The following is a 70,006-nucleotide window of genomic DNA, read 5'->3' as shown; positions in this document are numbered from 1 at the left end:
GGGAGAACCTCGAGAGGTAACCCAGTCTGTTGTCCCCTCAGGCCTTCTTTGAGAACGACCACTGGGTTCGCTACTTCCTCCACACCGGTCACCTGACCATCGCCGGCTGCAAGATGTCCAAGTCTCTCAAGAACTTCATCACCATCAAAGACGCCCTTGCAAAGAACACAGGTGAACTACACTGTGTGTGTGTCTGTGTGTGTGTGTGTGTGTGTGTGTGTGTGTGTGTGTCTGTGTGTGTGTGACTGACTGACTGACTGTGTGTCTGTGTGTGTGTGTGTGTGTTAACATGCTAACAGGTACTGTGTGTGTGTGTGTGTGTGTGTGTGTGTGTTCAGCACGCCAACTGCGTCTGGCCTTCCTGATGCATTCGTGGAAGGACACCCTGGACTACTCCTCCAACACCATGGACTCAGCCGTGCAGTATGAGAGGTTCACCAACGTACGGCCCTCTCTCTTCTCCTCCCTTCTCTCCACCCCTCTCTCTTCTCCTCCCTTCTCTCCACCCCTCTCTCTTCTCCTCCCTTCTCTCCACCCCTCTCTCTTCTTCTCCCTTCTCTCCACCCCACTCTTCTTCTCCTCCCTTCTCTCCATCCCTCCATCCCATTCTCTTCTCTACCCGTCTCCCCATCCAGGGGGAGGTAGAAATCAGAGGACAGGCTCATTGTAATGAATAGAATGAGGAAAATGACATTCCATTCCTCATTCCATTCCATGCATTACAGTGAGCCCGTCCTCTGATTTCTACCTCCACCAGCCTCCGCTGTCCCAATCCCTCCATCCCACTCTCTCTACCCTCCTCCCCCTTATTTGCTCTTGTTTACTCCCCCTCATGCGTTTAACTCACTAACTGCCAAAGAATTCCGGAGCACTCACCACTTAGAGTCCCGAGTGTTTTATGTGGTTTTTACCTAGAAACAATACTTACGTATGCATTTTTAGTGAATAAAGTCACCCTTGGCACTCTAGAATGTTGACCATTTGGGCGACTTTATTCACCCTCGGCACTAAATGAGTTAAAAGCATTGTATTATGTGTGAGCTTACACTTCATTAATAGAAGATTTTTAATGGCGGGCTTGAGGGATGGTGTAAGAGTCGTAATGGTGGTGATTTTCTCCCCACAGGAGTTCTTCCTGAACGTGAAGGACATCCTGAGAGCGCCCACTGACATTACAGGCCAGTTTGAGAAGTGGGAGGAGTCTGAGATAGAGCTCAACCAGAGGTGAGGACGGAAACCCCGCCCCCCACGTGCAGCTATTGGTCATTAGCCCCCTACCTCAATAATCACAGTTAATATGAGAGGAAATGATTGGTTAAAGCACGATGGTAATAGCGGACTTGCTCAATACAGGCACACAAACACGCACACATGCGCACACAGACACACACACACACACATACACACATACACATACACACACACACAGTCACACACACACATATACACACACACATACTCACTCACATACACACACACTAATATGATTCCTGCTGTGTTGTGTGTAGTTTCTATGAGAGGAAGGCTGCGGTCCACGAGGCTCTGTGTGACAACATGGACACGCGTGTTGCCATGGAGGAGATGCGTGCGCTGGTGGGCCTGACTAACACCTACATGGCCGGCAGGAAGACCGCCAGACTACAGCCCAACCGCTCTCTGGTCAAGAGCATCGCCCTCTACCTGACTGACATGCTGAAGGTTAGAACACACACACACACACACACACACACACCACATACACATACACAACCGTATACACAATTTCACACAACCCTCATAAAGTACACATATACAACACAAACACAGACTCGTACCAAAAACCTACTGTACACACCCTTATACACACAATACATACACAGTCTCTACACAAGAGTGTCGCAGAAATCGGTTTCTACCTCCGATTTTTACCTCCACCAGCCTCCCCTGATACACAGTCCCATACCCAATACATACACAACACATATAACGCATATAACTGCACTTAAATGAGACTTCAACAACCACTGTTTTTCTCCTCCTCCTCCTCCTCACTTGAACTCCCTCAGATGTTTGGAGCCATTGAAGAGACAGAGTCCCTCGGATTCCCAGTGGGAGGAAACGGTGATAGTGTGGATGTAAGTATGCCGCTGGTTAGTCCTCTACACACCACTGCTTTAACCTAGTACCGTTCTAGCACGGTGCTTTAACCTAGTACTGTTCTAGCACGGTGCTTTAACCTAGTACCGTTCTAGTACGGTGCTTTCACCTAGTACTGTTCTAGTACAGTTCTAACAGAGCACAGTATAAGAACAATTTTGGGAAGGTATTAGACTGTTAGAACAGTGTTGGTTAGTCATCTACACGTTGTTTGTCAAATGCTCATACATACTGTATCTAAATGTATGTTTATTATGTACATTTCAGGGCTGTCAAGCGAATCAAAAATGTAATCGAGTTAATCACATGGTTTGCTGTAACGAGTCAAGAATGAATCGCAATTTCTGTTCTCAAAATGTAGCCGTGATTAAAAAACAAAATATATAATATCAATAATAATTCAAAAAGCTCTACATTTGGTTTTAGATGTCATATAAAGGGGAGAAAACTCATTGTTGTTGTTGTTGTTTTTAATTACAGCTGGAGAGCACAGTGATGCCGTACCTGAAGGTGCTGTCTGACTTCAGGGAGGCTGTGAGGAGAATCGCCAGAGAACAGAAAGGTGGAATATTCTATTCTATTCATTAGATATAAGGTATTAGGTACATAATCAACATACTATAAAACGCTCATTAAAACACATCATATACAGTACCCTGCATTATTTTTGCGACAGTGAAGCCTTTGTCCTTCTTTTGGCTCTATACTCTAATAGAGCCAAAATTCGGAATTTGATTAGGTCAAAGTATAGCTTGTTAGGATATTACACAATCAAGTCCCAGACTTATTTCCATGTGTGAGTGAACGTGTGTATCTCAGTGTTGGAGATGTACAGTGTGTGAAGTGTGTTTGTGTTTTCAGTGACTGAGGTCCTGCAACTGTGTGATGTGGTCCGTGACGACACTTTACCTGAGCTGGGAGTACGTCTGGAGGACCATGAAGGTAACTGGTGTACAGTACACACACACGTACAGTACGCACACACACACGTACACAACCGCACACACACACACACACTCACATAGAGGATTTTCTGGTTTTATTTGTACTACATCATTCACACGTGAATGATTTTAATCTCCAGATTGTGTGTGCCCCTTGACCTAATTACAGTGGCCGAGCCATTCATTGCCTGTTAACGTTCACCCAGATACCATCACAAGAACAGCCAGTTAACAGTTAGTAAGCATCCACTAACGTCATCATCCGTTCCATGTATGTTCTCATCCCACCACCAGGCCTTCCTACAGTGGTGAAACTGGTGGACAGAGAGACACTGCTGAGGGAGAGGGATGAGAAGAAAAAGGTAAGAAAGGGAGATGGATGAGAAGAAGAAGGGGAACAATGTGGGTAGCCTGGGATTCTCAGATTGAGTTTCTCTTCTTTTCACCTCCCCGAGTTTTCAGTTTGAAGCGGCCCTCATTGCACGTATTGGACAATTGTATTGGACAATTGGAACACACTTGTTCTGAGCTGTGGAGGCTGGTGGAGGTAGAACGTGTTTGATACCATTCCTCATTCCGTTCCATGCATTACAATGAGCCCATCCTCCGATTTCTACCTCCACCAGCCTCCCCTGGTTCTGAGGTAGTCTTCTCTAGATGATAGAGACTATTAACTGTTCTGGTCTTCGATGATAGAAGATATGAACTGCTGTCTTTTAATGATGGAGGTTATGAATAGAGATAGGCGTGAGTTCTCGAGTACTCGAACGGATGTTAAAACTCGATCTTCAACCAGTTTTACTTTTCTGTTTTCTTAAACAAGTAATATAAATACGAGGACTTGAGTACTCTGGAAAAAAATATCATGCCACGGCTCGAACATTCAAAACAGTTCAAATTGCCCATCCCTAGTTGTGAACCGTTGTGGTCTTCTATGATGAAGTTAGGAACCGCTGTTGTGTCCTCTAGATGGAGGAGGAAAAGATGAAGAAGAAAGAGGAAGCTGCCAGGAAGAAGCAGGAACAGGAGGTACGAATGCTGCGCTACTTAAAACAGACCACATTCTACAACCAAGATCATTGTTGCACCAACATCATTTGTGTCAAAACGCATTATCAAGACACTATTCCAAGTAAATGTAAGATTGCTATTAGGATATCTATGAGGCTCTGTTCTATGAGATTCCGAGACTATGTCAGTGGTGGGCTGATGAGAAATATACAAACATTTTTTGGGTAGAATTCGGCTTTAAGTGTGGTCAGGTAGCGGTCAAGGTGTTGATGTGTCTCTTTCTCTGCGTCACAGTTGGCCAAACTGGCGAAGATGAAGATTTCGCCATGCGACATGTTTCGCTCTGAAACCGACAAATACTCCAGCTTTGATGACACGGTAAAATATCTGAGATATATCCCTAATAATATAGAGTAACTGTTTCTGTCTGTCTGTCCTCCATGGTTTATAGTCTGTCTGTCTGTCTGTCCTCCATGGTTTATAGTATGTCTGTCTGTCTGTTCTCCATGGTTTATTGTGTGTGTATCTGTCTGTCTGTCTGTCTCTCTGTCTGATTGACTGACTGGTCTCCATGGTTTTTGGTGTGTCTGTCTGTCTGCTCTACAGGGTTTCCCTACCCATGATCCTGAGGGGAAGGAGTTAAGTAAGGGTCAGGCTAAGAAGCTACGGAAGCTGTACGAGGCTCAGGAGAAACTGCACCAACAGTATGTCCAAATGAGCCAAAATGGCAGCTGAGAGGACACTGCTGTACGCTGCCCCACCCCTTCCCACACATCCGCCCCACACTCCGCCCATAGCGTCTGATTGGAGGCCCAAGAGATGCTGGGTGTGTCCCAGTACCTCAAAATGGCTTCCTCTCCTCTTCTCTATCTGTTCTGACTTGAAAAGGCTTGGCCAACACAGTATTAACTTTCATCAGGAGAGGCTGGTGGAGGTAGAAACCAGAGGACGGGCTCATTGTAATACATGGAATGGAATTAGGAATTGTGTCAAACACACATGCGTTTGATATCATTCTTCGCTCCATTCTATGCATTACAATGAGCCCATCGTCCGATTACTACCTCCACTGGCTTTCACCTGTCCACCTCTTTCACGTTGGGACATTTGAAGTACCGGGGGGAATAGGAGAGGAAGCCACATTAGAAAACTGGGACGCTGCCCCTGTGCTGTGTTGAGGACAGGAAGCTGTGTTCCGCTGCGTTCGTCTGCTCGTCAACACCTCCACCCACTTTACTCAAAGGTCACTGTTGACTCAACTTTTTGGTAGCCCTTCATTTTATGGCTTGGAAATAGAGGTTTATAGAGGTTTTTAACGAGTATGTGCTACTTGTTTAGTTCTTTGGAATTCAGACATGCGGGGCATTATTTGGTACCAGGTAGTTACAGATATGCTATGAAAGTCCTACGTCATAAACTGCAGAATGTAAACATAACTGGTAACACTTGTCACTTTTGGAGACGGGTGAGAAATGAACAGTAAATATGTGGACTGTTTCGCCCCAATGTTAACAAAGTTTGCCTGTGGACTGTTTTTGTCCCAAGTTTAATTAAGTTTGCCAGCTAAATAGTAATTTAGTTGGATTTATCGTTAATCGGCACCAGATTCGACTCTGCGAAGCAATCGTAACGTTACTGCCTTTCTCCAAAAATGACTAGTGTCTCCAGTTAAATTTACATTCAGGTTATGATGTATGGACTTTCATAGTGTATAGAAAGTAACCATGGTTACCACATAACTACCCCGTCAGTGGAAAATGTACAGTAAGATAGAGTGCGACCATCCTCTTCTGACCTTGGAGGTTGTCTATAGGCCAGTGAGTAACTTTTAATGATGTTGTACTTTCTCTCCCTGTTCATACCCAACTCCTAAGGTAAGACAGTGAACAAAGTGAACTATTAACGGTGAGCTATGTGTGAAGAGCCCCCATTAAAGCAGCGGTTAATTAGCTGTAGGAAGGTGGAGAGAGGCCTCAGAGAGCATATGACACTGTCCAGAAAGAAACCTTTGTCCCTACTTCCTAGACACTGGAGATTTGAAGGGATTGGATAGATTAGCAAAACGGCAGGAGCCATTTGCGCTCTCCGACTTGGGTACTGCATAGGTACAAGAAAGACGGGTAACACAGCCTATATCTTACCCATCTTTCTTGTGCCTATGCAGTCCTTTCAAACGAAACACAAGCACCTAGGAACTAGGGCTTCTTTCTGACCAGGGCCCATGGTGGTCAGTCTATAACATGCTGTGATGTAGTTGGACTTCTTATTTTCCATCTTATTGGTAAATAAGTATATATCATTGGTTGGCAGCATTACACACAGCCGTCCATATAGGAAGTTTCATATTCATATACCCCCCCCCCCCCCCCCACCCCCACCATCGTGACTGCTGGTAATTCATTTGTACTGTTTTTATTCTGATGTAATGACTTGGTAATGGAAGGCCTGTGTATCAGTCTGGATAAGAGGCTCAAGAGGTAAAGGAAAAGCATGCGGTGAGGTTGAACGTGTGATTGCAGAGATGAGTTCAGAAACGGTTAACAGAGTCCTGTAGGCTCTCATGGATGGGTTGCTTGAACTGTGGAATTGGAAAAGGCCTTTGGCAGGTATTGGAACTGTCCGGTCCAGTCTTCAGGCATCAGAGGGAAGGGGAGAAGGAACGTCTTCATAGGAAGATGTGAAACATTAAATAAAAAAACTAAACATATTTCAAACTGTGAAGTCTTCATTTTTTATCATTTATCAAATCCAATAATATGATCATGATTGTGTACAGGACAACCTATTTTAGTTCATTGATACCGCAGGGCTGTCTTTAGTCTGGAAGCATGATTTCAGGGGAATTTACAACATCGCATTACGACTCAAAAGCCTACTTCAGCGCAGCAGTGGACAAGTGGCAGTTCAGGTGATAGACCGTGGAACACAGCAACCCCCCTCGTCTCACGTAGCCATACCTCCAAATCACGTTGTTCTCACGCCTCTTTTAGAAGTCTGTAGAACATTAGATTAGCAGATCTGGCTTGGATTAAACCTGGACAGAGCGATGGGAGAATGTGCTCGCAATTTCATTGGATGTTACATTACCAATGTTCTGTTTTTCCAGAAGTGTGCTCTCTAGACAGAATCTAGCCGATGAAGGCGTTAGGTATTTGATTGGATTGACGAGGTGTGGCGAGGTGTCACTCATTTAAAACGGGTTTCCACCGCATTGTAGCTACTTTGTGCATAGGACATAATACCTCCAACCCACCGTTGTTGTGTAAAAACAAACAAGTCTGCTGTCAGAATCAATAGAAAATTTAATATATTCAAAACACTCAACTGGTCTCTCCAGTAGAGCACTGTAATTGGCAGGATATCACAATGAAAGTTGCCTTCTGCATCAGATATATTCAAAAAAATATACTATAATATCAAGTGTCATCAAATCGGTAATCTCGTCCCCAGACTTAAAAGCTAGTATACAATATTCAGAGGCACGTTGTCTGGCTCTGCGAGATTAGCCATTTACAAATATATATATTGTTTTCCAAAAATACAAAATTGTTTTTACGTCTATAGCAAGGGAGGCTGGTGGAGGTAGAAATCGGAGGATGGGCTCATTGTAATGCATGGAATGAAATGAGGAATGAGGTCCTCCGATTTCTGCCTCCACCAGCTTCCTCTGGTCTGTAGTGTGGAATGCCCTGTATTATAATTACATATCAATCTATTCAATATCCAACTCTACCATCAAACAGAGTCTTATTCTCTGTGTTCCTGTGAATCTTTGACCCTCATGGACCTGATCAGGACCGCAAACACACCGGCGTTCACAGCGAACTGGATGTAGCCAAAGGAGGAGACGCCGTAAGTCTGGTAGAGGAAGCCTCCTATGGTGGGGCCCACGGTGCGGAGCAGAGACTGGACCGACGCACACAGACCCAGCATGGTGCCTGAAGGGAACACATCAGAGTCATACCTGGTAACCAGTCTTTTCATACAGTAACTGACAGTGGAATAAGCACAGACTGGACTGACACACACAGGCAGACGGACCTGCATGGTGCTTGCAGGGCAGGTGTAATAATCAGTATTCGTATCACTCCCAGTGTAATAAGCCCAAGTACCAAGCCCAAACACAGGTGTATTGGCAAATTGTGAAATTGCCACAGCACTGAATCGCTGTATCTTCTGCGCTCAGGTGGGTGGTGTAGCAGCAATGGAGGCGTGTTCATGACAATGTGCTGTGCAAGTCAAGTCAAGCCATCGGGTTTCAGACACAACCCCTAGCACCCATCGCCAATGCCAAGACTGTTTTTTATGCCGTTAAAATAGAGTCCAATGTCCCTTACCAGTGTCAGAGGCAGGAACCGTCTTGGTGAGCATGCTGTCTGTAATGACGTTGAACACACTGAGGGAGAACATCATAGGAACCACGATGATGCAGAACTGGAACACATTCACCATCAGAGCCTGCAGGGAGAGGTCACAGAGACAAGTTACAACTGTGTCTGTTTGTCTGGGTCTGTGTCTGTCTGTACACGCTGTGCTATTCTTCACCTGAGCCAGGCCCACCAGACTAGAGAGGCCGATGGAGAGGAGGAGCAGAGAGTTGTCTGAGAACTTGGCTGTGAGCGGACCGATCACCCCTCCTTGGATGACCTGCAGAGAGGACAAGTGCAGAGCCATCAGAAGAAGTACTTCTCTAAGTAAGCCTTGCATCCATAGGGTGCATATCCAGGTTATACAGGGTTAGATGACCTTGATATGGATGTGTTTCCACATGGATTGAACCTGATACAGAGGTCTATATTATGCAAAGAAATGTGCAGCACAATTGAAAGAAATTTAAATCAAGTCACAAAAAATGTAACGATCGCTACAGGGCCAGGACATATTTGTTTGTTCACTGCAGAGTAAAAACTAAGAGCATCAAATAGACACACGGGGCATAGCACAGCCTACACTTTTATACAATCAATGAAATCCTATCAATCTAAATTACTGGATTAAACACCAAATAATAGGCCTACAAACGAAGCTGAAAACACAAATCTCAATGGACATGTTAACCTGAATGCTTTATCCCCTATCATAACTGTTATCTTAACCTTTTGTTTCGTATTTGAATTTCCCTTGAAAAACAAACAGGTACATTGCTCTAGGCAAAGTAAATCCTCACGAAATCCCGCCCCTGCAATCTTTACTGACAGACTGCATTATGTAACGTTTTGCCTACAACTCCACTTCAGGCAATATAGGCAACAGTTCAGACTATCCCACATTTAGCCCTATCAGTTCTCACATTGCTCTAAGTGAATAATACGGCGTGGCTACTAGTAGGTCAGAAGGCAGGTGCCTACTGTTCACGTTACAGTGGGTTGATTTGGCTTTTATTTGGCATGCCGTCAGAATGTAGTTTGTTTGAGTTCGTTGAACTTACTTCCGGTTCAAGCACTGCACTGTGACATTGATCAGCCAATGGTGTGTTAGCCATCAACGTTTGTTACTCATGGTTATTACTCATGTCTTAACACAAGATTAAAGCCATCACCACACATTCCAGATGCCACAAACTGCGATGCACACACCAGATCCCCCTACCCGTGACAACATTGACAATACATCAGAGCCTCTCTGGGGGCCTCTCTTGCTTTATGAGTGCACAGATTTTGGTTGTGTCAATCCAGCTGTGGGCTTACTGTATGCTTCAACTCCAAATTAAAGGAAAAGATAAGCACAATATCATTTAATAATTTTCTCTGTGCTTATATTTTCCAGTCATTTGTTTAGGCCTGCAGCTGGATCTACACAGGAAGACATTGACATTAAACCACTTTTTAAGTTTAAAACTTGGATTTTGGAGTAGACTGTCCCTTTAAACTCTCCTCAACTTCTACTACACACACACACACACACACACACACACAGATTCCCCTCACCATCTGCACCAGGCCAAAGTAAGCCATCAAGTAGCCATTCTGCTCTGCCTGCAGATGGAAGAAGTTCATAGCGATGATGGAGAACATGACCTGAAATATACCTGAGGGAGACACACAGAGGCACACAATATACCTGAGGGAGACACACAGAGGCACACAAAAACACAGTAGCGTCAGTAGTGGAGAGAACCTGGATATCAGGGGAGGCTGGTGGAGGTAGAAATCGGAGGACACGTGTTTGATACCATTCCTCATTCCATTCCATGCATCACAATGAGCCCGTCCTCCGATTTCTACCTCCACCAGCCTCCACCGCTGGATTTTCCTGTCTGGAATCATTTCCTATGGGATGTTGTATGGATGACTGACCTGCAGGTAAGCCGGAGATGATCTTGACCAGGAAGGTTTTAGCCACACCTGGAAACTTAATCAGCCTAGTGATCTCAGACAGGTTAAACACTGACTTGGCACTGGCCCGCCCTAAAGGTACACACACACACACACACACACACACACACACACACACACACACATGGTTAGGCAAAACATATGAACATGATATGGAATCGTATGTAGTGAGGGTGAAGTCTCTTACTGTCAGTGTTGTCCTCGGGAGTCTGAGTCTTTGTGTGTTTGGGGATAAACTTCAACACCAACACCAGGCTGACAACACTCCCAGCAGCCGCTACACACGCTGCACTGGTCTCACTGGTAACGACACACACACACACACACACACACACACACACATTTCTTTATGCTGGTGCCTGGTGATATTGCACCTCCGGCCAAAATAGGTTCAATGGGGTAGCACTAGCAGACTGAGGACCAACAATAATAACGTCCCCACACTTTTCAGCAAAGTTAGGCACTGCTGAATACATGCTGTTTGGCACCAGCTATTGCAGTGCCCTGCAATTCTCCCCATGGCCACATGGGATAGCCGGCTTCAAAATCTCTGAGCAGGATTGCTCCCCTGGATAGAACACTGCTACATAGAAAACATGTGCATTTGATACCATTCCTCATCCCATTCCATGCATTACAATGAGCGCGTCCTCCCATTTCTACCTCCACCAGCCTCCCCTGATAGAATACCAGGGATAAAACACTGCTAGATAGAAGACCAGGGACAGAACACTGCTACATAGAACAAGGGGTCAAACTATCAACTGCAACTTTGTCGACATGTGAAATGTGAACCCGTGGGGGTGTTGTAAGCTACTCACCCATATCGCGTGCTGAGCGTGCCACCCAGGGTGGACCCAGTGATCATGCCGATGCCGAAGCAGAGACCCAGCTTAGCAAGGGCGTCCGCCCTCTTCTCAGGCTCTGTCAGGTCAGCGACCACCATCTGGGCCCCTAGGGACGGACACACACACACACATTCTTCCTAAGGGGGAGGGAGGGCCACTTAGCTGTCTGATTGAGCTTAACTAAACAAACCCAAGGTGTGGTGCTTACCAGGCAACACATGCATGAAGACAGCAGGCAGCTTGTGGATGAAGAGCATGGGAGCGCTATCTGCTACCGCTAACAACAAGAAGTAGACCACCGACGCAGCACAGGACAGACACAGGGCTGCACGCGCTCCCATTAGGTCTGCAAACCTATACACACACACACACACACACACACACACACACACACACTCACTCACTCATATAGGAACAATCTACAGACAACACAATACAGGATAGATACAGGTCTGCAAACTCATAGACAAGAACAACAACAACAACTAACCCTAACTGTAGGGACATCTGACACCAGACATGGGAACCAGTGATCTTGTGTCTGATAGCCCGTCTCTGTAGAGAGAGCATGTTGCTCCAAACCATTGAGCCACAACTCAATTACAGTTAAGTGGGCTCACTTTAAAACTCAACTGCAGTGAAGTGGACTCACTTTAAAATTTGATTCTTTGCTCACCTGCCAAATATGGGCCCTCCCAACAGTTGAATGACTCCAACTGTGGTCTGTAGATAACCGAACCACAGCGTGTCAAAGCCCAGACGTTTGGCCAGGTACTGCTCAGACAGAGAGACAACAATTGAAAATCGCTGAACAGCTCCTTACAGTATTTTGAAATAAGTAGAAGTTGACCAAGGTCAACCCGATTGGCTGAATGCTGTAAGACAGGTAAGAAACAGCCACTTTTCAGGCTACGCTGTTACCATAAAATAACAGATCAGTTGATAGGCTCAGTTTTAGGCTCAATAGACTGATTGCACTAGTTTTGCCCTGGCTTTAATTATTATTATTGTTGTTATTATTATTATTGCTTGGATTTATAGCACCTTTCCATCTTACAGGGTGGAAATGAAAGAAGACAGAAAGAAAAGTGTTATGTGTTATTATTATTATTATTATTATTATTATTATTATTACCATCATTATCGTTAGTTTATTAATAGTTAATAGTCAATAGTTTATTATTATTAATCGGCCACTGATATCCTACTTACAGGAGTGATGGAAAATTGTAGAAACAGCCATGTGATGTCCAAAGCAGCTATGAGGTAGGTGACGTAAATGACCGTCTGCATCTTCGGTCGTGCAGGTAGATCGGTGTTCTGAGAGTCTGAGCTGACCGGGGACGGTTCTTTGGCCATCATAATCAGCTTGATCCTATGGCCTGCAACACCCGGGGGAGAGGAGCACAGACGTTAAAGATTCATCCTCCGACTCACTATGACCGCACCATCATAGCCATTTTTAAATTCACTCCCATGTTACAATTTTTTTTATCTCCATCAGAAAACACATTTGGCTTCACCCAGTGGTCATCACCTCTATTCACCTCACTCACTTTTACACTGTACAATACATTTTTCCCAGAACTTTCTCTCTTACAACAGTGACTAACAAAGAGACACTGAGAATGGTTTGAGATTAAACAATTATTAAACGGACTCCGGTAACAAGACCGCTGACAAACATCGTTGTCAAACGTTTAGTTTAAATGCATTTACACTACCGTGGTTAAACTGAAAGGTTGGATGAAAGTCTTAATAAATGTCCAAGTTCATAAATACGTTATCAGTGCTCTGGCAGGGTTGTTTCTCCTACATCAAACCGGTCGCTGTCAATCCACCGATAGCATTCATATCGGCAAGATTTCGTAACGTTTCCCGATGTACTTTGATCTTCATGGCAACATTTCGCCAGCGGCTCAGAATTTGGGTCCTGCGGTTTCATATTTTCAAAATAAAAGCACGAAAGTTTGTGGTGTGTTCAATTGAGTCTGCGCTTCACAGTATGGGTCGTTCAAGACAATCGACAAAGTACGATTTCAATTTAAACGGCCCTCCAACTCGTAATTGTGGAGTGGAATACTCTGGGATCATCCTGCAGAGAACCTGTAGTTCTCTGATCTCCTGTCAACAAGAAAGGAACCGTGAGCATGCTTAGTGAAATATAACATAATATAAACAACAATTTAACAACAATTTGTTTTCATGCATGAGATGTGTTTTGGAGAGTTGGAAACTTGCTAAATTGAAAGTTAAGCGGTTATAACTGGCTAACGTTAGCCATCACTCGCGGGCGTTCATGTTGTTTTGTGTTTTCTACATCAAATCACTAAAATGCTTCGAACTCGGAGGTCCGAGAATTCCGAGTTTCCAAGTTGGTCATGAACGCCGCATTAGTGCTCATTTCCAAGTGGGAATCATGAGAGTGGCGGAGGCGGTACTCATGTCCATTCAGTACTTTCTCTGTAGGTTGTCATTGTGACAGGATATTGTGGATGTTGGTTAAAGTTCAGGTCGTAATGGGCGTATTCAATATGATATAACAACAAAGCTATTCAGTTTTCCAATCAAATTAGTATTAATATTATTCAAGTTTTTTTTTACAAGGCCCTCTGATTGAGACATGAGACAATAATTACATAATTAGGCCTATTACCTAAGAATGACTTATAGGTCACTTTCAGACTCTTTCACACATAGGCCTAGTCATAAACGTTTCGTTTTTATTCCTCACTTAGCCTCATTTACTTTTCACTTTTCACTTCCAAATTCCACCTCTGAATATTATTATTATGAAGTGTCTCTTTAAAACTCTGGAGGTTCTTCTCGGTGTCACAGGAAGCGACCGTCAACGCGGAAGTGTTTTCCGTCTAGTGGCGATGTGTGCGCCGCTGAATGTTGACACGGTATTTATTTTCGTAATCGTAATCATTTAGAAACGGGCCATGTCTGCACAGTACTTTGAGAAAGTGACGCGACTTTATGAGCGGTACCGGGAGTACGTGACCAAGAACCCGGCCGCTACCGCCCAGCTGGAGAGTACGGTCCGGACGCTGTCGTACCTCATCGCAGGTACAGCGGGACGTCAAGTCCTCTGGTTAGATAGAAGACGTGCTTCGGACACGCTGTGCTCACCACACCGTTTAGACAGGACATTGCATTGTAATATATAATAATAATAATAATAATAATAATAATAATATATGCCATTTAGCTGACGCTTTTATCCAAAGCGACTTCCATTGCAGTGAGTGCATACATTTTTCAGTATATATGGTCCCAGCAGGAATCAAACCCACAACCTAAACGTTGTTAGCGCCACGCTCTACCAACTGAGCCACAGAGGACCGCATTGTATATGGCGTGTCGTTTTCGGCCGGTATGATCTGCACCCCGCGGTAGTCGGCTGATTACCAAATGGTTACACCCAACAATATGATTCAATGGGTTGCCAAGTGAATAGATGAATGGAGATATTCAGCTTGCTAGCCATGCCCATGTTCGGATATAGGCCGACTTAAATTCTCAACAGGGGGAGGGGGGCGGCACAGAGAGTTGTCGGTGGTCTGTGAAATGGCAGCAGGTCATCATATATGGGTAGAAAGAATAGGCTCACCTTATTTGTTTTTTCATTTCACTTTGAAGCAGGCAGCCACAGTGAAGAAGAGCGACCATGTCAAACATTTTCTTTCAACAGTAATCAGAGATCGCAGGCCCCAAGATGGACAGGATTCACTATCAGTCGAAATGTCAGGAGCCCTAGAAAGAGGGTAAAACAAAGACAGGACTAACTATGTTCACTACTAAGTTGAAGTTTATTCTTAGAAAAATGTTGCCTCCTCCATAGACAGTCTTGGAGACATAAAGGTTGAGAACCACTGCCCATACGAAATGCGTTGTGCTTTTCAACTTTTCATCTTCTTCTAGAATCAAAAGTATTCCACAACAACAACACCAAGCTTCTTTATGAACCTAACACAAGTGACATAACCCTGTTATAACACAAGTGTAGCCTAACCACATGTTTTGTTTTTGATGTGTCTCTTGCAGGGCGATTTGCAGACTCCCACGAGCTCTCAGAACTGGGTGAGTTACAGTATAAGTAGTTTCATTGCTGTCTTCACATTAACTTACGATAGAACCCTGCGGCAAAAGTGACATTGTTTACCTCAATTGGCAAAACCAGTCTCGAGTCGCGTTAGCCCAAATTCCATGAAAGCCAATTTGATATAGTCATAGTATAGAAGTAGAATGAGTGTAGCACTTCAAAGTAAGAGCCTGCTTGATCAGTGTATGTGTCTGTGTTGCAGTGTACTCTGCCTCCAACCTGCTGGTGTTACTGAATGATGGCATCCTACGCAAAGGCCTGTGTGGCACCATCCCTACGGTGAGTTACTGTGACTGTGTTATTACAGGTCAGCATGCTTTTTGGTTTGTGTGTCCAGTCTCTCTCTCTCACACTGTGTGTGTGTGTGTGTGTGTGTGTGTGTGTGTGTGTGTGTGTGTGTCCAGTCCCTCACCCAGCAGAGGCTGCTGACCTGGCTGTCTGTGCTGGAGTATGTGGAGGTCTTTCTGGAGATGGGAGCTACTAAGCTGTGGGGGGAGGGTGGGCGATGGCTCGTCATAGTGCTCATCCAGATCGCCAAGTAAGCCTCACACACACACACGCTCTCTTTTACGCACGCACGCACACACACTCACTCACTCACTCTCTCTTTCACACACACACACACGCACACACATACACACACACACACTCCCCCCCTCACTCACTCACTCACTCGCACTCTTGCTCTCTCTCTCACACACACTTAATCACTCACACGCCTAAAACTTTTTCATTTGTATCTCTCCTCTCCTCTCCAGAGCCATCCTGCGTTCCCTGCTTCTCTTCTGGTACAAATCTGGTATCCAGACTTCACCTCCCATCATCCCCCTGGACAGGGATACACAGCTCGCTACCGGAGGTCAGAGTTCACCAGACGTCATACACTTGATCTCAACCCTGGAGGTTGAATGGAGCCCCATCCCACTGTGATACAGTTGGCCTATATGTGTGTGTTTTCTTCTTCTTTTTGTTTCCAGAAGAGGACCCTGAAGACCAGCAGGACAACCCGTCTTTTGTGGGCCAGCGGTCGGGGAGGGTAATGAGACCGCTGGGCAGTGGTACGACCACGCACGCACACACACACCACACATAAACATATACACACACACACACACACACACACACCACATAAACATAGTACACACACACACCACACATAAACATATACACACCCACACACACCACATAAACACACACACACACACACACACACACACACCACATAAACATATATACACACACACACACACACACACATACACACCACACCCTCACTCCTCTTTCCTCCCTCCTTCTCTCTCAGCCCCCTCTCTGCATGCCCGGCTATGGGGAGTCCCCCGTAGGGAGAAGAGGCGTGGCCATGGCAGTGGGGAGGAGGAGCTCAACGCTAGCCCCACCCCCCTGGGTTTCCAGGAGACAGTAGCAGAGACCCTGAACATCGGACGCCCTCTGGTGCACTGTATCCTACTCTGTTAACCACACACACACACGCGCACACACACACACTCACACTGTGGATCTTTGTGTGTGTTTTTCTGAACGTGCTGTTCCCAAATGTAGTGCTCTGCCTGGGCATGTGTGGGGGACGATCCTGGAAGCCCTGGCTCATGTCTGGACTCCTGGATATAACTAGGTAAACACACACTCAGACACACAGACACTCATTCTCACACACACATACACACACACACACACACACATAAGTGGAATTGGTTAAATTAGATCTTTAACTGAAGACACTAGTGTCATTGTCACGCATACAGCTCAAGAATGAAGAAGATGCATTGTGTCTAAAAAGAGAGCAGGGATGAAAAGGGGGAAGACATCTTGTGTGTTAACAGTTTTGTTTGGTTTTCCTGCTCCTAGTTTTGGTCTGCTGAGCGACCATAAGTGTCTGAACCGGCGTGAGCGGGCAGAGATGAGGAGGAGAGCCTTCCTCCTGCTCTACTACCTTCTCCGCTCTCCTTTCTACGACAGATACTCTGAGTACGCACCATACATACACACACACACACACACACCGTAAAGCTTCAATTAAACATCCAGGCGTTCATTAGCTTGAACTGTGGAAATGCCCTGGTGATTATAGCCCTCACTGTTATGATGAAGCTTTTCAGCTCGACATGATCATTTCATTCATTGTATTTCTGTACAATTGATAAGATTGAGTCAAACAGTAGATTGTAACTGTGTGTGTGTTACAAACAATATGTAACAGAGGAATGTAATAACAATATGTATGTAATAAGTAACAGTGGTGAGAAAAACACAAGGCACAATGGCAAGGAAAAACTCCCTAGGAGGAAGAAACTTAAACTAAAAGAAACTGAGAGGAACCAGACTCCTCTGGCTGATCAGGTGCTGAACAGTAAAGTCATTGTGAATGTGGTGTGTGTGTGGTTGTTCTCCAGGACCAAGATCCTGTTCCTCCTCAGACTCCTGACAGACTACGTACCAGGCCTGGGGCTGGTAGCACGTGAGTCATGACCCCTGTAGAGACTCTCACCTTGACCTCTACCCTCCTCACTTTGACCTCTAACCCCTCACTATAACCTAGGCCTACCCTAAGCTAGACCTCTCCCTAACCGAGACCTCTCCCCCCTCACCCTAACCTAGACCTCTCCCCCCTCACCCTAACCGAGACCTCTCCCCCCTCACCCTAACCTAGACCTCTCCCCCCTCACCCTAACCTAGACCTCTCCCCCCTCACCCTAACCTAGACATCTCCCCCCTCACCTTAACCCTAACCTAGACCTCTCCCCCCTCACCCTAACCTAGACATCTCCCCCCTCACCTTAACCCTAACCTAGACCTCTACCCCTTCACCCTAACCTCCCCATCCTCACCCCAACCCTGAGCCCCTCCTCCTCACCCTAACCCCCCCGTCCTCACCCCAATACTTACTTACTTCCTGCATGTGGATAAATAAACACCCCTAATCCCTGTCGTCCTCCAGTACCTCCTCACCCCTCGCTGGTAATGCATGACCTGTCTGTCTGTCTCTCCCTTTCAGGCCCTTTAATGGATTACCTACCTGCCTGGCAGAAGATCTATTTCTACAACTGGGGCTGAGGATGGAGGGTCGGAGGCTGTTGGTGCTGGTCTTGAGAGAGAGAGAAAGAAAGAGAGAAAGAGAGAGAGAGAGAGAGAGAGAGAGAGAGAGGCACCAGAGGTTCATTGACCATCGTATTCTAATTAGAATGCACATTACAATGTTATTGTCGTGATGTTTAGTGCCAAGATGGAGGATCTTTGGCCAAACTATACGGCTATGACACATGCCAGGTTATATGCTCTATGAATATATAGACACCAGGGGAGGTTAGTGAGGGTAGAAATCGGAGGACGGGCTCATTGTAATGAATTCATTACAATGAGCCCGTCCTCCGATTTCTACCTCCACCTGCCTCCACTGCTTACACACAGACCGTCTCAGACTGTAGACCTTCTCTACTCTATGAAGAGTGTATTAGGCAGAGGTTACCCTAAAGGCTGATACAGGACCAGACATATTTACATCCCCCTAGGTTAGGCCTGAAGGTGGCTAAACTGATCCTAGATCTGTGGTTAAAGGGACACTTTTTAACCCCATATGCATTATCTCCAGTGTGAAAATGTCGATTTCCACAGTCATTTTCTTACAACCTTTAATATAATAATGTATTATTATTATTATTATTATTATTATTCACTACTTGTCTTTTTCTTCACATATGTAGACACTGGTATGGTGCTGATGATGAGGTTAAAAAGTACCCCTTTTTTTCTCTCCCTCCATGATTTGTTCTCACTTTGTTCTGGCATTCCTTCAGTCATGGTTTCTTCATTTCTTGTCACCCTCACATGGAACCAGTGGTCATATGTTTATGATATTATGAAGTCATGCTGATTATGCCTGTGTGTTTTATTTTCCTCCGTTTAATTAGTTTTTGTGTGAATCAGTTGGATTTCTGTCTGAATGTTGGAAGCCCAGAGGGTCGCCCTGTTTCAGTCAGCGTTGAGGTGTGTCATTGAGAACGATCACCTACTCCCTCTTCTTCTTTCTCCAACTCTGGGGCTGAATTTAATTCAAGAAAGTTGTTCCCAACCATCTGCCCTCATTCACTTCCCTTCACAGATCTGATTGGACTGGGTAGGTGTAAGCAACATTGTGATATCTGGATGGAATAGACCTTACTCCTCTCCAGTCATCTCGGATCTGTGAAGGGGAGTGAACAAGGTGAAGATGGGAGGGAACGTTCTGGAATGTAATGCAGCGTAGCCTACTAGTAAACCACCTGTGGCTCTGCTGGCTGGTATGGGTTTTGTACCATGTGACTTTCTGTACCTACAGTCCTCTCCTGTTTGACAGACTGGCACAGTGGGTATTAATGTGAAAGACTACCATACCCTACAGCAGTGCCAACTCCCTCTTACCCAGAGAGCTGAGCTGCTTTCAACCAGGCAAAACGTTGTGTAATGTTATGAAAGAAATGTATTGTGTCGAACTGACATTCTTCTCCAACATGTAAAGTCAAGAATCAAATCAGCTCTAGTCATGTAATTTCTATGTGCATCGTTCAGTAGTGCATCCATCTGAACGTGACCCTGGATTAGATTCCAATCAGCCATTTTTGTAGTTTATACCAAGACAACGGACCTGTCTGGAAGTATGGAAATCAGGTTGTGTTTTCACTGTGTGAATAAGTCCCTTAATTTCATATGTTTAATGACGGGAAATGAAACATTGTAGCTTTCTGAATGCCTTTCAGTGGTCTTACTGCACAGATCCTGAAGACATGTATTCGTTTGAGAATGTGTGAATGATTTATAAATCCCACAATGTGTTCAATAAATAAATCACAAAAATAATTAACACTCAGCTCCACTCTCCTCCTTGTACACCTGCAACACTGGTAGAGATGAATGAATGCATCTAAACATACTGTCATCAGAACTAGTGCGTTCAGCTATGCCATTCACCAGTAACTATTGGTTTAATTGTAACACTTTATTTTATTGCGCTATCTCCACTGGTATTGTCTAAGAAAGGATGTGGTGAAAATGGCAACTTTCAGGAACTTACATTAATGTTCCTGGCCTTCACTAATTAGCCCAGTTTTTTGCGACATACTCTGCTTCCTTAGATACTGAATTGTCATATTTTGTCATTCTGGAAATATGTTGACAGAATCCCCCTCTGAATATTTTTTAAAAGTTACTTTACTTCACTATAAATCATATTTGCATTTTGTTGTGATGCATAAAAACATCAACATTAAGAAGGATTTCAGCAAAAATACTTGGGTAACAGAGTACAGCCTGGGTAAGGGTTAAAACCAAGAACAAAAGTAAAACAATTGTAATGATTAAGTGGAACATCCCATAAACCTTATTTAATGACTACCTGGGACTAAATGGTATCTAGTGGCTTTGAATCCCAAAAGAAACATGTCATTCTCTCACACAAAAACACACAGGGCGAAGGGTTTTGAACTTTATTGACACAAATCGAATAGATTTATTTTTGTAGCCATAAAATAAATAATAGTATTTCTCATGGGGCAGTTGGCTATGGTTGAATCTGACAAGTCATAATTTCCTCATGTCGTCTCTTCTTCACAAAGATATTGAAGAAGACTTGTTTTGAGGAAGGGTAATCAAGGAATGACTTCTCCCTATATATCTCACTAGTGGGATTGGCAGGCAGGCAGGTAGGTAGGGCTACAGTAATCAGACCCACCCCATAGTCACACACAGGACTCAATCAGTCCATCAAAATCCTAACAAGATAAACCGTCAACACTGGTGGTATGCAGCAGGGTCTCAGACATTATGTAAAGAGTTCGGCAAACCAAAACGTTATTCTCACGGAGCCAAGACGGAGGATAGTTTGCAAACCGGATCTGGAGGTCGAAACATTACAGAAACACCACATCAGCCAGTGAACACATGCAGATGAACAGATGTTTTTATACATGTCCTCATAATTCACTGCACAAAAGAACATGATGGGATGATAGAAGTTTAGATACATATATCTGTATCCATCTCTACTGGTAGTTTCAGGGCAGGGCCCTGGGGTCAGAATAGGACTGGTTTCTCCCTCAGTTACTTCAGATGCGCTTCACTTCGTTCACCTCATCGTCTTTGTGGCCTTCATGAACCTCAAGTGGGTTAGAGATCATCATCCATGGTCAACACCAGAGCCATATCAGGGGAGGCTGGTGGAGGTAGAAATCAGAAGAGGGCTCATTGTAATGCATGGAATGGAATCAGGAATGGTATCAGACACGTTTGATACCATTCCTCATTCCATTCCATGCATTACAATGAGCCCTCTTCTGATTTCTACCTCCACCAGCCTCCCCTGGTGTAAAGGCTGTACATCAGACCGACTGATGGAGGATTATTAACACAATGCTCCGTCTGCTAGGATCAGGACAGACTGCTGACGAAATTAAAACAATGGAAACAAGCACACAACTAAGACATCAGTTTGGTTATTATATATGATTCTTACAGAGTACTTAAATTCAATAATCATTTTTGAAATAGGAGACCGTAAACAATAGAAAACAAGACTATTAGATAAAACAGAAAAGCACAGTGGTTTATGGAATGGGACTTTCTACACCTTCTAGTACTTTCCACTGAAAATAAATCTCAAACATCTCTTAAAGGAAAAAAATACTGTCTGACTCTCTTGTTATAGTTTTTAATATAAGATGGCCACACACGGGGGAGAGGTGTAGGGTTCCCCTTCTGTCATGCACTTCCTCATCACTCCCTTCCCCCCACCCCCCTCCCAAAAAATGCAAGCACTCAGCAGACTTAAGATTTACACTTAAGAACCCTGCCCCCTCTCTCTGTATGACATCATCCACCAGTCTCTGTATGACCCCCCCCCACCCCCACCCTTTTGTATGTATGACACCATGTTGTCATCTTCAGGATAGTCCAGGTCTGATCAGTAAGCGCCGTAGCGATCCTAGAACACAAACAAACAAACAGTCAGATGGAATAGTGCAGGAATAATACACACGTGTTTGATACCGTTCCTCATTCCATTCATTACAATGAACCCGTCCTCCGATTTCTACCTCCACTGATAGGTCATGTACAGTCAGTCTGACACACTGAGGGGACACAGTACATTTACATACAGTACACTACAGTCTACTTAATAACACCAGAACCTTCACATACACTACTGTCTATTTAATAAATATGAATGCTTCATTTGGACATAATATTAACCTGTCCATACTTTTGGTGCCCTGAATTAAGGGGACTATGGATAAAAAGTGTTTCTAAATGGTGAAACTAATATTTATACAAATACCCTCAAATAAAAGCTGAAAATCTGCACTTTAACCACATTAATTGTTTGATTTCAAATCCAAACTTTTGGAGTATAGAGCCAAAAGAAGAAAAAAAATCATTCACTGTTCAAATACTGTATGTAATATCTTTATACATGTGAGAATATGACCATACTGTATGTCATTTCCTTGTCCAGAGGAGTCCTGTACCTGTATGGTGTTCATGACTCCGTTGGCCAGGACGGCCATCTTACCAGCCACACTCTTGACCCCCTGTTTGAACTGAGCCATGTCTGGACCGGAGGGCAGCACACTGTCCAGGCCTGAAGCCCCTACAGAGACAACACCGTCATTATACACACACACCAGGCCGGAGGCCCCTACAGAGACAACACCGTCATATTACACACACACACACACACACACACACAAGGCCGGAGGCCCCTACAGAGACAACACCGTCATATTACACACACACACACAAGGCCGGAGGCCCCTACAGACAAAACACCGTCATCGCACGCAAGCACGCAACTATGCATGTACACACACGCCAGGCTCAGCTGTTACCACTGATCCACAGGGTGCGCTGATCTGAAACCACCACTGGTTCATACTGCAGTATAACAACAGGCTTGTTGACAAGTTTTGCTCGTCATTCACAGCACTAATCCAGACATTACACAATAGTTATTATACAACGGTTTCTTCTGGAACTTCTGTTTCTAGTTCACACATACCTCTACTCTACTAGTTGGAGCCCCAACTCCCCCTCTACCAGTTCGTTCACAGACAAATGTACGTAAAACACTTTCATCTTCAAAACGAAAAGCATAACTAGTACAGCTTATTGATCGTCTTAAAAAATTAACTAGTTGACAGATATGTTACCTCCGTTGCGGTCGCTGCCGTCTCCAAACAGATCAGCGGAGCTGATGGACGTGCTGCCAGACATAGTATCCAGACGCGTCTTCGCCTCGTACTGGGAACACGTGACATCATCACATTACATACACACCAACACCAAGAACGGTTACATGAGACACACACATCATACTGGAAACACACAATGTATATCATTGACAGTTCCATTAGATACACGCCACACTGGGAATTAATTGAATGAAATCATCACTTGAGATAAACATCTTGACTATGGCAACACAAACAAGGGTATGGTTTGTGAGAAACTTTGTGGCACATATTTTGTGTGTGTGCCTGTGTCTCAGTGTCTCTGTGTGTGTGTCTCTATGTGTGTGTGTGTGTGTGTACCTCAGCATTGGTCTCCCGGCCAAAGAACATGTCGGAGGAGATGGCCTTGGCGTTGGCGAACTTCTGTCTGGCCTCGCTGGACTCTGCTGCGGGGGCTGCCACCTCCGCCTTCCTCCTGCTGGGCAACCTGCAACACCTCACAGCATTACACACAGGCTGGACGCCAGCGAGAGAGTGTGTGTGTGTGTTTGAGTGTGGATCAATGAAATGTATTTGTATAGAGCTTTTGACAAAGTCAATTGTCTTAAAGTGCTTTACAAGTGTTTTGTGTTTGTGTGTCTATCAACCAATCAATCAAATGTATTTGTATACTGTAGCCATAGTCAATTGTCTCAGTGCTTTACAAGTGGTGTGTGTGTGTGTGTGTGTGTGTGTGTGTGTGTGTGTACCTCTCCCCTATGGGCTGGATGCTAGAGATGGTGACGTCGTCTTTGGGCTCGTCTTTCTCCAGAGCCCAGGAGGAGGTGAAGGAGGCGGTCCCCCCTTCAGAGTCCCACCGCGACCCGAAACCCTCCCCCGTCGTAAACGGATTGTCCTTGTACCTACTCACACACACACACACACACAGACAAATAAAAACATGGTCACACCCCCTACCCGGAGAGGTCCAATGTTGGTGGTCAGGTGTGTGTTTGCACGCGTATTCCATACTTGGTGGGGTGGGGGGATACAAATGTGAGGTGTGTGTTTGTGTGTGTGTGTGTGTGACATACTTGGGGGGGCCTGGAGGTGAGGTGTTTGCGTGCTTGACATACTTGGGGTGTCTGCAGGTGAGATACAGGGGTTTGTGTGTGTGTGTGTGTGTGTGTGTGTGTGTGTCGTACTTGGGGGGTCCGGAGGTGAAGCCGGGCTCGTCCAGCATGTCTAGTTTAGAGCGTTGGGAAGACTTGGCACCGACAGGCGACTCCTGCTCTATCACCTGCATCTCTGACATGACGGAGTGAGACACAGCACTGAAACACACAACACAACACACACAGTTACAATCCACTACGTTTGACTCAATCTTAAATCAATGAAAAACTAGGGTTGTGCCAAGTACTCCAAAAATATGTCTGTTATTATCTGTAATCGGATTTCCTTTTTACAACAACGATTACCATTCGATCACATAGTATAAAGCCTCAGTTTACAGAAACTAAGTACTGCCAGATCGGCACACTCTTATCAAAAAGATAAGCTCCATATCATTTATTTATTTGATTATTATCTTTTCTATACATTTGGTATTGAGGCCTATAGCTGGATCTACACAACCAACGGCTCTGAAAACATCTGACTTGAGTTGACCTGACTGATTTTGGAGAGAACTGTCCCTTTTAGTGGGATGATGTCACACAAGAGATGTCATGTGACGGTAGTCGGTTCTACTGAACAGGAAGTTGGGGAGTTGTGGGGTCACCTCCTGTTTCCGAAGCCCATGCCCAACCTCTCGGCCTGCTCCCTCTTCTTCCCCTCCAGATTCTGGATCTTCTTGTCCTCTATCTTCCTGTTGATTTCCAGCTCTGCATAGGCCAGACGCATCGACGTCACGCTGCAACACAGAGGGTCTGGTTTAGACACGCTGCAACACAGAGGGTGAGGGTTAGTCACACTGCAACACAGAGGGTCTGGTTTAAACACTGCAACACAGAGGGTCTGGTTTAAACACTGCAACACAGAAGGTGAGGGTTAGTCACACTGCAACACAGAGGGTCTGGTTTAAACACTGCAACACAGAAGGTGAGGGTTAGTCACACTGCAACACAGAGGGTCTGGTTTAAACACTGCAACACAGAAGGTGAGGGTTAGACAACATTGGGTCAGACTAAAGCAGAAACAACATCACTGCAACAGGACAGGAAGGACTAATAATAATAATAATAATAATAACAATAATAATCAGTGATTGCATTTATATTGCGCCTTTCTAGCACCCAAAGCACTTTACATTGTAAGAAGGAGAGAACTCACTACCATAGTGGTGAGGTGAGAATCGTGCCAATTAGGACTCAGGGGTGATGAGGTGGCTAGGAAGGAACGGAGGCCGTTTCGGGAATGTAGCCTGGACACCGGCATTAACACTCCTAGTCTTGCGATAAGTGGCCTGCGATTTTTAACGACTCGGGAGTCAGGACTTTGGTTTTAACATCTTATACTGTTCACTGCCCTGGGTGCATTGGGGTCTCTTGGAGCAGAGGGAGGAGAGCCACCTGGTGGTCATCCGACACCAGCAGCCTTTTTGGCCCCCCCATCCAAGGATTGACCGAGGCATACCCTGCTTAGCTTCCCAGACAAGCCAGAAGAGGGATGCAAGGTGGTGTGGCTGCTGGCTGTCTGTTATTTGGTTGAGTAGTGCAGACAAACCTGAGTGTTTGGCAGGCCAAAGCGGGGCTGGGCCAGGTCGGACCGGGCCAAAGCGGACCAGAGTGGGCGGACTGTACTCACATGGACTCCTGGGCTTGTTTCTTGGCCTCGGCCGTCTGCTCCTCCCTCAGCCTCTCGGCCGTCTGCGCCTGGCGCTCCACCTCCGAGAAACTCACGCCGCTCACCTTCTGAGCCCCCAGACCCTTCTTAGCTCCCAGCTGAGGGCAGAGGTCAACGATCAGTGATGTCAGAGAATGGGTGAGTGATAGCGATGTCAGTGAGCCAGCGATCGTAGTAATCGTAGTAACCACGTGACTCACCCCTTTCTTAGCATTGGTCGGCTTCTTCTTTCCAATGAGGGAGGGCTTCACATCTGCAACGCAAACCTCACCGTGAGACACAACGACAATGACACCATCGTCATTATCAAGTCATCAACAACAGGTGGGCACTACCCCTCTGTCACAGCACTAGATTCTAACAGCATGTAAACACTGCCGGGCAGCAAGACAGGTGCGTCACACCCCAAACACACACACACACACACACACACACACACACACACATTGCGTGCCTTACATCTGCATCCTAAAATCATGGACAAAGTCAAAAGCAGTCGGGGCTTGAGGTTCAATCCTGCCACCAGTGATGTTTTTGGCACAACTCAGCACAGTCGACAAAGGGCCTTAGACGAGCATGTCGGAGAGAGAGGAGTTCGCAAAGCATTCCAAAAGCTACCGGAACTTGCTCTAAGCACAAACCAATCAGGGTGTGTTACCGTGACGTAAAGGTTGTGTTTACGTACGGTGGAGGGCTTGAGGAGAAGACTTTGCAGCAGAAAGGGTTATTTGAGTGAGAGATGAGGGGCTGAGGGAGGGGCTTAAGCTGGCGTGGCAAGGGAGGTATCAGTCAAGCACAGGGCCGTAACTCCAATGCGCAAAGAGCGTCTTTCAAAAAGGCGTTTGAAATCACCTTTGGGTGGCTGTTGTTGATCTGATGACAAACGCATGGAGTCCTCTAGAGGACAGAGCAAACACAGGTGTTACTGAGACAGGTGGTGTGTGTGTGTGTGTGTGTGTGTGTGTGTGTGTGTGTGTGTGTGTGTGTGTGTGTGTGTGTGTGTGTGTGTGTGTGTGGACGGTTGGAGACTCACCCATGCTGGCTTTGGGTGATGTGCTCAGACACTCGATGCTCGGCCCCTCCTCTAGCTCTGGGAATCATCACATAAAAAACAGTCAGAAAAGAGCCCTCTGGTTCTAATCAAATACAGTCAGAAAAGAGCCCTCTGGTTCTAATCAAATACAGTCAGAAAAGAGCCCTCTGGTTCTAATCAAAAACAGTCAGAAAAGAGCCCTCTGGTTCGAATCAAAAACAGTCAGAAAAGAGCCCTCTGGTTCTAATCAAATACAGTCAGAAAAGAGCCCTCTGGTTCTAATCAAAAACAGTCAGAAAAGAGCCCTCTGGTTCGAATCAAATACAGTCAGAAAATATCCATCTACAGGGTTCTCCCCAGGATTTTTAAACAACCTGGCACTGGATTGCATTATCAAAACGCTTTCACTTTTGCTTTTAACAACAATTGTCATTGGCGATCAAACATTTCAAGGCAAATTAAACTATCCATTTAGTCATGATAATGGTCCCCCCCGTGGGGGTGTGGGAGTGTGTGACGTGAATGATGCAGCATCCCTCCTTGTGTGAGTTGGTGACAATTATCCCAACATATGTTTTGTGGATTAATGAGAGAGAAGAAAAACATCTAATAGGTCCTTATGAGAGACCTCATAAGGACAAACGTGCTCATGAGGGGCGTGAAGACCTCTTGTGTGTGTGTGTGTGTGTGTGTGTGTGTGTACACTAACTGGTGCTGGGGGCCTCAGGGGCTTTGGGGGTATCCTCTGCCAGTTGAGCGCTGATGAAAGCTCCGTTCTGCTCTGTCAGGGAGGGTGCAGCCATGTCCCAGCTGTTCGCAGGCTAAAACAAACACACACACACAAATGTTTTTGGATGCAATGGTGTGAATGTGTGTGTGTGTGTGTGTGTTTGTGTGGGGGGGGGCGGGGTCTATGACATATCAGACATACCTGAGTGTGCTCAGCAAAGAAGTCTGCCTCTTTCTTCTCAGGTGCTGCAGTCTGGCTGTTTCCCCCTGAGGTGTCTATCCAAAGCTAGAACACATGAGACAAGAGTTAGACTTACTAGACACAGTTTGTGTGTGTGTGTGCGACAGTGTTGTGTGTGTATGTGTGCGACAGTGTTGTGTGTGTGTGTGTGTGCGCGCTCACGTCTGAGCCGTATTTGGAGAGCGCGGCGTTGGCCTGCTGGCGGATCTTGTCACGGTACATCTGCGCAGCCCGGCTGTTGTACTTGGCGTTGGTGTCGCTGGTGTCGCAGCCATGCTGCCGGAAGAAGGCCATCTACACACACATACAGTACACACACGGTTTATTTTTTACTGTACACACACTATTTTGGTGGCACCTTAATTCCTTGAATGACAACCAGTGCTTGTGGAAAACTCTGAGAATATTAATAACATATCTGTTCACCCCCTGCACCAACATACAGTACATCTCTGAGTCAACACACATACATCCCTCCCTCACCTAAGGTCAAGTGTTGAGAGTTCTTGTCTTTGAGTGAGTGAGAGAGTGAGTGAGAGGTGGTCTAGGGTGTGAGAGGTGGGTTAAGGTTAGATGTGGTGGTGTGTGTGTGTGTGTATGTGTGTGCGTGTGAATGTTGATCTCACCGCGTTGGTGTTGCCTCCAACCTGCATACACCTTAGCTGGAACCAGTTCCAGTTAGAATCCAGCTCTGTAGATCTGAAACAACAACAACATGGAGGTCATCAGTCTCTTCCCAGCCAACAGAACAAAACAACTAAAGCTGTATTTACACTCTTGATCCGCCATGAAAACCCATCACAAGACCACTAGAATTATAACTCATGTTTTTCATGTCCAGTATGTACATTTGAGCTTTAAGATAGTGCTAAATGGCCATGATGAATCAGTCGCGATGAAGGAATGAGACGGTACTGAACAGAGTAAATAGCTCAACAGGCCTCCTCTTTCCAACTGTGTGTGTGTGTGTATATTTCTAACAGTTACCTGATGAAGCTGAGGTGGACTCCTAGAGAGTGGTGGATGTGTGTGTGTGTGTGTGTGTGTGTGTGTGTGTGTGTGTGTGTATCTCTAACAGTTACCTGATGAAACTGAGGTGGACTCCTAGAGAGCGGTGGATGCCTGAGCAGTCGATGCACAGGAACACTCCATATGGTATACTGGCCCAGCTTGGGTTCTTGGCTGCACAGTCAAAACACCCCTGGGTGAAAACACACACACACACACACACACAGATTACATGTAAGTCATTTAGCAGACGCCTTTATCTAAAGAGACTTAAAATAAGTACATTCGTCTAAGTAAGTGAATCAACGGTACATCGTGAGTAAAACCATTGAATAAGAACGAGTCCCATCGCCAGACACAGTGCTGGTTGACGCACTATGGATCACGGTGGACGGTCTACGCACTATATCGAAGAGTTGCAAAGGAAAAGGTTGCCACAGAAGACATCCTCCACCAAACACCTGGCACTGTCAGACGGGTCCGCAGACGTTGCGGTAACGGAGGAAGAAAAGCTTTATGTGAGAGTGTGACGGTGGAGGTACAGTTTGTGGGCATCAAAGCGGTTGAGAAGACAGATGCAGAGAACATGGCAGAAGCCGTCTGCTCTCTCATGACGACCACAAGTGGAGGTGGAGACGAACAGGAGAACACGGAGAGCAAAGCTTGTGGAACTGACGAGGCAGCTGTGACGACAGGGGCCGAGAGAGGGGTGGGTTAGCAAGGCACGTGAGAGAGAGAGAGAGAGAGAGAGAGAGAGAGAGAGAGAGAGAGAGAGAGAGAGAGAGAGAGAGAGAGAGAGAGAGAGAGAGAGATCGCGCGTCATAGGACATTCCCTGCACGGCCATCGGCCTGGAGATGCCGCCAAGACCATCAAGCACCTTGCTAAGGAGAACGGACGACCTCTTGGCTGGTCTCTATGCCTTCCATCTTCTATCACAAGCCTCTTAAACAGGGCAAACTTGAAGGCTCGCTTCAAAGCACTCGGTCTTAAACCACCGATGGCCAAGCAGAAGAGGAGGCACAAGGTGGGTGTCTCACCTCCTGAGAGCCCCTCACCAGTTCCTGAAGGGGTACAAAGGGATTGCACAGCACCTAGAGCCGGTATAGTTGTAAGAGATTAAGGTCTAAGCCTAAACCACGTCTATAACAATTACAGAAAAGATAAATACAATCGTTGAGGAAAGTGAAGTTTGTGTGATTGATAAAGATCACATCATCATAGACCATCAACCAGCTTGCTGTCATTTAGCCAGCCTAGTGTGTTTGTTGTTGTGATGTTTTAATTTAGATCAATAAAGTATATAATACAGTATTAATTGTCTTTGTGTGTCCATGAAAGACTCATGGATTCCACAAAAACAGCTGTGGTGAAATTCAGCTGCTTAATGCATGTCACCCAGACTCACCCCCCATCAACCTCTCTGTCACAATGCAGAAGAACTACAGTGACTGTGGCTGAGGTCCACAGTTGCCTGACGTCCACCCAGGCTGTGATAAACAAACACAGATCCAGGGACAAATACTTGAGGTTAATCATTCATACTTTTCTCAAAGTTTTGATTCTCTGAAAAATTAAAACAAACTAAAAGTCTGTATACCCCTTATTCTGTCATATAGATCTGGAGCCAGGCTGAAGAGAGCATTGGCAGACCCGAAGATCTTTGAGGGTGTGCGTCTGATTAACACTTGACAACAAGCTCCCTGGGTCCATGAAAAGGCAGCAAAGGACCGACTGATTGACCAGCGATCCCAAAGCATGGACAACAGGTTTGAGGACGTGAGCTCTGGGGCCCCGCATGCCATGAAGCTGGTCAGTTTCCAGAATTAGCCAGATGCAGAAAACAGTACAGGTTAAAATCTTATAGACAGACCCAAATACCCTGGACAAGACCTCCTGGCCCTCCTGGTCAACAGGATCCTCAAACACCGGTGCCCTGACCTCCTTCACCACCTGGTGGACCTGATACTGGCCATCCCAGCCTACACAGCAGACTGTGAAGGGGGTTCAACATTATGAAGCAAGTCAAACGTGACTGGAGGTCAAGCCTGGAAGGCGAGACTCTTTCATGACCTGCTAACAGTCCATCTGTCCTCTTTCTCCATCAAGGAGTTTAACCCTAGCCCAGCCAGAGAGATGTAGCCATAAATATGGAACCCTAGCCCAGCCATAGAGATGTGGCATCTGGACAGCCTTCAGTCTAGGAGGCCAGACTTCAGAGAGAGCAGAGGAGAGTAGCAGTGAAGAGGTATCTGAAGATGTAGCACACCCTCATGTATGCTATTATTGTTGCTTGTTTATTCATATGCCAATTAATTATTTACCCTTATTTCTTTATTAAAATTATTTCATTGAATATGTATTATTCAACACGTTTAAGAATCATTTAAGCATGGTCCCTCTTATGTTATTGCTTAGTGTGGCTGGTAAATGTTTGCATCCACCTTGGCTGGTGGCCCAAAAAGGTAATTTCATGGCCTTGGAAGAACAATAGTTGAACTTGCTGAAGCAAGCCGATTAAATACAAATTAGTGCTGGCATATGCATATTCGATGGCAAACAGCTGTGTTCTTTAACATGAATTACCACAACAATATCGTAGAGATAAAATGCTCAGGTGTTTTGATCATGTCATATAGTTAGGCTAACTAATGTTAGCCTAACCCTGTTCCCTAGCCCCATCTGTGACAGGGATAATATTAATATTTACATTTGGATGTTGTGTAAATAATCTTAACCACAGATGCCTACCAATTTGTGATTACGACCTTACACACACATACACACACAACATACACATGTAAATATGAATATAATCCTAGTCACACTGATAGGGCTAGTTTAACCCTAACAATAAGCACCCCCACCTGGAAGCCTCTCTACAACTAAGGCTAAAATAAACTCGGGTTAGGTAGGAGTAGCCGGCAGTTGGCTATAGGCTCTGATGTATACGTGGCTTTACTTAGTACACTATGGACATACAGTAGGCTATAGGCAAGGCCCGGGCCGGACTAGCTAGCTAGCTAGTGTATCGGCTGAAAAAAAGATAGACACAAAGTAGGTTTACGGTGTAGAATCTACCACTTAAACGCGCCATTCATTTGTAAAACGCGTGTCAAGTACTTCTTTGCGTTACCTTGTTCGTTGGAATAGATCTTAGTCTTTTAAAAATGGTCAAAATTTCAGTCTTGTTCGGTTCCGCTGCCATCTTGACACCTTTACAGCCCACTCACAAGTACGGGTAACGGTGAGGTTCAAAAACCGACCGCTTGATTGCGAAGGTTGGCCTTGTACTACGCCGGTGTCGTGTCAGATAGCGTTCCCTTGTCAGATAGTGTTCCCTTGTCAGATAGCGTTCCCTTGTCAGATAGCGTTCCCTTGTCAGATAGTGTTCCCTTGTCAGATAGCGTTCCCGACCTGACAGAAAGTGTGTTTTTAATAGCAACGCTAAATTATTGTAAAATAACAATGAAAGTGGCTTACACTTATGACACTCCAAAGCAGTTTCATGATGACTAATTACGGTTATTGATGATACCATTAATATTCATGTTATATTACTCAACTTTTGCAATTATGATGAATTACTACTTCAGTCATGATTGTCAATCATGTAATACCCTTGTTCATTACATTTAAAAATCATTTAAAATATTATAACAGTGATTTTGATATTCCCATGCACTTTAGATCCTGTCTGTATAAATTTAATTAAATGTGTATTCAAAATATGCATACTTAATTTATTCATCTGTAAAATTGCGATAACATCAATTAATACGGTGTTACGCACCCCAGAGCAGGTCTAGAGGGAGGGTGAGGCACGTAAACATAGGACACACGCAGACAGTTACAATGGAGTGAGAACAGTGACAAACAATGACAAGGAGACAAGGTGAACAGTGTAATGGTGGTAACACAGATTTCCTGTACAAGAGGGGCCTTTATTTCCTGAGGCGGCTCAGGTCCTTTGGCATGTGCAGGACTCGGCTGTATCACGATACATGGGTCACGATATGATACTATTGCGATACAATACATATGGCAATACTCATATTTATTGAAAAATGTAACTGAACATTCAGCCTTCTGCATTGTGTGTACCACCCTGGTAGTCTGTACAGTATGTATACAATACATTATTGTTAAGACATCTCCATTTTTGTGGGGATAAACTTTTAAAATGTATTTCCAGTTTAAGTTCATAGATGTACAATTGAGAGTGAGGGATGACCACTGATGTCCATTGATAAGTCTCATAAGACAAATGTATGTATATTAAGCTATAATCCATAAACTCCCATGCTATTTTACTTCACTTATTACCTGGAGTGTTAGCAGGTGATAGTGCGGTGGACCCAAGTGCGGAGAGATACTCAGACGACAGCGTAAAGTACAAATCAAGGGATGTTTTAATCATAAGACTGGGGAACGGCATACAAACAAACGGGGAAAACAAAGGTGGAGAAAACCAGCTCCATTAACAAAAGTACACACTTAACAAGTGGAATAACTAGAACTAAAGAAACACTAAACTCGAACTAGGACAACAGGGTAAACAACTAGCGGGAGGGAGGGAGGGAGGGAGGGAGGGAGGGAGGGAGGGAGGGAGGGAGGGAGGGAGGGAGGGAGGGAGGGAGGGAGGGAGGGAGGGACGGAATCTCCGACAAAGACATGGGGAAAACACAGGCTATATATAACAAACAGGGGACAGAATACACAGGTGAAATTAATACAGGTAGATTGGGAGGCCACTGGCCCCGTACCGCCAGAGGAGGGCGCCAGAGTCACCAGACAGCCATCTCAGGAGTGACACTGGAGCACTTATCAAAGCACTTTTCAAGTCACTTGCGGTGTCAAGATTAGTTCGTCCTTGAGGTCCCACGTGTCTCCTCTGAGCTGGGTAGAACTGCCTTTAGTTACTGTGCTCCCAGGGCATGGAATGACTTGCAGGATATACACTGAGACTTGATGCCTGGGTCGTTTCAATGGGCCATTTCAGAAACTTGATTGCCGAATTCTTGGTGGAGGATTGTTGTTGTTATGAATGATTGTTGTCTGCAAAAATTGTACGTTAAGTTTCCCTCCACAAAGGTAAAAAATTATATTGGAGTAAAAAAGGAGCTGATTGTAGACTTCAGGAGAGTACAACATCCAAGGACCTACATGCCGCTTGACATCGGTGGGACTGCTGTGGACAGGGTGAGCAGTTTTAAATACCTGGGAGTCTACATCACAGAAGACCTGACCTGGACTACCCACATCAGTTCACTGGTGGGAAAGGCAAGGCAACGCCTGTTCCATCTCAGGCAGCTGAGGAAATTCAAAGTCTCCCGGAGGATCCTTCAGTCCTTCTACTCTGGAGCTGTGGAGAGTATCCTGGCTGGCAACATCACCGTCTGGTACGGTAACAGCACGGCCCAGGACAGGCGAGCTCTGCAAAGGGTGGTACGCCTGGCAGAAAAGACCATGGGAGCTCCAACCTCCCCTCTCCATGTCCTGTACACCAGGAGGTGTAGGATCAGAGCCTACAGGATAATGAAGGACCCTCACCACCCAAAAAACGGACTGTTCCAGCTGCTGCGGTCAGGCAAACGCCTTCGCTGTCATGCAGCAAGAACAGAGAGGCTTAGACTGAGTTTCTTCCCCCATGCCATCAGGATCATCAACGATGACCCCACCAGTGCCCCCCTCAAGTCACTCACACACTCACTGACATCATAACACATATGCACACACATAATCATCCATCTGCTGTTTATATTGCTTATACTGCTTATCCTGTTCATATTGTTTATACTGTTTATACTGTTCATACTGTATATTTTTTAGTACTTCTATTTTATTTTATTTTATTCTATTTTAAGTAAGTAAGTCTACGTAAGTCTACCACCCTCATCCGCAAGACACGTGTTTGATACCATTTCTCATTCCATCCCATCCCACATGAGCCTGTCCCCCAATTAATGTCAGTAATAATATGAAAACATTACCATTTTATATTGGATATAAGACCTGCTTATATTATAACTTTTATTGTTGCAAGAATATGAAGTACAACATTATAACATCATCAAAACTATGATCTTCTGATGCCATCAAAGAATCAGTGGTAATCATTTCTGTGAATGTGAGTGGGAGACAAATTACAACAGACCACAGGATTTAATTCCATTTTTTAATGGTGCTTTAATCTATTACTGATGTGTCTTTGCATGTCAAGAACATTTGCTTTGGCAAATACAATTGACTCAAACAGAAGTTGCATGGTGAAATAGCCTTCAGACCAGGGTCGGTGATGGTCTGGTTACAACCCTTGGTGGACTGGGTTGTGGTTTGTGGACTTGGACCCTGGACTCCAGTGATGCTGGAAACAGCTGCTTTAGTTACCGATGTTCTTGGTCTGGTCCAACATCGTGCGGATGATATCTTCCAGCTGAGTCCGGATGTTGTCAACCATGGGCTTGAACTGGGCCTGCATGCTTTCAGCCAGGGGCTTGAACTGTTTCTCGATATCGGAAGCCAGGGGCTTCAGCTGCTCCTGGATCTGGGCGGCCAGGGGCTCCAGCTGGGTCTTTCCACTCTCCAAGAGGGTCCTTTTTTGAAGAGAGAAGAGGGGTTTGTCATTAGCAGAGGTCATTAGGTGAAATACACTCACATGATGAGTTTCCTTGTCCTAGATAAGACCTGAAGACTTGTATTAGCTCTTGATACTAATGTCTAGGCTTTAGCTCAGTTGGCTAACACAGTTGTGGCATGAAGAGAACTCTGGTTCAGTCTCAGGTGGCGACATATACACAGTGGGCCTCATTCATCAATCATGTGTACGCACACATTTCACAGTGGATTGTTTTGTTTGTAAAATCAATTCTCTTGTAACAATGTAGACCTCAAACATCTAGGTTTAACATAATAACATAGCAAATGTGACTGCTGTAGGATCATTTAAATGATTTGGTAAACACTGATCAAGGAGGGATGGTTCTTCATCAGTACTCACTGTGCTTGGCTTGCTAACTCCTGGGTCTTAGCTGACACACCCTCAAAATACTCCCTGAGCTGCTCAATCTCTGGAGCCTCCGCTGATTGGCTTCCTGTTAGACCCAGAAAATGATTGGATTAGTACAGTATAGGCCTGCATTGTATGCAAATCTGTTGCTTGAAAAGCAGTGAAATTTACTTTCTGGTAATTATTTACTTTTGTGATAGCTTATTTCCACCTACCCAATATTGCAAAAAATTACAAAAACAAGATTACTGTAACACTATTATCCGGTCTTACAAACACAGCTTCACACAATCTCCAACTGGTTCAAAATTCAGCTGCAAAATTCCTGAACAGAACCAAAAGGACTGAACATTACCCCTGTCCTTCACTGCACTGGCTTCTTAGAAAGGTCAGGGTTTATTTCAAGGTGCTCTTTATTATCCTGTATCCTTCACCGCATGGCCCACCAAATGCCCTTATTGGTTGGTGTAAACTGAACAAGAGCTGTGTTTATTGTGTGTTTGTTTTATTTGAGGCGCTTTAAAGTTAAAGGAATTTGCTCATACCATGTGCCATGGCAAGCACGACAACAAGGGCTGCGACAAGAGAGAACTTCATGGCTGCTGATTGGATGAGGCACCTAGGGAGAAAATGAAATAGAAGGATTAGCTTAGATTGACTTTATTAGATCTATTCGACAGGGACAATGGATACTAATCAACATTTCTGTAAATGCGTCAGATTTAGTAGTATCGTTTTTTTGTATAATTTCCATTTTAATTTTGTATAATTTTCATGTAGAGAGGGCGTTCTTTCCACAGAGTGTGGATGTAATGATAGTCATATTAATGTTAAAATATAACAGAAACAATTCAGTAGCAGTACAGTTTTTGAACAAAATCATTTCAAATAGAATTTCAAATACATTGTCACACACGTTAGACCTTCAAAGCCTTTAGAATTACTATGTTTACGGTTCAGCTGTTATTTAAATAAGCAGTTTACAGAATGGCTTAGTCGTTTTGAGCCCTTCATAATTAAACTTTTACATTCCTGCGTGCATCCAACAGTGTTAATTATATTTTTGACAAGATACCCAACATACTACAGTAAACACAGACAATCATTCAATCTCAAACTTTACAGACAAACTTTAAAGGGACCACTCACCTGAGCTGCAGGACAGTTTAGACCAGGTGGTACTTGGGATTCCAATGTTTTTTATAGTCCATCAGGAAAACAGAATCCAACCCCATTCCGATTTCTATTGGTGAGTAAGCTACTGCACTGGACTATCATTGGATGTTTGTGCTGGTATGTGTGATAGTGGGCTGACCCTTGCCACTCAGTTTGCCATCAAGACAATCCACGCTAAAGTCCAAGAGTCCCCATCCTGCGTAGCAGTGCTGATTGCTCAAACACAGTAGGCTTCTTATCAAAACATCTGATTAAAAAAAATACAGGACATTTAATCTTGAGAAACAACAACACAGTGACACATGACAATTTAGCTGGTTGGTTAGCTGGTTTAAGTGGGGTAGAACTGGTAGCCAAGAGAATGAATTGTTATGTAATCATTCTAAGAATGTGTTTTGTACTGAATGTCTGCTGGTGATTTTTTTTATTTTTTATTCAAGAGTTCTGAAAGTTCCATAGCTGTTGCAGTAACAATGGGGCTCACAGAATGTTGGGGCTTTCAGAATATAAATCAACATTCTACCATGTTAAAAGACAGGAGTTTCTGAGTTACAAAAAGCTGAATAGTTGAAAAAATTTAATAGTTATCAAAACCAGTTCCCAACTCTCTGCACGTTGTAACTGCACGTTGTAAAGTTTGATTGGTGTGAATAGCTTAAAAGTTGTACAGTAGGAGGAGTAGCGCTGGGAAGAATTGGAATAACAACTAGAAAAGGAAGTTCCTGAAGAAACTTTGTGGGTTTGCAAAGTCTTTAATATTTAAAGTCGGATTAGACTGTCAAGCTTAATAGATGAAAGAGGAGTAGTGTTTTGAGTATGACCACAGCAACAGTATGCTCTTCATTGGAACCACTGTATGGGACTTAAGAAGGCTTAAAGGTCCAGTATGTAACATTCAAGCTTTTTCTTAAAGCTTCCTAATGGTTGTAGTGACTATGTTTAATTGGTAGTGATCAGGGAATAAGATCCCTTAAAATAACTATTTAATTTACAAACACTGTTTTAGTCGGGAAAAAGCACTTTCTAAAATGTCCTACCCAACACTCGGTTTGGATATACAATGGATATGTAATTGATTCATATGCAAATCAGAGACCTTATAAAAACAAAGATATGAATTCCAAAATTCCATGAACTATTATGCTTGCATTAAGATGGACTCAATTCAACTTATTGAGTGATTTGTTGATGACATTTTTGCATTTTAGCTAATTTAGCTAATAGCAATCTTAGCAAAGGGTCTGAATGTACATGAGGTATTTCTGTATTTCAATTTTAATAAATTTACTGACATTTCAAAAAACCTGTGTCATAGCAAAGGGTCTGAATACTTATGTACATGAGGTATTTCTGTATTTCAATTTTAATAAATTTACTGACATTTCAAAAAACCTGTTTCCGCTTTGTCATTCTAGGGTATTGTGTGTGGATTGATGGCAAATGGTTTTAATTTAATCCATTTTAAATTGAGTCTATAACACAACAAAATATGGAAAAGGTGAAGGGGTCTGAATACTTTCCGAAGGCACTGTAGATGTGTTGTTAATGCCAAGGCTGTTCTAGGTGAGTGGACTCACTGATTTTCAGTCATGCGCGCATGCAGAAACACAAGAGCTAATGTCTGACACTGCAAGTCCATTCTGGGGGATTATATTATTATTATTAAGGAGGATGTCGTGAATTTTGCTGCGGTGGCCAGAGGTGGCAGACTTCCAACAAACTTATGCCCTACTACTTTAAAATTGAAAAACTCTAAATAGTATCAAACATGTTAAGTTGAATTGAGGTGTCAAGCTTAAAAGATGAAAAAGGAGAAACATTTTGAAATGTCCCCATTCAGAGCAAATGGCCATAGGAATTAATAAGATTTCAGGCAAATTCAAGTACAGCTCGAAAAGTATAAATGGTATGAAAAAGTTGTTTTCAAGTTACACAAGTCATGGGCATTTACAAGTTAATGTGAAGTTAATATGTTAAGCGGTTTACACTGTGCATGCGCTTTTGAGGCATGAATAGGATTTATGTAAATACTATTAACAAATCTGAATTAAAGTTACTTTGCGGGGAAGGGAGAAGGATACAAAATGATGATCAGAAGCTGGAAGAGGGTAACAGTACGGTTGGAGGTATGGGAGGATCTGGTGAAGACAAGGTTGAGCTGATTGCCCGCCTTATGAGCCGGAGGAGAGTGGGGGATTAGGCCGAAGGAGGAGAGAAGGTCAAGTACTCCAGATGAGTGAAGCTTCTCTGATTGGATGTTGAAGTCACCCAGTAGTGAGAGCAGTGTACCGTCCTCAGGGAAGAAGCTGAGAAGGACAGCCATCTCATCTAAGAAGTGGCCTAGTCTAGGGGAATGAGAAAAGGAGTAGGCATCAGAGAGGGCTGCCGGAGTAGCTGTGTTTTCCATGTCTCTGTGAGAGCAAGGAAGTGGAGGGACATGAAGCAGGCATAAGCTGAGATAGCCTCTGCTTTCCGGACCACTGATTGGCAGTTCCAAAGTCCTCCTTCGACATTCGACATAACAATCGGGTGGTCCCACTGGAGATTGACAGCAATTGGCTTCAAACAGATAGCTTTCAACAGAAACCCAGAGCTTAAGGCAGGATAGCCACAGCAAAAATACAGCAAAACTACTTTTAAACAAGATTAATTTAACTTACTTAGACTGGAGAACAGGCTTCACCACTCAATCCCAAATGTATTAGACATGTCTCTATTCCGCAATTGGAATAAACAGGATGTCAGGCAAATTCGAGTGTAGCTCAAAAGGTGTAAATGGTATGATAATGTTTTTTTCAAGCAAGTCAAGTTACACAAGTCTGGGCATTTAAGAGTTGATTTGAAGCTAATAGGTTAAGTGGTTTAGGCTGAATAGGATTCCATGCACATTTGAGTAAAGCTGAAAAAGTGTAAATAGTATAACAAAATAGGTGGATGTCGGATGTAGGAGATGTAGGTGGATGTATAAGGGGATGGGATAGATAACAGAAGGGAGGCATAGCTAGACCAATACAATTAAGTAGTTAAAACAATTATATGGGTTATTGTGTGGGTTATACTGAGTAAAGCATAGTGACAGTAGCAGAACATGATCAGAGGGTAGGATAGCCAGCTAGATGGATAGATAGATAGATGGATAGATAGATGGATAGATAGATAGATGGATAGATAGATAGATGGATAGTTAGATAGATAGAATTACCCTAAAATCCTTACTGGTTGAAGAAGTTAATAAGTAGTCTATGGGTTATACTGAGTGAAGCAGTGAGATCGTCTTCTTTTGGTGGATAGATGAATGGTGGGTTGGATGGATGGATGGATGGATGGTTGAATTGATAAATGAAAGAGAGATATAGATAGATAGCTAGATATATAGCTAAATATGAAAGTGAGATAGTCTAGTTTTATTAAGGTAGCGAATAAAGTTTAAAGATAGTTTGGTTGGTTGGAATAATGAATGGTTGGTTGGTTGATTGGTTTGCTCGTTGGATTAATTGATAGATGAAAGATATATATATATATATATATATATATATATATATATATATATATATATAGATAGATAGATAGATAGATATAGATATAGATATAGATAGATAGATAGATAGATAGATAGATAGATAGATAGATGGATAGAAGCAAGCCCACTAATAAGTATGAGCAAGAACAATAGTTGGACTTGCTGAAGCAAGCCCACTAATAATAATAAGTATGCTGAATATCAAAAGTTGGACAGTGGTTCCCAACCTGGGTGGTGGGGACGCCAAAGTTTTAAAACTAGATTCATCATCAGGGGAAGGTTGGGAACCCCTGCTTTTAGGTCTCTCAGGAAGGGAATACAAAAAGATTGACCAAAGCAGCTACTGCGGAGATCATGGTTGACTACGCACATACCTTCACTCCAGTCCATATCTATAACAACTCACAGCAGACAGTTTCCAAGCGGATGGGGTGCAATGTTGTGCACCTTGTGGCCACAAATTGGACCCCATCTGCTTCCATTATATTTTAAGATGTGTCTGCTGCAAGTTGCTATTTTGGATGAACTATCCCTTTAAAAAGTAAAATTCCTGTTTGTTGTTCTCTTGTATTTGCCCCTCCTGCATCGCTTGTTCAAGAAAATGTAGGCTATAGCCCAATCACATCGCTCGGCAGCTTCCTCGTCTCCTATTTCTCCACCCATACTCCAAGATTGACAGTCAAGCAGCCTAATCCTCTCATAGACTAACGGGATTGGCAGAATTCGTTTAGGTCTGTGAGGAAAAATCCCGATTTTTAATTACACTGTCCCTAAAGCCCTTATTCTCTGTTCATTTCGCCCCTGTTGTTCTATTAGTTCTTTTGTTGACCCCCACAGTTTATTAATTCCGAATTGAATTGCCAAAATCCCCCACAATTTCGCTGACGTTTTTACGCTTAAACAATGGAATCTATCCGCCCTCAACGACTTCAACCGGGGATAGGATTTGGAACTGGATCGACTGGGACTCTCCGCTCCTCTCTCCGACCCGGGGTTACAGTTCCCACCGCACCTCTGCTACCTCCCCCGGCGTCTGTGTGTGCTTCCTCCGGGCCGCCCCCACCGCCACCGCCACTTCAACTCCACAGTCTTCATGGCACTATTGGCAGCGCGGGGCTCGGAGCGGGGATGGCAGGGTTCGGGCTGTGTAATCCAGGGAACCCGACGGTGCTGAAGGAGGCGGTGGAGGCTGTGGTTCGGAGCTTTGCGAAGCACACGCAAGGCTATGGCAGAGGTAACAAGACAATAATGAGTCGTGCAGGGGTTTGACTGCTTGTTCTATTTCGGTTTCCCTGTGTTTTAAATGTAGGTCTGCAGCTGTGAAAGATAAAATGTAGGCTATATCTGTATTTTGTATCAACTGCCACCAACATGAATTAGTATAGCCATTCGTTCTAGTACGACCAGTAGTTACAGTAGCCTTTCACTCTAGGCCAAATGTTTTCATATCAAGTAGGTGTTCAATCAAAAATGCATGTTTTGACCAATGGATAAAATAATCATGTTAACTGGGTGGAAGGTCCTCTAAGAAAGCCAATAATCCAGACCGCATGTCTCTATCACAATCCGTTCAAAAGTTATTGGAGTGTTTACCCTTGAAGGATGGCCAAAATGTGGGGGACTGGCCGATGGAGGCCAGAGGAAAAAAAGTGGTAAAAAAATCAGGAAAATACCATCCTAATTAGCCCGAGGCTACTACTGTAACTTTTGTTAGGCGACCTGACAGACTCACTGCTCGAATCCGTAGGACATAAAACATTACAGAGGTTAGGGTTAGATGTATAGATATATATATCGATTTTGAGACATGTCATGTAGTATTATCATATTACAGCATACGCTTTTGATACTAACGCGAAATGATTGTAATTTTTGTAAGATTTCTCACATAAACAAGCACAGGTCTGTCTTTGTGAATGTCAATGGAGCAGTGAGCGTACCCCGAGCCTTTTAAATTTAATTCAGCTATGTGTCATCCTTATTTGAGCTGTTTGTGACCCGCGGAAACAACTTTGAAGAGGACATCCTCAAAAGTTGCTGCGAGACAGATGGTGCATTCATGACTAACTCGGAATTCCCACCTGTCATGTCGGACCTAGGGGCATTCAACAATCCTGCCCCTCCTGCCCCCTAGTAATGGACAGCGCTGCCTTCACGACCCTCTGCAGAGCCTTGCGGTCGAGGGCGGTGCAGTTGCTGTACCAGGTGGTGATGCAGCTGGACAGGATGCTCTCAATGGCACATCTGTAGAAGTTGGTGAGGATCTGAGGGGCCATGCCAAATGTCTTTAGCCACTTGGGGAAATAGGCGTTGGCGCGCCATCTTGATCACTGTGCCGGCGGGATGGGTCCATTTCTCAGTGACAGTGCAAATATCAGAACTTAACAATAATAAGACAATAGGCAATAACTGTAATAACACTTCTAGTGTTATTGATGCCCCCCTTCTTCGTCCTGTAGTCCACAATTAGCTCCTTAGTTTTGTTCCTGTTGATTCTTAACTCCTCCCTGTAGGCTGTCTCATCACTGTTGGTGATCAGACCTACAACAGCAGTGTCGTCAGATTTGATGATGGTATTGGAGTCATGGTTGGCCACACAGTCGTGGGTGAACAGGGAGTAGAGGAGGGGACAGAGCACACAGCCCTTGGGGGGGCCCCCGTATTGAGAGTCAGTGTGGAGGAGGTGTTGCTGCCTATCCTCACCATCTGGAGTCTACCCGTCAGGATGTCCAGGATCCAGTTGCAGACCCAGGGCCCTGAGCTTGGTGACAAGCTTGGAGGGAACAATGGTGTGAATGAATGCTGAACCGTAGTCAATGAACAGCATTCTCACATAGGTATTCCTATCGTCCACTTGGGATAAGGCAGTATGCAGTGCCATGGAGATTGCTTCGTCTGTGGATCTATTTGGGCGGTATGCAAATTCACCCTCTTAAAAGTCTCACTCACGTTGTCATGAGCTGCGGGAGTCCTCATAGCAGGCTCAGTGTTGTTGGCCTCAAACCGAGCATAGAATGTGTTGAGCTTGTCTGGAAGAGAGGCATTGGTGTGCGCAACACAGCTGGATTTCCCGTTATAATCCATAATGGAATTCCACAAGTGTGATAGCCGTAGTAGTGTGATTCCACTTTTTGAGAGTCGAGAAGGACGCTTGACTAATGCAGGGGTGAGGGTTGAGGAGGAGGGGTGACACTTGTCTAGTGAAGGGTTGTGACTTGACTATGGGAGTGGTGAGGGTTGAGAAGGGCAAATTACAACGTCCCTAATATGTATTCTATACACCAGAGAGGCAAGATTTGCAACGGAGCGCTTCATACCCAGCCATGACCTTTGTCTTGAGATGTCTTAAGAAATCTTTATACTCAGAGAAGAGAAGATGTTTTGAGGCATTTGGCTAATTTCAATGTTTCAAGACATCTTAAAAATAATGTATAAAATACTGTGTTTTAATATCTCAAGAATCTTTACCAACATGTCTTCTTAAAACATGTCTTAAGATGTCTCAAGGCAAGTGTGTCTGTAGACGAACATTATGGAGAGCTTTGGTGTGTCAACAGTTCCTTGGTATTTACACTCCAGATAAACAGGATGTTCCATGAAGAAGTCAAGTTCTACCCAGCTGTTTCCACATCTGCAAACAAATGTTTGATGTGTGATATTTTTCAATTAACTTCTTTCTTATGTGTAAACTTTATCTACAGTGCATTCGGAAAGTATTCAGACCCCTTAACTTTTTCCACATTTTGTTATGTTACAGCCTTATTCTAAAATGGATTCAGTATTTTTTTTTCCTCATCAATCTACACACAATACCCCATAATGACAAAGTGAAAACAAAGTATTCAGACCCTTTGCTATGACACTCAAAATTGAGCTCAGGTGCATCCTGTTTCCATTGATACGACTTGATTGGAGTCCACCTGTGGTAAATTCAATTGATTGGACTTGATTTGGAACGGCACACACCTGTCTATATAAGGTCCCACAGTTGACAGTGCATGTCAGAGCAAAAACCAGGCCATGAGGTCGAAGGAATTGTCTGTAGACCTCAGAGACAGGATTGTATCAAGGAACAGATCTGGGGAACTGTACAAAAAAATGTCTGCAGTATTGAAGGTCCCCAAGAACACAGTTGCCTCCATCATTCTGAAATGGAAGAAGTTTGGAACCACCAAGACTCTTCCTAGAGCTGGCCGCCTGGCCAAACTGAGCAATATGGTCACTCTGACAGAGCTCCAGAGCTCCTCTGTGGAGATGGGAAGCCACTCCTCAGTAAAAAGCACATGACAGCCAGCTTGGAGTTTGCCAAAAGGCACCTAAAGGACTCTCAGACCATGAGAAACAAGATTTTCTGGTCTGATGAAACCAAGATTGAACTCTTTGGCCTGAATTCCAAGCGTCATGTCTGGAGGAAACCAGGCACCGCTCATCACCTGGCCAATACCATCCCTACAGTGAAGCAAGGTGGTGGCAGCATCATGCTGTGGGGATGTTTTTCGGCGGCAGGGACTGGGAGACTAGTCAGGATTGAGGGAAAGATGAAAGGAGCAAAGTACAGAGAGATCCTTGATGGAAACCTGCTCCAGAGAGCTCAGGACCTCAGACTGGGGCGAAGGTTCACCTTCCAACATGACAACGACCCTAAGCACACAGCCAAGATAACGCAGGAGTGGCTTCGGGACAAGTCTCTGAATGTCCTTGAGTGGCCCAGCCAGAGCCTGGACTTCAACCTGATCAAACATCTCTGGAGAGACCTGAAAATAGCTGTGCACCGACGCTCCCCATCCAACCTGACAGAGCTTGAGAGGATCTGCAGAGAAGAATGGGAGAAACTCCCCAAATACAGGTGTGACAAGCTTGTAGCATCATACCCAAGAAGACTTGAGGCTGTAATCACTGCCAAATGTGCTTCAACAAAATACCCAGAGTAAAGGGTCTGAATACTTATGTAAATGTGATATCAGTTTTTTTATTTTTGAATAAATTAGCAAACATTTCTAAAAACCTGTTTTGGCTTTGTCATTATGGGGTATTGTGTGTAGGTTGATGAGGGGAAAAAGGAATTTAAACCATTTTAGAATAAGGCTATAACATAACAAAATGTGGAAAAAGTGAAGGGGTCTGAATACTTTCCGAATGCACTGTATCTATCTATCTCTGCCAACCTACTTTCTCACTTTCGTTCAACTACCCAGCAAATCTATCTATCTATCGTGCAAACCATCTTTAAACTTTTTCCACTACCAAATAAGACTGCAAGTCCACAAAGTTTATTCTGGAACTTATTTTTCTAGTTGAATCTTGTTATAGGATTTCTTTTTGGGTCCCAGAACAACATCTGAGAAACTCAAAAGAAGGAATAACAGTAATAGTAATTCAGTAGTAATAGATTGGATATGAATAATGTTTTTTCAGGTGCTGAAAGCATTTTACGTGGGGAATCGGGGTTGGGGGGGAGGGGGGGGGGGGGTCTCACCTCATTGTATGAATAGAATGTCATGTTGTGTCCCTTTGTCTCCTCTAGTTAATGTAGTGGAGGCCTTGCAAGAGTTCTGGCAGATGAAACAGTCAAGAGGGGCGGACCTCAGGAATGGTGCGCTGGTGGTCTACGAAATGGTCCCGTCCAACAACCCACCATACGTCTGCTACGTTAGTCTCCCAGGTGGCAGCTGCTTCGGGAGCTTCCAGGTGAGCTGACCTGGTCACCTGGTGATGTGTGGTCTCAATAGTATTAAAGAAGAACAAGAACCCATGCAAATATGGCCCTGACAGTGCAGTAACACCCGCTCTGCAGCAGTTGTTTTGAGAGTATCTTGCATAGCAACTGAATGTTGCTATGCAAGACAAGGGCACATGAGTTGTGTGGCACTTCTGCACAAGGATGTAAGATACATGTACCTAGCTGTATAAAAGAACAAGCCTCAGTAGACACAAGCTAAATGCTTGTTTCAATGAATTTCAAAGAAACAACAATGACATTATGTAATTACCTGGTGATTATCATTTACCATGTAATTTACCATGTAAAGTAAATACCTGTGGAACAGGAACAATAGAATTAAGCGTAACTGCATCTTCAAGTGTGCTACTTGGTAAATCTGCCCTAAAGTAACTACATTCCCAGGTGAAAAGGTGTATTTTCTGTCTTCCATCTGGAGCAGAACAAGTGGAGAGTAGCATGTATTCGGACCCCCAAAGTACAGCAGGTTGCTATCTGACTACAAGATTACCAGAGATTACAAACCCAGATTAAGTAGAATAGCTAACCATTGGCTAATCTGTTATTATAATCCATGGAATAGAAGTTCTTCTGAGGTGAAATTTGTTCAAATCCACCAGTTCAGGCAATCTCCCTGACTAATGGCTCGTCAGGAGCCTTCAAATGAAAATACTTTATTTGTTAACAGATTCATACTGAAGAACAAAATACTAAGATTAATCTTGAATCAAAAATTGTTACAGACAGAAACATTTAATAAATCATCTCTTTGTACTGACTGACAAACAAAAGCATTCAAAACTTTGCTGAATTAGTAATCACTACTGCCAGTATGTTATTATTTTCAATAGAATTTAAATCCCACTGTAAATATCAGACTTTTTAAATAATGTCTAGCTTTATATTCCATTAGAGCATGACATGTTTTGCCATTCTTTCCTCTGCTGACTGTGTGCTCACTGTGGTCGGAAACCCATCTGGTTGTTATTAAAGCCAAACATGGAGCTCAGAACAGAGGGACACCCTACCCCAAATCCCCCCCCCTCTCCCTCCGAGAGGTGGGCTGGTCACAGATCTGAGAGGGTTGGATTAGTTACAGTAAAGCAATAGTGTGGGAAAACTCACATTTACTGTTTACTGTGTAGGCCTACAGGCGTGGGTGGTAACATGCTGTTACCACGTTTTAGACGTTTTTCTAGGTACTGAGTACTTTCTGTGGGCTGTACTTTTATTTGAGAAAACTTTGAAGAAAAATCATAATGTTTACTCCATTCTACCTTCTGCCTCCTTTATAACTATATCTTTCTGCAGACATTGTCTGGCCAAACATCATTAATATATTTACATTATCACTGTTCCGCAGTTGATGCTCACAGAAACTACGCTGTTTGGTCAACACAGAAATATTTAGCAGGATTTGATATGACCCTATTGACATTCCACATTGCAGTGGTTAGTCAGCTTACAAAACAACATACTGAGCATTCAGTTTTCCCAAAGACAGATGCAACACAGCTATTAAGTTTCCATTCTGGTAACTTAATAGCATCCTGATGAATGGCAGAGTATTGAATCAAGCTTGTTCAAGGACTGTTTACAGTGCGTATAAGTATCTTTTGTTGTCTCAGATTCTGAGATACACTGTATCCAGGTCTCTCTTGAAAAATAGATTTTATATAATTGAAACTAACCTGGATAAATAAAGGTTAAAAAACCAATGGCTCGCATGTTGCAACGCCATTCATGCTCTTACAAATGTGAAAGGCCTTTGAGACAGCAAGGTGTGGGTGGTGAATCCTTCCTGTAGGCACTGTATATCTATTGGCTTGATAATACTCTACTATACTCTCCTACACTACTACTCTATATAAATCATGTATTTGTATGCCTTCTATTTTATTAGTCATACCATTGATGTGCATTCTTAACATTTTGTGTATCATAGGGAACAATAATAATACATTTTATTTGATAAGGGCCTTTCTAAACACCAGAGGTCACCTTCAGTAGATCACACAGAGAGGAACCATAAATGGACTCATTCTTATCCTTCATGGCTTAGAATTCAATTGAAAAGCATTCATCTATGGGTTTATGTTCAACCACATACAGTATATTTTCTACAAGGGATATTATGTGTACTGTATAGACAATGACACAATTAATTCTCAGTGTTCTATTGACATTCAGCGAAGCACTAACACTATGTCTGTTGTCAGTTCTGTCCAACCAAGGCTGAAGCAAGACGCAGCGCTGCCAAAATCGCTCTGATGAACTCGGTCTTCAATGAGCATCCCTCTCGCCGGATAACAGACGACTTCATTGAGAAGAGTGTGTGTGAGGCTCTGGCCTCCTTCAATGTGAGTCCTAATTATGAGTCTGAACTCAGCAGGGTGGGGGGATATTTCAAATGATCTCTCAAATTATTCCAGTTTTTTTTTTTTTGGGGGGGGGGGGGTTTAAACTCTAAGGGCTCTACTTTAATGGCATAAAAAAAACAGTTTTAGCGGAGAGCGGACGATCGATGTCAGCAACATTGCTCATTTAATGTTTTAGAGAATATAGCCTACATAATTCAGTAATGCAAGCATACACTAGGCCTACTTCCACATGTGCAGAGCATGGTAAGGGACTGTTTTACTGATTTATGAGGATAAAATCTTAATGTTATTGGGTCCGTGAGGAGGTAGAGACTGATGTTCTACTTGTCCTTCACAGGGAAACAGAGACGAGGCAGACAACCCCGGCACAGGAATCGGGGCATTTCGCTTCATGCTGGAGTCCAACAAGGGAAAGTCGATGCTCGAGTTTCAGGTACTTTGGGGCATCATTTGTTTGACGGTGGTTCCTGAGGAACACAGCATCTAACAGACAATACTCCATTATACACGCAGTATAGACTAGAAGCAGGAAACCAAGTACGGGACTCTCTGGAGCCTATGACAGCATGTGGGTTTGGCAAACAAATTTGGACTGTATTTCTGACCTCATGTCTCTCATTGTTTGTCATCCAGCCTCAGTGATCTAATGCATGGATCTGTCTTTGCCAAACTACAGCTGGTGATTTTGGGCTCTACACATGCCAAAAAATGTGCTTGAGCTATAGACGCCATTCTTCCTTTCCTCATCTCTCAAGAAAAACAAAACTGTGGTTGAATCTATTTTGCATACAATTTTCCCAAGATAAAGCATCCCATCTCGTACAGAGGTACAATCAATCAATCAAATGAAATGTTGTCTTATGTAGTGCTTTTTTTACAGAGCACTCTTTATAACTCCCTTACTGTTTCCCCAGAGAGCCAACAGAGGTAGAGTTTCAGGCAGTCACATCAATGAGAAAAACATCTGTCTATTTTAGCTCTGGTGGCTACAAAACCCGTCAGAAGGGAGTTAAACAGAAAAGATGTGCATGAGGGAATGACATCAGTTCCATACCATCATGTACGGTATATTGGTTAATATGCAATATCCCAGTAAACAAGAGATAATACGAGTTGAAACGAGGATGTAAATAAGCATTATGGTCTGTTATGCTTGTCGATGCTGAGCTGTGTTTCTCCTTTAGGAGTTGATGACGGTCTTCCAGCTGCTGCACTGGAACGGGAGCCTGAAGGCCATGAGAGAAAGACAATGTTCCCGTCAGGTAAAATCACAAGTTAATATGTACGGGATAATCAACCATGTTGGCCGTTATACGAAAACAAACCACAATGTGCACCGTTTAGGAATTTGAGAGAAAATCTGTTATCATCTTGTTTTGGTGTTGCCTGTGGAGGTTGCAAGATGGTTACATTAGTTAGTTAGTTTCGTTACTAGGCTGGCCAGGCTGGAGTGTAATATGCAGTTTTGTTAAGTGGTATCAATAAATACAATGCAAACTTAAGGGGATATATCTTAATTAGTAAATACATATTAATTAGATTCAAATTAAATGAATACTTATGGTATGGTTTCAAGCACACTATAGCATAGTGGACCAACAAAGGTAAAATGCTTATATATGATAGTAATTGAAAATAGTTTGGGGTATTATACTGTACACATTTTCTGATTCAGACGATAGTAGCAGAGATTATTTATATTATTAGGAGTTATCCAAGTCCCTTGATATACCATGCAAAGACAGAGCATGGCGCTAACAACACTTTGTGTGGTTGTGGGTTTGATTCCCGCTGGGACCATACAGTGCCTTTGGAAAGTATTCAGACCCCTTCACTTTTTCCACATTTTGTTGTGTTATAGACTCAATTTAAAATGGACTAAATTAAAAGAATTTCCCATCAATCCACACACAATACCCCAGAATGACAAAGTGAAAATGAAATTTCTGAAGTCACTGTATATACTGAAAAATGTATGTATCACTGCATTGTAAGTCGCTTTGGATAAAAGCGTCGGCTAAATGGCATATATTATACAATGGGTTTTATGAGAGACAGTGAAGATGGCACCATGTCCCATGTGGGGGTTACATTTCTGACAAATTATCAACAGTAGTAGATTAGCATCATTGACTCTAAAAAGACGCGTTTTTAAGGTTTGTTAGGCCCAGTGCAAAATAAAACCCTAGTCCCTAGTCACTTATTCATGCAGATCTGAAAGAGTTTGATAAGCATACAGTACACTCTATGGGATGTCAGCCTTTTTGCCGTCTTGAGAGGTTCTATGGAATGTCCACCATTGCTCAAACCTATCCAACTATTTCAAATCTATACAGTGCTTAAAGGGTAGGGGCAAGTGTATGTTTTTTCACTGGACCAAAACATTTTCCCTCTGCTTTCCCGTAACAGGAAGTGCTGGCTCACTACTCCCACCGGGCACTTGATGATGACATGCGCACCCAGATGGCTGCTGATTGGGTGAACCGGGAGCAGGGCGTGGCTGGCACCATCGCCCAGGAGCTGGCAGCTACAGAGAGAGAACTTGAGGAGGCCAGACTCGCAGGCCGAGAACTGCGCTTCCACAAGGAGAAGAAGGACATCCTAATGCTGGCTGTGGGTCAACTGGGTGTCGCCAACGCTGCCACCCTGCCCTCATCATGCTAGGCATATGCTGAATTCTAACCCTATAACTTGCTTTGCTTCCCCTCTGCCCATAATGGTTTTCCCCTGGCCTTGATAGGTATAATGTGATAGCTTTCAACCATCCATATTGCATTCGCCTTTTAAATCTGCGAGCTGGAGCCCTGGAGTCAAGGGCAGGTGGTGGAGAGTTGGTTGTCGGTTTAGAATCCAGCCGTAGAGATTGAAGGAGTGAAAGTGACTATCACCATTCATTTGCATCCTAGAGAGAAAGCTATGCCGGAAAAAAGGGCAGTTGTTGATTCTAAAGCAGCGATTCTTCAGTGATCCTTGAGACCTACGTGATGCGTGCTTTTGCCCTAGCCCGGCACTAACACACATGATTCCACAAATCAAGGGCTTGAGGATTCATTGAACCCGGCGTGTTGTTAGTGATGGGCTAGAACAAATACCTTTACACCCTGTGGGTTTCAGCTTGTGGCCCGCCACATTTCTTTGGTGTGTTTTGTGGGTCACTTTGTGGGTCACTGTTTGAATGGTTAGAATATTCATCCTTCCATCCTTCGCTCACTGATCTAACAAGATTGGATAGGCGAGAGCAAGAGTTCCACTACAATGTGTTCACTGATCCAGATCAGAGATCTTAGACGTATTAGAAAAGGGTTCCAGTCCCCAACGAGCAGCAGTGTACAGATACAGTAGAAATGAAATAGTGTTACCATTATAATCTGTGTGTGAAATCACATGAAAAAAAGAATTGTTACCATTCTTCTCATTCCCTTCCATATGCTGTTAGACACTAGCATACGGGTGGAGTTAAAGCCTGCAACCTGCCTTTTCTCATGATTGTACAGGACATCATTCCAAGGATATTGTCGCTGAAAGATCACAAACCCCTTAATAGACCAATGTCTGTTGCTTAAACATTCTGGGGCATCTTCCTGGACACAGATTATGCCTCGTCCTAGATTCACAGTATATAGAGTCTCCAATGGAGATTCTTCCTTTTAAAGTGTGGTTTGGTCCAGGACTAGGTATTATTTGTGTCTGGGAAACCACCTCTACAGTATGTACCTCATCTTTTTTTTTGCATGAAGGCCATTACATAGATCAAAGGGGAGCTACAGCGAAATATGGACATTTGTTATTGTTCCTTAAACTCTCTGACTGTGATTTATTTTGATCTGCAATTTGTAACATGTTCTATTAATCTAGCACTGCAGTTGTTAGGAGGGCATGTACCTTGTGACAAAGTCCCTTTGAGCGACATTGCTATCTTTGACAGACAGTTTTCCACCATATTCTGTGAGTTTTTAAGAAAATCCATTTATGAAATGTATACCCCTTGATTTGGAAGAATATGACATAAATACATTTGATGTCATATTCTGTCATATCATAGATTTTGACCACTGTCTTACCTTATCGTAGCCAAAAAACAAAGGTCCTAATACTCCATTGCTTTTTTAATTATTATTATTATTATTATCTGACATTTTGTAAACGAACAATGTGTTGCTTCAGATTCTCCTAATGTAATGTCACTGTCATTGAATGTTGTTACAGACTTCTGGTGCTTTTTGCATGTGAAAATGTCAAAAGGGTGTATATTCTCCATTATTTACATTTTTTTGTTGGTGGCCCACTCAGAAGGTTGGCCCATCATTCAGACTATGGGCTTCAATGTGCCATTTTTCTAAATATATACACAGCGCAAAAGTATGTTGCACATAATGCAATCGATTGCCGCAGTATAAAATGGTTTTGAATAACCCTGTCCCGTCTTGTAGAAATGGGGCACATCTACCATCCTCCTTGTCTCTCTGTCACTTTCTGTCTGTTCGTTAAAACAATGATAGTTACGTTGGGTGACTTTGCACGCTAAGAGAGCTGTTTTATGGACAGAAATGTTGCTCATCTGTATACAAAGGGTTACTTTCTTCCCTTAACCACTTAACCACTCTCAAGATAGGAAGATAATTTCAGCATTGTTTAAAATGAGTGGACTATCCCCCTGAGGTATATTCAATTCATGTTCTTTTGGGGAATCTCACAGAAACGTTGTCAGACCAGTATGCTTATCTCACCATGCAATCTGCCCATCTGAAATTCACTTTAAATGGGTCCCTTAAAAACAGATCACTGCAGATATTTAACAGCCCGACATGGTCCCTTTTAATTTACAACATTGGTTAGTATTTCTTATGGTTCTCAATTTCTGTAGACCTGGAAATGACAACTCCACCTCTTACTACAGTAGTGAAAGACATATTTTAAAGTGCAATCCAATGTATGCTTCTTGGCCCAATTACATCAAGAATTCTCTTCTTTTTTTTTATTTTTTATAAACATGCCTCTATTGAAAATCAAGTGTGTGCTATTTTTTTATGATAATCATATATTGTTCCTTTTTGTGTATTGTTCTTCAGAATGTATGTATTGTGTGTTCCCTATCGTTTTAATCAAATGGTGTCCTTGTCAAACCAGTTTGCTTTGCGTACTTCATCAATTAAGCCATACATGTTTTTCTTAAGACAGGTCACAACCTTTTCATGTTATAGTATGTTGAGTAATGTTCTTGTAACCCTGCCTTCTCACTTTTCAAGATTTACAAAATGTTACCTATACAAACATATTATTGTGTTTTATACAGCCTTTATGTATTTTGTATGACCAGTTTTAAATTGTAACTTTTTTACTCAATGTAGGTTTGTATTTAGATTTCTATATATAAAAATGCAATAAAGCAGCCAAAAACAACTTGTATCTTCTGTTCAGTTATTTGTGTTTATTTACAGTAGGCCGACTGTATTGCCTTTTTCACACTCAGTGGTTTAGAGGACAGTGATAACATGTACGTACCAAAAGACATTTGGAACACAGGCTTCTAATGCATGGAAAAAGTTACGCTGGTAAGATTCCAATGTCATCCATTATGACAGACAAAGATGTGGCCTGCAAAATTATTCCACTGTTCTAAAGGCTCTGTCCAGTAAAAAAAAAACAAAAAAAAAACGAGAAAGAGATACTGTAGACTATTAACAAAATGGACAATGTTACAGTCAATCACCGAGGAATGAGACAAACTCTCAAATAGGCTGACTTGTTATATAAATAAATTAGAAAACCTGGAGTGGAGGGAGTTAATACTTGATTTAGGAATCTTAAGGGCCTTCAATTGTCTTAGATCAGATGAAGGAACTCCATCCATCTCCATCTATCTTGTCTGTGCCAGAAGGACTGGCGACATCTAGGAATGATGTCGCCCGACAGTCACCTGTCGGTAGAGAATGAGGGACCCTCCTCCAGTCCTACTTCACGTCCCAGAGTCTTCTTCCCTGATGACCTCCAGGGTGACGGTTGATGAGGGGAGGGGGTGGCTTGAGCCGATAGACCCAGTAGGACTACCACTGCAGGGCCGGGGTCCAGGCACCATCCTCGCCAGCTGACGTATCGATCTGCACATGGGACAGGCGTAGTCCGAGAGGCCCTCGATGTCCTGGAAGGCCTGGTTGACAATGCGACTTCTGCATTTGCTGCAGTACAGGTGTCCGCAGACCAGGCGATGCAGCCGGGCCTCGTAGGAGATGCAGCTTTGGCAGTGCAGCGGATCAGGGTCCAGGTAGAGACTGTAGGGATCCATGCTGATCTCCTGACTGTTGACGGTATGTGTCACTGGCACTGCTGGGGAGCTGTTTCAGAAGGAAGTAAAATGAAAGGAATGAAGGAATGAAGGAATGAAGGAAGAGCTTCAGTGTTTCTCATCTTGTTCCCCACTTTTTAATGACCTGTTTTTTCCCCCTGTGCATTAAATTGCACTTCCCTATATGAAATGTGCTACATTAATAACGTTTATTATTATCATTATATTATAAAGAAACAAAGGATATTTCATACTTTATTACTGTGTATTACCATACCAATCATGAGGTTGCTACAATCTAGCCTATAAATGGAAGTTAATAACGCAGGTGCACAGGAGGAGAGATACATTGGAGTAATCAAGGTGACAGTGACACATTCAATACCGCCTTGCACACGCTTGCCTGCATCTAGTTGATCTGATCACCCGCACACACAGTTCTCAGTTTAATCTCTTTGCTCATATAATTCCTTAAAATGGGACTTCACTGCACAACGGCTGTCTGTGAACAGGTGCAAAAAGCTCTCCAAGCTCAATCTTCATACCATATAACCAATAACCGCTACACAGCCTATGTTATTACCATATAACGATAAGAAACCAGAACTACAATTCCAATCCATGTTTACAACCACGGAAAGCAACAAGCAATTTACCAGTTACACCGGCGGGCCCCTGTGGCAATAAATTAATAAAACCGAAAGCTTAAGCTTTTTAAATGTTTCACCATTTTTTTTTCTTTTTCTGAAATCAGTGAGTAGGAAGGTCCCCCCCTTCCTCCTCTGAGGAGTCTCCACTGTACAGTATATAAGTCTGAGAATTCGAACACACACAAACTCACCTCTGCGCAGCATTTCTTCTATGTCTGGAGCAATCAAAGCCTATCGCGGCAAGGATTCGAAAAATCACATCCATCATGGATGACACCTTGCATGGTCACAGCTGGCAAACAGAAATTGAGAACAATTTCTTTTTCTGAGCGTGCAAAAGATTTGGATTATAGGCTGGTTGTGCTGCTCGGTTTCCCATATAAATTATGCCTTGATGCTGTGATGTTTCCTGTAACATTTATAAATTCTTGAAACAACTGTCTGGAGTCAACAAACTTGTTCTGAAACCGGCACAGCCAGCTATGTCACTACTGAACTTTATCTTATTCAGGAGTCAGGGTGAAGTGAAATGTGAACTTGAGAAGCCTGTTTTACAGTTCCAAGTGTTGCCAGTGTATTTAAGTGTTATGCCACAGTAATGTAGCCAATGCTTTATTGAGCAACAGTTTCACTGATATAAATGCAAAACAGCGTGATACTAGGTAGCCTATAGACCTACACCCTTTTGACCCCAAAGAACCCTTTTTGGAATACTGGGTTCTTTGAGGCTTCTTTGTAAGGGCGAAAGGATTCTACATATAACACTTTTCATCTGAATACGTTTTTTTTTTGTCTTTGTTTTAAACATGACCTCAGTGTTAATGCCACCTACCGAGGCAGGCAGCCTTCGGACTGTCTCCTTCGGAGGCATGGGCGCTCCATTCATTCAAACTCACGTTTCTTCTCAACAGAAGGTTGAAACAACCTGATAAATATCAGGTTATTTAGAAAACATGTAAAAATATGGATTGTATGTTTTATTTAAGACTGTTGTCAAGCTATTTCTTTACAAAAGTAGCTTGGAGGACCATTGGCTGTTCATTTCTCATTCACTTTCCTTGGTCTTCATTTGAACCGAGTGTCCTTCTATACCACAATGCACTCCGATATTAGCCGTTAGCAGCGTCAGGCTAAAATGCTAATTCTGAGTTTCGTTTTCCGGCCAGTGTCGAAAATTGCGCGACACCGGAAGTGTTCACTCCCCCTGACCGCCCCATGATCAACAACTTCCGCATGACGCTTCCCTCACGCCGCTACCAACATGGCGGCAGGACCAATTTCGGAGAGAAACCAAGGTAGACAATGAACTTCACAATATTGTTGAGCCTCCCTAATAGTAGTATTTGGTGCACTCGTCACATCTATAGTTATATGGCCCGATATACGAGACTCAACTACTGGATTTTCGGGGCTTAGTCTCCAAGTTGTTGCATGCAAATCAAACGATGTGTGGTCCATACGAACGCTGGACCAAATGGTTTTGCGCTATCCATCATGATACAGTGTAGATTGGATAGCTTAATCAATTTTGACTGGTACTTTTTATTTTATTTCAACCGTCATCGAGAAAGAACAGCATAACAAACTATTAAGTCGAAGCATGGTTTTATTGAGAGGGGTTTTGCAGAGAATTAGTTTCTGCTGGTATACTTTTCCCCCCGACTCAGTGCAGGATAGTTTACTAGTTAGAAAGTCATTGCAGTACGCGAACAGTGATGGCTAGACGCAGTGTATCTTAGATGGTCCGTGGTTTAAATGTAGTAGCCCTGAATGGTACGAGTTGTATTTTCACCACTAAACTTTCTCTTTTGCTCTATAGATGCTACGGTGTACGTCGGTGGTCTGGATGAGAAGGTGTCGGAGCCGTTGCTGTGGGAGCTCTTCCTGCAGGCTGGGCCTGTGGTCAATACACACATGCCTAAAGACAGGGTCACAGGGCAGCACCAAGGTGAGAAACACACAGTCATCATACACATTATATAGGTAACCCCATATAACAGAGGTTTCTTTTTGAAACCCTGCTCGATGCCGGAAGACTTGCAGTTATGGACTTACCCAGGTTTTTCGTTCAGTGTGCTAACAGTCGTCTTGGTTGTCCTTATAGGCCATTAGTGAAAGCTTCTCCGGTTCGCTGTTCTCTACTACTAGAAAAGTAGAGAACGGGTGAACTGGAGAAGCTGGTCTGTGAGGACAACTCAAGGTAAGATATTTCTTCATGTAAACACATGCATACGATGAACCATCTCTTTAAGATAGACAAATGCTTTGATTAATTCTTCCCTACCCCCCATCTCCCCCTCAAGGCTATGGCTTTGTAGAGTTCCTCAGCGAAGAGGACGCCGACTATGCCATCAAGATCATGAACATGATCAAGCTGTACGGCAAGCCGATAAGGGTCAACAAGGCCTCGGCGCACAACAAGAACCTCGACGTGGGCGCCAACATCTTCATCGGTAACCTGGACCCCGAGATCGACGAGAAGCTCCTCTACGACACGTTCAGCGCGTTCGGCGTCATCCTCCAGACGCCCAAGATCATGCGCGACCCAGACACCGGCAACTCGAAAGGCTACGCCTTCATCAACTTTGCCAGCTTCGATGCCTCGGACGCCGCCATCGAGGCCATGAACGGCCAGTACCTGTGCAACAGGCCCATCACAGTGTCCTACGCCTTCAAGAAGGACTCGAAGGGCGAGCGGCATGGCTCGGCCGCCGAGCGCCTCTTAGCCGCACAGAACCCACTCTCGCAGGCCGACCGGCCTCACCAGCTGTTCGCAGACGCGCCGCCGCCTCCCTCGGCTCCGACACCGGTTCTCACCACGCTGGGGGCGGGGATGGCCATGTCTGGTAAGATGGGAATCTACTGTACGGCTGTGCGCTTCAATTCAGCGTGAATGCTGATTTGTTGTTTGACTTATATGGTTAGCAATTGCAGACCAAAAAAAAAAATAGTCACATTGTGGTGTAGTCACAAAAATGTAATTTACCACTGGCTCTATTATAAGAGGAGGACCATGGAGTTTGATACTGACAGGAGTGTTGTTTTACTGCTTGGTTTTTGCACGAGTTGAGGGCTTTGTTTCTCAGAGCCTGCATAGCGATGCATTCCTCTAAGATGACATCATACACTGTGCCATTTTAAAAAAAGATTGTTGCACTGAAACGGATGCAATAAAACACTCCGTTTTGGCATTCCACATTCTAAAGACAATTGAATGTAGGAAACCCCTCTGTTTATACTCCCTCTAACACCTCTCTCTCTCTCTCTCTCTCTCTCTCTCACAGGCATGCCCCCTCCTGGTTCCTTCCCTCCTGTGCCACCCCCTGGATCTATGCCTCCTGGAATGCCACCCGGCATGTCGATGCCTCCGGCGCCCGGGACCCCAGGACAACAGGGAGGGGGATCAGGTCCTCCGCCAGGACCACCTCCCTTCCCCCCATCAGGGATGCACCCACCAGGTAGGTCACCACAGAACTTATATAGCCAGGCACAGCGAGAAAAAGGGAGGTATGGGTACTTTGGCTTTGACTTAGTGTTGATGATGATGCTTTATAATGATATTTAGGCTTTGGTTGAACTGTGCATTGAATTTAGGCTTGTTCATGCTTATTCAAATTTCCTGTTTTCTTGGCTATTGCTTTAGCTTAAATCTTTCTCACAAAATGTTTTTTTTTGTGTTGAATGATATTAATTAATAACTTTTTAATGACAAATATAATTGGCTCTTTCTACTTTGTGCCTTCTGGTAAGGCCCACTCGCATTGGAAAGAGCCAATCATGGCAGCGTTGTCAGATTTGAATTCTGTTGTCGGCAAGATAAAAGTTGCCAAGGAATTTTTATGTCATATTGCTTAGTCCACCGTTGAATATAATTTGGTTAATGTGGAATTGGAAGCTATCTCTTGTTATTCCAGGCAAGCCTATTAAAATAGGATTGATTCCCAATGTGCCCTTGAGCAAGGCACTTATCTCTCAATGCTCCAGGGGGGCTGCACTTCGGTTGACCTTGTGTTCTGACCCCGTCTCTGTATGCATGCATGTATGTAAAAAAGAAAACAGATGTGTGTGTAGCTCATGACTGGGTATGCAAAGAGATAATTTCCTTTAAGCCATTAATTAAGTTGTATTGTATTGTACACATCAATCATGTTGTCCTCGCCACACAGGAATGCCCCAGATGCCCATGCCCCCTCACGGTCCCCCAGGCATGGTCCCACACCCGGGGTCCAACCAGCACCGGGCACCGCCACCCCCTGGCATGCCCCCTCACCCACACATGGGCATGCCGCCCAGAGGACCTTTTGGCCATCCCATGGGTAAGTACCATGCTTCATGACAGCTTCATCTCAGACACACTTCAGTAATTGTATGTCATTGTCCCCTTACTAAGGGGGGGGGGGGGCATTGCAGTGAATGAACAGTGTATGAATATGCTGTTACACAGTACAGTAGACATTGCATCATGATGGAGTTCAGCAGTTTGTAGTATTACACAAGTGGAACAAGGACTGTATAATAAAACAATACCACTCAACTTCATATTCCATTAAATTACCAAATGACTATGTAACAATGTGTTGTTACTGGAGTTATTACAACGTTACTACACAGGTTTAACTTAAAGGGATAGTTTCCAAAATGTTCTATGATCGTATATTGTAAAACATAATTTGTTGGAGCCTTTCACTTCAAAACAAGGTAGAATTTCATGGTTAAAAAGAGCACTTGTTGGAGAGATACTTTTAGAGCAGTTTTCCCATATCAGCTCACCAGAAGCTGCTGTATGTACAAAAATCATAAATTATTATTATTTTTTGAATGATCCCTTCAACAAAAAACAAGTTCACCCATCCAAGAGTAGGATTTCCACTCACACTTATTGCCACGTGTGAATAGTGTGTTTCTTTCTCTCCCTCCCACCCTCCAGGTCACATGCATCCAGGTATGAGAGGACCCCCTCCTCCCATGCCCCCACCAGGCTACGGCGGAGGTCCCCCTCGTCCACCTCCGTTCGGCTTCCAGAGGGGGCCTCCAATGCCACCAAGGCCCCCCGGAGCTCCACCTCGGGGCCCCATGAGAGGACCAATGCCCCCATAGAGGTCGTAGGACCACCCAAGGCGCATGCCTGCTTTCATTTAGATGGTTTTTTTTATTTCAATTGGTACAATTTGGAAACATGATATTGCCGCCCTTTTGTATTTTTTTGTTGTCACTGTACAGATCCGAAACCTATAAGGAATAAAGGTTTTAATAAAAAATGGATTAGTGTCTTTCTCTTAATTTAAGTAGTTCTTCCATCCTGGTCCAAAATGTGCAACTGTTCAGTTTTTCAGTTTTGCTAGCAATCGTAAAGGTGATGTCTCGTCTCCAAAAATGTGTCTTCAGTTATAGGGCGAGATGGCTATACGCAACAAATAGGAATCCATAAGACCACGCCCCTCACTGCTCCAGGGCCCTGCCGTTGATGCCCGGCAAGAATAGCCCAAACTCATCCACAACGTTCTCTTAAACTTGACACTGTTGTTTCATCATTAGCCTGCTATGTTGTTTCAGGCAGTGTTGGGGAAGCTACTCTGAAAATGTATTTAATTAGATTACCAATTACTTTACAAGGAAAGAAGTTGAACTACACTAAAGCTACCCTTGAGAGAAATATAGTTTGTCAAACTAAAGCTACTTTGAAAAAGTAGTTCACTACATGGAAATTAACTTATCCAACACATGACTTTCAGTTACTGAAAAATTACCAGTCCATGTGACTGAAAGCGTGTGACAGAAACCATTGGGAGAGAAAAAAATGGTGAGGTGGAGTAAAGAGGGGAAACTAGAAGCAGTAAGAGAAGAAATTGAAGGGCTGGAATAATAGTTAAATTCCACTGTTTTTTGTTTTCTTTTGGAAAAATGATAGTAGCTTACTACACCGCTACATGGCAAAAAAAGTGTGTGTGGGAGGGTTCTTGGAATGTAACATCCAATGAAATTGTGAGCACATTCTCCCATCGCTCCGTTCTGTTTGAGTTCATCTTATTAAACATTTTACATGCAAACCAAATTTCATGCAGATCCGCAAAGCGGCTTTGGAGGAGATGTTTAAATCTGTTACAACATTGAAAACACAATAGAATACATCATGAGCGTTTCTCAGACTTTTCAAAATGACAGGAAACGCTAACAAAACTATATCAGTCACACGAGAAAAACATCATGGTCATTTTTCCAGTTGTTTTGTTGGTGCCCTGTGAAATATGCATTGCGATATTGTGCCACAGCTTAGATGCATGGCATGAGGCATATATTAAATATTGATGTTGTCGAGTAAAAGTTATCATGTGGTAATTATACAAACACATAAAAAGATGATGAACTCTATGTCTTATAGATTTTGTCTATTTCCTTCACTTTGTCCTTTATGGTTAAGTAATGTAAGGCCTCGACATCTACAGTATGCTGTGACATGTAGTTAGTTTAGTGGCTAAATGGCACCTAATGACACTTTCTACCTTCTTTAACCACAGCAAATGGTGAATGCTACCCACCATTCATTTCAAAATAATATAACATATTTGTATACATATGATACAATGAAAAGAAAGGTAAATGAAAACAAAGAGTCAATGTGTAAGTTTGAAATGCTATAGCTAGTAGTTTATTAAATGCTATGAAAAAGAGATGAAGATGGCTTTGAGGGAGAGTAATTGGGGTGCAGGTGGGGGGAAGACTGCATGGGAGAAATAGGGGTGAGGGTTGGGGTTTTCAAGGGGGAGATGGGTGTGGGAAGTGGGGTTCTTGCAAGGGAGAGATGGAGGAGGGGAATGGGTAAAGTTAGTGCAAATAACAAAATAGTTTATGTATTTCTCAGACAAAAAGTGCTTACAGGGGGCAATGCAGGGTAAGAGATGGGGTGTATGTGTGTGTGTGTGGAAATGCAGGGAGTGGTCCTTCTGTGGGACAGGCTGTCCATGAGGTCCTGTAGGTGCCGTTCCAGTAGGCTGAAGAGCTCAGGAAACAGGAACTCCTGACAGATGTACCAGGATTTTTAAGTTTACCTCGTAGCAGTACTGCTCCTCAGCCTGAGGCTTAGTGGGCTGCTCCATGGGAGTGTAGAAGAAGCCGGCCTCGGTCCAGGTGGAGGGGGACAGAACACCATTCGACTGCAGGTGGAGACTAGTGTAGGTCACTGAGACACCCGTCTGCTGTTTAAGACAAAGACACACACACACACAGACACACACACACACACACACACACACACACACACACACACACACACACACACACAGACTTGGTTAGGCCTCAGCACAAAACAAAGTTAGTTAAAACACATCCTTGGACAAGATGCAATTTGCTTTATCTACCTTATCTATCTAGGCGCCAACAACCATGGAGACAGATGTCTTGTTGCGGAGGATAGACATGAACTGCCTGATTCTGCCAGCTTCCACCTGAAACAAAACAAAAACGGAGGAAAAAACACTTCAATGCAACAACTGTTTTAAAGACAGTTATAATTATGTGAGTTGTGGTGGTTCTTCTACCCAGTGGTTATTCATAAAAACAGCTCAACAAAATCTTGTTTTTAATAGAGGGTGAATTTTACCTGGATGCCAGTCACTGACTACACCATGTTGAAGGTGTACGGCACACCCTTGAGGACAAAAAGCCTAGGAGGACATCAGTGACAGAGGACCAACCAAAATGTTGACGTCCACCTGCTTTGAGAAGACGTAACAGAAGGCTTTCATTTTGACTCAGTGTAATAACAGATTACAGGCTATGTCAGTGTAAAGTTTGCTCTGACAAAAAGCAATAAGAAGGTAGAGAAGATAGATAGGTTGGAGATGCAAAAGTACCTGGATCCTCTGAGATGAGAGCTGGAGTCGCTGAACTGATAAGTTCGATAGGCTCCAACCAGAGGACCAACAAAGCTCTACATGAAGACAATTTATGTTACAATACATAAAGATGACAAGTAAGTGAGTGTATTTTTGAGTGTGAAACAGCTCGTACCCTGATCATGACACGCCCACAGCACATGGGACTGAACAGGAATGGCAGCAACTGCCAGGTCTCAGCATTAAGGTCCGAAAAGAAGCAAAAACAATAGTGAGCTTGGTGTCCTTTCTCTGTACTATGAAACCCAAACCACTCAAATGTGAAACACAACAGTGCATGCTGGAGTCCTCCCATCTATCTCACCTCAACAACGATCTGCATCTTCAGGTGTTCCTCTTCTAGGGTCAGGTGTGCAGGCTCCGGAATAAGGGGGACATGAGCCCAACAAACATTTAATGAATGATAATACTAACTTGGCAAGACATGTCATGTTAGGATAGCAACAACCAAAAAACAAGTCATTTGCTTTTCACTACATCCAGTTCTAACTTAAAGTATTTATCCAAACATAATACTAACACTAATACTAATACTACAATAAATGACTTACCCTCTGCAAAAACATTCTCCTCGACCAGGCCCACGACGACGGTTTCCTCTGTGTCCTGGTCCTCATCCTCCTCCTCCCGACGATCCCGAAATCTAGAGAAAAAAACAAACCCACAACTAGCTGGTCACCAACGTGGTCAAGAGGCGGCTGTACACCACGTAGTCGCCTCACCCAACGTGAAAACACGTTGTGGCATTTCCAGTCCAACTTGCAAATGATTTGTCAGTAAAAGTTCGCGTAGCAGCAGGAATTGGTGCACAACATCAACTGAAGACAGTTGCTATGTTTGGCCATTAAACATTCCATGCAATGTCATTGACATTCTTTTTCGAGATACTACCATGGTGATATGCCTTTATGAAGTGATTCAATAGCAACAAGTCAAGGAGCATTTTATGACTGACCGCACGACACCTGTGCGTGCTTTTATTTGTTTCAAAACAACATAGATCTCTATCACTACGGTGACACCTCAAGAGAACATCAAGGACGATCCATCGAATGTTTAATGCGCCAGAAAGATAGCAACAATCTTCAGTTGATGTTTAGCATCAATCCCTGTTACTTGTGAGCCAGAATGCGGCTGCCCTTTTCACGATGGGTGAGGAGACTATGTGGGCCTCCCGCTGGTGACACGCTAGAGGCAGATGCCGGTTGTTGTTGTTGTTGTTTTGGCGGGTTTCGGGATCGTCGCCCTCGGGAGAATGCCACCCAGGACCAGGAGGAGGAGGACATCGTGACCGAGGAAACCGTCGTGGGTCCAATCCAGGAGATCTTCCCAGAGGGTAAGTGACTTAATTGTATATGATTTGTTTTATACTGTAACTTCAAGTTAGCTAGGTAGCTGAAGCTCGATGTAGTGCAAAGTTAATGTTATTATTGACTTGAGGTTCTAAATAGCTAGTTATATCACATAGCTAATTATAATGTGTGTGCACCATTGTACTCTATTCCAGACCTGGAGATGCAGATCATTGTTGAGGTGAGATTGTGAGACAGATGGGAGGACTCCAGCATGCACTGTTGTGTGTCACATTTGGGTGGTTTGGGTTTCATAGTACAGAGAAAGGACACCGATATTGCCATTGTTTTGCTTCTTTTAAGACTTTAATGCTGAGACCTGGCAGTTGCTTCCATTCCTGTTCAGTCCCATGTGCTGTGGGCCTGTCATGATCAGGGTAAGAGCTGTTTCACACTCAAAAATACACTCACTTAGTTGTCATCTTCATGTATTGTAACATAAATTCTCTTCATGGAGAGCTTTGTTGGTCTTCTAGTTGAAGCCTGCCGAACTTATCAGTTCAGCGACTCCAGCTCTCATCTCAGAGGATCCAGATACTTTTGCATTACATCTCCGACCCTTCTATCTTCTCTACCTTCTTATTGCTTTTTTTGTCAGAGCAAACTTTACATTGAACTTGTCTGTTATCTGTTATTACACTGAGTTCTTCTGTTATGTCTTCTCAAAGCAGGTTGACGTCAAAATGCACCACACCTGCACAGTTCAGGGCCTGGAGACTGAACTTTGGTGGGCCATCTCCTGGGAGACATCTCGACTCAATCCTGAGGTAATACCAAATATACTTTATTAACCTACAATATTTTCAACTATCACCTTTCTTTTAACTACAAGACATGTTTGGGTTGCTCCTCTGTCACTGATCCTTTGCTTTTTGTCCTCAAGGGCATGCCGTACACCTGCAACGTGTTGCAGTCAGCTACTGGCATCCAGGCAAGACCTACCCTTTATTACAACCACTGGGAAGAAGAACCACCACATCTCACATGATTGCAAGAGTCTTTAGAACAGTTGTTGTATTGAAGTGTTTTTCCCCTCTGTTTTGTTTTGTTTCAAGTGGAAGCTGGCAGGATCAGGCAGTTCATGTCTATCCTCCGCAACAAAACGTCTGTCTTCATGGTTGTTGGCGCCTACAAGGTAGATAAAGCAAACTGCATCTTGTCCAATGTTTGATGTGTTTTAAGTAGCTTTGATAGAGTTGTGCCCTAACCAAGTCTTGTGTCTGTGTGTCTTTGTTTTAAACAGCAGACGGATGTCTCAGTGACCTACGCCAGTCTCCACCTGCAGTCGAATGGTGTTCTGTCCCCCTCCACCTGGACCGAGGCCGGCTTCTTCTACACTCCCATGGAGCAGCCCACTAAGCCTCAGGCTGAGGAGCAGTACTGCTATGAGGTCAACTTAAAACACATACACACACACAGCTTCTAGGTCTTAATGTTTTGTGTAATATCAGTTGTTGAAGTTGAATGTTTGTTATTGTTCCAGGGATGGGAGGATGACCTGGCCCCAGAACATAGCGAGGTTCCTCCACCTGCAGTCGAATGGTGTTCTGTCCCCCTCCACCTGGACCGAGGCCGGCTTCTTCTACAGTCCCATGGAGCAGCCCACTAAGCCTACATTACTTTATCTTTACTTTTGCATAATCATTCCTGTGTCCTGTTATTAACACGGTCCTCTCCCTCCCACAGACACTACCTCGCAACCAAGGAGACAACTGACATTGTCTTCAAGCTGGCATCCCTGCGCCAGGCATTCACAGTGAGTGGATCATAATTTCTCTACACATTCTTCTTGGTTCTATGTCCCAGTGAAAGGTGGTGTCTCATCAATCAGTCTTCCCCCCTTTCAGGCCTTGCTCAGTGACATCCAGAGCAAGAACGACCTGTATGTAGCAGACCTGGTGCAGGTTAGTGGATCATGATTTCTCTGGATCATCCAGAGCAGGAACTACCTGTATGTAGCAGACCTGGTGCAGGCTAGTGGATCATGATTTCTCTGGATCATCCAGAGCATGAACTACCTTTATGTGGCAGGAAAGGTCCTCTTGGCTGGCCTGGTGCAGGCTAACAACAAGGTAAGCTTTGGCTTCCAGTGGTTAGTTTAATTCACATTCATGTTCAAGTGAATGAACATGTGAAAATCAAGTCCAATTTTCCCAACATTGTTGTTCTTTGGTTTGTTTTAGGACGAGGCCCAGTTCCATCAGGTCTATGACCACCTTGTTGGTTACCTGGAAAACCCTGCCACTCTGGCTGGCTGAAGCTCAGGTTAGTGTGCTACCTCTTTAAATCATTTAGTTCTACTTCATTCTGGATTCTATTTTGTGTAATAGTTCTTTGAAGTTTTCAAAATCCAGTATTCTTATGCTATCCCTTCCTAGAAGTGATTTGAAATCTTATGTGTCTGTCTTTTGTCCCAGGGTGGCCTGATGCAGCTCCTTGATGACATGTTTGGCCAGGACTTGGACTGGTACATCTGTCAGGAGTTCCTGGTCCCTGAGCTCTTCAACCTACTGGAACAGCACCTGCAGGACTTCATGGACAGTCTGTCCCACTGAAGGACCACACCCACACCTCCCTGAAGCACTTTTTTGGTAGTTTATCTACCAAATAAGAAAACATTAGTTAATTTTGTTGTTTGCATTAACTTTCTCCCTGCCTCTCTCTCTCACACACAGGCGATCCACATACAGTAGCCAGTATCCCTTCATTGGACATGCTTCTCATAGCCCTAATTTGGACCCCCTCTCCCCGCTCTTTCTCAAAGCCTTTATTTTAATTTTATTTTACATTGGTGCCCTGTGAAATATGTGTTGCGATACTGTACCATAGCGTAGATGCATGGCATAAGGCATGGCCATGCCACCATTCAGAAATTACAAAATGTTTTATGCATAGTCCCCCACGCAACAAAAGTAATGAGACAATTGTCTTGACAAGTGTTTCTGGTAAGTCAGTGTTTTCCGTCACATCATTGTGGAGCTGTCAATGTCTAGTATTGATTCTAGGCCTTGCGTCTGTAGTCTGCTATTAGTGTCTGTTAACATGAGGACCAAAGCCATGTCAATGAAAGTCAAGGAAGCATTTATTATGCTAAAAAAAATCGGAAACATCCCAACATGCGTTTGGAACATCATTAAAAAGAAAAAAAGCACTGGTGAGCTCAGAAATCACAAACAGGCTGGTAGGCCAAGGCAGTCTCCTACAGTGGATGACCGAAGTATGTTCACCAGAATTAAGAAAAATCCTAAAACAACTGTCCCACAGATCAGGAACATTCTCCAGGAGGTAGGCGTGAATGTGTAAGAGACTACCATCCACAGAATACTCACCAGCCAAACTACAGGGTGCAAGGTGCAAATCGCTAGTTATCCCAAAAAAGTAAATGGTCTTTTACAGCTAAAAATTATCGATACGATGAATATGACCATGTACCAGAGTGATTGCAAGTGGAAAGTTTGGAGAAAAAAGGATCTGCCCAATATTTACACGATACTACCTCATGGTGGAGGGGGTGATGTTAGGACATGTATAGCTTCCACAAGACTGGCTAACTTGTCTTAATTGATGATGTAACTGCTGACGGCAGCAGCAGAATGTATTCTTAAGTGTACAGACACATCCTGTCTGCACAAGTAGCTGTCGAGAAGAACATATTTCAATGAAATCATTGTACACTCTCGGCAAACTTGCTGCCACGGATACAAAAAATATGACCTAATATGCTAACAGCCGTTATGATAGCCTGGTAGCATTGCTCGCCAGCTAGCATCCACTGGTTGATGTTGAAACCTTTTATTGTGATGCAGTCGATTGTGGAAGATAACGTAAATAAATCAAGCATGACATTCATACAGGAATGAAAAACCTGTTTCAATACAAAACAGTTTTATAAACATGTGTCGCTAATGTGTGACTTTAGGCTACTTCGAAAGGATCGCTATGGAAGTAACCCAATGTTTTCCCCAAACTGTACACAAATTGTAGGATTTTTGACGAAGTCCACGGATCAATGCGGCTTGCCCTATGTTTACATTGTACAGTTTGTCACGTACAGACTTTCATAGCGTAGTCGTGTTAGAGTAGCAGTAGTCGACGTGATAGCGCATAGACATTGTATGAGTGGCGATTTCTACAATTTGAAAGCATCTTTCTTAATCTTTCTTATCAAAATGGTTCTTGGAGGAAGATCCCCAGGGTGAAAAGGTTCTTCATCTCCATCCACCACTTCATCTTCGACATCTCCATCCACCTTTTGCTAAAAGCCCAACATAGAGTTTTAACAAATAACAAAAACTCAAGATTCTGTCGTAAAAGGTGAAAGTTTATGTTAGCCTGTACTTTTGTTTAATTTCGTGATGACTGCCCTACTGGGAAACTGAACTTGGAAGACACATTGAGGGCCAACAAGCAGAGCTCTGGCTAATGAAGAATATGGATGTTAAGTTGCTAACTAACCAAGCATTCAATGTAGTTGTAACTAGCTAGCTAATGCATAGTAAGGAGCAGACCTTTATAGTTAAGTACTGCTTTTTAGTACTTTTTAGGTGCCTTTGTTCATGATGTCTACATCTGACTACTGAAACCACAACTA

At 43.7% G+C, this 70,006-nt stretch overlaps 7 protein-coding genes across 15 annotated transcripts in view; 4 read left to right on the top strand and 3 right to left on the bottom strand.

Moving 5' to 3' along the window:
• cars1 (cysteinyl-tRNA synthetase 1) overlaps positions 1-6,798 on the top strand; it is a 13,230-nt gene extending 6,432 nt beyond the window's left edge. Inside the window, 11 exon segments of the mRNA XM_083680657.1 lie at positions 42-171; positions 339-442; positions 1,127-1,224; positions 1,509-1,698; positions 2,046-2,114; positions 2,617-2,698; positions 2,998-3,078; positions 3,375-3,442; positions 4,050-4,109; positions 4,386-4,469; positions 4,698-6,798. Coding sequence (XP_083536783.1) covers positions 42-171; positions 339-442; positions 1,127-1,224; positions 1,509-1,698; positions 2,046-2,114; positions 2,617-2,698; positions 2,998-3,078; positions 3,375-3,442; positions 4,050-4,109; positions 4,386-4,469; positions 4,698-4,826 — 1,095 coding nt within the window. The 3' untranslated portion in view covers positions 4,827-6,798.
• A 588-nt stretch (positions 6,799-7,386) lies between these two features.
• Positions 7,387-12,650, bottom strand: slc67a1 (solute carrier family 67 member 1). Its single transcript, XM_083680226.1, has 10 exons — positions 12,487-12,650; positions 11,951-12,048; positions 11,483-11,628; positions 11,248-11,380; positions 10,614-10,726; positions 10,388-10,498; positions 10,019-10,119; positions 8,637-8,738; positions 8,429-8,549; positions 7,387-8,029 (listed from the first exon to the last, which is right to left on the bottom strand). Exons 1-10 carry the CDS (start codon positions 12,634-12,636, stop codon positions 7,839-7,841), a joined length of 1,266 nt encoding a protein of 421 aa, XP_083536352.1. The 5' UTR covers positions 12,637-12,650; the 3' UTR covers positions 7,387-7,838.
• A 1,483-nt stretch (positions 12,651-14,133) lies between these two features.
• pex16 (peroxisomal biogenesis factor 16) lies at positions 14,134-18,725 on the top strand. Of its 3 annotated transcripts, XM_083680892.1 has the most exons (12): positions 14,134-14,346; positions 15,325-15,360; positions 15,585-15,661; positions 15,787-15,920; positions 16,141-16,241; positions 16,360-16,440; positions 16,686-16,841; positions 16,943-17,015; positions 17,249-17,368; positions 17,794-17,858; positions 18,396-18,483; positions 18,518-18,725. In XM_083680892.1, exons 1-11 carry the CDS (start codon positions 14,220-14,222, stop codon positions 18,452-18,454), a joined length of 1,029 nt encoding a protein of 342 aa, XP_083537018.1. In that variant the 5' UTR covers positions 14,134-14,219; the 3' UTR covers positions 18,455-18,483; positions 18,518-18,725. The 3 variants fall into 3 exon arrangements, with proteins under 3 accessions (XP_083537018.1, XP_083537019.1, XP_083537017.1); XM_083680893.1 differs by having other exon boundaries at positions 16,363-16,440; positions 18,396-18,725; XM_083680891.1 differs by having other exon boundaries at positions 18,396-18,725.
• A 2,123-nt stretch (positions 18,726-20,848) lies between these two features.
• arfgap2 (ADP-ribosylation factor GTPase activating protein 2) lies at positions 20,849-32,647 on the bottom strand. 7 transcript variants are annotated; one of them, XM_083681102.1, is made up of 17 exons: positions 32,570-32,647; positions 29,510-29,628; positions 29,054-29,126; positions 28,590-28,721; positions 28,389-28,472; positions 28,167-28,278; positions 27,458-27,514; positions 27,277-27,321; positions 26,625-26,677; positions 26,386-26,522; positions 25,361-25,522; positions 24,783-24,911; positions 24,348-24,503; positions 23,959-24,085; positions 23,578-23,668; positions 22,897-23,018; positions 20,849-22,352 (listed from the first exon to the last, which is right to left on the bottom strand). In XM_083681102.1, exons 1-17 carry the CDS (start codon positions 32,639-32,641, stop codon positions 22,332-22,334), a joined length of 1,692 nt encoding a protein of 563 aa, XP_083537228.1. In that variant the 5' UTR covers positions 32,642-32,647; the 3' UTR covers positions 20,849-22,331. The 7 variants fall into 7 exon arrangements, with proteins under 7 accessions (XP_083537228.1, XP_083537229.1, XP_083537230.1 ...); XM_083681103.1 differs by having other exon boundaries at positions 24,348-24,500; XM_083681104.1 differs by having other exon boundaries at positions 25,361-25,492.
• A 9,394-nt stretch (positions 32,648-42,041) lies between these two features.
• Positions 42,042-52,346, top strand: lix1l (limb and CNS expressed 1 like; the record flags this gene model as incomplete). Its single annotated transcript, XM_083679861.1, has 6 exons — positions 42,042-42,372; positions 46,663-46,826; positions 49,077-49,217; positions 49,576-49,671; positions 50,423-50,500; positions 51,648-52,346. 6 exons carry the CDS (start codon positions 42,042-42,044, stop codon positions 51,900-51,902), a joined length of 1,065 nt encoding a protein of 354 aa, XP_083535987.1. The 3' UTR covers positions 51,903-52,346.
• A 2,307-nt stretch (positions 52,347-54,653) lies between these two features.
• Positions 54,654-56,575, bottom strand: LOC310811634 (uncharacterized protein). The gene is made up of 2 exons (XM_083679862.1): positions 56,363-56,575; positions 54,654-55,570 (listed from the first exon to the last, which is right to left on the bottom strand). Exons 1-2 carry the CDS (start codon positions 56,437-56,439, stop codon positions 55,195-55,197), a joined length of 453 nt encoding a protein of 150 aa, XP_083535988.1. The 5' UTR covers positions 56,440-56,575; the 3' UTR covers positions 54,654-55,194.
• An 836-nt stretch (positions 56,576-57,411) lies between these two features.
• On the top strand, positions 57,412-61,392 carry sf3b4 (splicing factor 3b, subunit 4). Its single transcript, XM_083681239.1, has 6 exons — positions 57,412-57,466; positions 57,991-58,119; positions 58,475-59,017; positions 59,456-59,629; positions 60,338-60,487; positions 61,099-61,392. The coding sequence occupies exons 1-6, from the start codon at positions 57,433-57,435 to the stop codon at positions 61,266-61,268; spliced, it is 1,200 nt and encodes a 399-aa protein (XP_083537365.1). The 5' UTR covers positions 57,412-57,432; the 3' UTR covers positions 61,269-61,392.
• The last annotated feature ends 8,614 nt before the right edge of the window (positions 61,393-70,006 follow it).

The sequence above is a fragment of the Argentina silus genome, assembly GCF_951799395.1.
Source record: "Argentina silus genome assembly, chromosome: 11".
NCBI lineage: Eukaryota > Metazoa > Chordata > Actinopteri > Argentiniformes > Argentinidae > Argentina > Argentina silus.
The sequence above is the reverse complement of the archived record's forward strand: the minus strand, read 5'-3'. Positions and strand labels throughout refer to the sequence as shown.

Coding starts and splice junctions, on each gene's coding strand:
- arfgap2 (XM_083681102.1), bottom strand. CDS start 32,641: ATGGCAGCGGAACCGAACAAGACTGAAATTTTGACCATTTTTAAAAGA. Junction 26,523..26,624: donor CGACCAATGCTAAGAAAGGG/GTGAGTCACGTG, acceptor CTCTGCCCTCAG/CTGGGAGCTAAGAAGGGTCT. Junction 22,353..22,896: donor GAGTCATGAACACCATACAG/GTACAGGACTCC, acceptor TTTGTGTTCTAG/GATCGCTACGGCGCTTACTG.
- slc67a1 (XM_083680226.1), bottom strand. CDS start 12,636: ATGATGGCCAAAGAACCGTCCCCGGTCAGCTCAGACTCTCAGAACACC. Junction 8,739..10,018: donor ACTTTGGCCTGGTGCAGATG/GTGAGGGGAATC, acceptor TCCTCTCTGCAG/GTCATCCAAGGAGGGGTGAT. Junction 8,550..8,636: donor GTCTGGTGGGCCTGGCTCAG/GTGAAGAATAGC, acceptor CTCTCCCTGCAG/GCTCTGATGGTGAATGTGTT.
- LOC310811634 (XM_083679862.1), bottom strand. CDS start 56,439: ATGATGGATGTGATTTTTCGAATCCTTGCCGCGATAGGCTTTGATTGC. Junction 55,571..56,362: donor AGAAGAAATGCTGCGCAGAG/GTGAGTTTGTGT, acceptor CTTCTGAAACAG/CTCCCCAGCAGTGCCAGTGA.
- pex16 (XM_083680892.1), top strand. CDS start 14,220: ATGTCTGCACAGTACTTTGAGAAAGTGACGCGACTTTATGAGCGGTAC. Junction 16,242..16,359: donor TACACAGCTCGCTACCGGAG/GTCAGAGTTCAC, acceptor TTTTGTTTCCAG/AAGAGGACCCTGAAGACCAG. Junction 16,842..16,942: donor CGGACGCCCTCTGGTGCACT/GTATCCTACTCT, acceptor TCCCAAATGTAG/TGCTCTGCCTGGGCATGTGT.
- sf3b4 (XM_083681239.1), top strand. CDS start 57,433: ATGGCGGCAGGACCAATTTCGGAGAGAAACCAAG. Junction 59,630..60,337: donor ATCAGGGATGCACCCACCAG/GTAGGTCACCAC, acceptor CTCGCCACACAG/GAATGCCCCAGATGCCCATG. Junction 60,488..61,098: donor ACCTTTTGGCCATCCCATGG/GTAAGTACCATG, acceptor CCCACCCTCCAG/GTCACATGCATCCAGGTATG.